General features: G+C 37.3%; 4 protein-coding genes and 1 long non-coding RNA gene across 7 annotated transcripts; 1 reads left to right on the top strand and 4 right to left on the bottom strand.

Annotated features, from left to right (window-relative positions):
- Positions 1-36,860: 36,860 nt before the first annotated feature.
- On the bottom strand, positions 36,861-46,030 carry eif4ea (eukaryotic translation initiation factor 4ea). 2 transcript variants are annotated; one of them, XM_041989423.1, is made up of 7 exons: positions 45,924-46,030; positions 44,948-45,051; positions 44,342-44,437; positions 41,786-41,849; positions 40,786-40,899; positions 40,378-40,517; positions 36,861-38,043 (listed from the first exon to the last, which is right to left on the bottom strand). In XM_041989423.1, exons 1-7 carry the CDS (start codon positions 46,005-46,007, stop codon positions 37,929-37,931), a joined length of 717 nt encoding a protein of 238 aa, XP_041845357.1. In that variant the 5' UTR covers positions 46,008-46,030; the 3' UTR covers positions 36,861-37,928. The 2 variants fall into 2 exon arrangements, with proteins under 2 accessions (XP_041845357.1, XP_041845358.1); XM_041989424.1 differs by lacking the exon at positions 45,924-46,030 and adding an exon at positions 45,503-45,523.
- On the bottom strand, positions 38,854-40,371 carry LOC121642652. The gene is made up of 2 exons (XR_006010940.1): positions 40,193-40,371; positions 38,854-39,742 (listed from the first exon to the last, which is right to left on the bottom strand). It is a non-coding gene; the product is annotated as an uncharacterized LOC121642652 (long non-coding RNA).
- Positions 46,031-46,510: 480 nt separating the features above from the next.
- adh5 (alcohol dehydrogenase 5) lies at positions 46,511-49,773 on the bottom strand. The gene is made up of 9 exons (XM_041989422.1): positions 49,682-49,773; positions 49,038-49,139; positions 48,618-48,759; positions 48,434-48,521; positions 48,090-48,309; positions 47,409-47,669; positions 47,163-47,298; positions 46,856-46,994; positions 46,511-46,713 (listed from the first exon to the last, which is right to left on the bottom strand). The coding sequence occupies exons 1-9, from the start codon at positions 49,697-49,699 to the stop codon at positions 46,689-46,691; spliced, it is 1,131 nt and encodes a 376-aa protein (XP_041845356.1). The 5' UTR covers positions 49,700-49,773; the 3' UTR covers positions 46,511-46,688.
- Positions 49,774-50,458: 685 nt separating this feature from the next.
- gar1 (GAR1 homolog, ribonucleoprotein) lies at positions 50,459-54,897 on the bottom strand. Its single transcript, XM_041989425.1, has 7 exons — positions 54,807-54,897; positions 54,339-54,503; positions 51,765-51,919; positions 51,581-51,640; positions 51,379-51,496; positions 51,037-51,201; positions 50,459-50,938 (listed from the first exon to the last, which is right to left on the bottom strand). The coding sequence occupies exons 2-7, from the start codon at positions 54,487-54,489 to the stop codon at positions 50,928-50,930; spliced, it is 660 nt and encodes a 219-aa protein (XP_041845359.1). The 5' UTR covers positions 54,490-54,503; positions 54,807-54,897; the 3' UTR covers positions 50,459-50,927.
- LOC121642648 (alcohol dehydrogenase class-3-like) lies at positions 54,822-60,632 on the top strand. 2 transcript variants are annotated; one of them, XM_041989420.1, is made up of 10 exons: positions 54,822-54,935; positions 55,079-55,114; positions 55,269-55,370; positions 55,547-55,697; positions 55,818-55,905; positions 56,002-56,221; positions 57,194-57,454; positions 57,707-57,839; positions 58,363-58,501; positions 60,395-60,632. In XM_041989420.1, the coding sequence occupies exons 1-10, from the start codon at positions 54,891-54,893 to the stop codon at positions 60,459-60,461; spliced, it is 1,242 nt and encodes a 413-aa protein (XP_041845354.1). In that variant the 5' UTR covers positions 54,822-54,890; the 3' UTR covers positions 60,462-60,632. The 2 variants fall into 2 exon arrangements, with proteins under 2 accessions (XP_041845354.1, XP_041845355.1); XM_041989421.1 differs by lacking the exon at positions 54,822-54,935 and adding an exon at positions 54,970-55,006.
- Positions 60,633-72,089: the final 11,457 nt, after the last annotated feature.

The raw sequence follows: 72,089 nt of genomic DNA, 5'->3' as shown, positions 1-72,089 counted from the left end.
AAAAAAACTAATACTAAACACAGATTTAACAGGAATGTTGAATTTTCAACATATAAACATGGTGGCAATCAGAGGTCATTAGCATTTTATGAAATCAGCATCTAAGCCCGCAGAAATTAAAGACACTGGGCATTTGGTTTAATTTGCTCTCAGTGGTCACTTGTGTGTAGAAACTACTAGTCACCTGAAAACTATTACAGTGCTACACTTGCATAATGCATCTTGTGAACATGAAACAAAAATTTGTCCACAACTGGCATTCTAAACAGAGTACACATGAATTGAATGATTATATGTATAAATGCCATTGGTGAATAAATGGAGTGTAACACTTCATGTCCACAATTATTATCTGATCTATTAAGCTAACATTTGGAAATCTTTAACAAAATCTGGTCAAGTATAGTCCTTAAAGATAATCAGAATGATTATTTCAATCAAAATGATTCCAGCATTCCAGACCCAGCCGGTTCCATGAGACAGGGGCCTGAAAAGCTCTGCTTCCTGTTCTGGACTTACTGCTCTTTGGTACTACTAGCAAACCAGCAATCTGAGAGTAAAGAGACCTACGGGGTTGTTTAGAAAAGTAAGTTGATTTTAATATGGTTCCAGACGATTAAGAGCTTTGTAAGTTATTACAAGCATTTTAATCTTTATTTTAATGTAGCGATCTCTAGAGTCATTAAACATTAATAATGTTTATATAAAATATAAATTATTACTATTAATATCTGGAAACCTCAGAGCACCACCAAGCTTCTTCTCTTAATGGAAGCTAAGAAAACCTTTACAGTCCTAGATTTATTAATTAAATTAAATAAATAATCTAACTTGTCAAATAAATGAGTCTCAAAGACGCTAATTACATAAGTTCTTGTTTGAAGGGACAAGAAGATGATTCAAAGGAAGAAATCACAATCTACTTAGATAAATGTAAATATGTTTTTTATCTAAGACTATAAAAGACATGACATCTAACTAAAAGGGTAAATAAATTTACAAAGGGTGTGATGTTAAACCCAGACTCTTATGGTAAAATGATAAACAAAAATGACACAGAAGTTCATTAACCTAATGTTAAAAAAGGGGATGCTGAAAGGATTTCTGAATCCTAGGAAGCAACACCATCGTCAAACTGTATCGTCTGTTTGAGATAAAAACTAAACTCCTGTAAATGAGAAATTAGTTCACTATCACGATTCTGTAAGACAATCAACCATACTTAGCAGTTTAGTAGAGAGGAGAATGGTAACACTAGTCCGATTTTGTCTGGGCCGAGTCGACCCACTTACGACTGTTTCTGGTGAACAACTCCAGTCCACAGAGGAAGCTTTGCTAGTGGTTCCGGCTAGTGTTGATTTTATCAGCCATTTTTAAATTTAGTCTCAGTTTTAGTCCAGTTTCAATTGCTCTTATTAGTTTTTACCACATTTAATCAACCTCACCTCGTTTTTATTTAGTGAAGTTTTTGTCAACTATAACTAATCCATTTTAGTCTTTATTTTAGTCCAAGAAACTTTAATAATTTTATTTGTCTCGTTTTAGTCAACAAAAGCTGTCAACATTTTAGTATAGTTTTAGTCAGGACCATCATTTTATTCTTTTACTTTTTTGTCAGCAGATAATATTAAACATTGTTAGTAGTATATTACATTGTTAGTTAGTAGTTAGTATTTGTAGAATGTTGTTAAATGTCGTTACTATTTTTAAACTTTATTTAACAATCAACTTAAAACTCATACTTAAAACATAACTATCCTATTCAATGCAGAAATGATTGCAGGCATTTTTATGTTTACATGCATTTATTTATATTAATATTGATGCCAATTCAAATCAAATGTCCTTGTGGTAACCTGAACCTGACAAACAGAACAGCATTTTATGTCACCCAATAAATACATTGGGATGCAAACTCCTAGAGCAGTGGTTCCTAACCTTTTTTAGCTTGGAACCCCATTTTGATATCACAAAACTCTGGCGACCCCAGACATTCAAAACATAGACAATTTTACTTACTTTTATACCAAATTTAGGCTATTTCATGTATAAAAATGTGGGTTAAAGCTGTTTTGAAATAAGTGTGTCATATTATTTTATTTTATCTAAATGATTTGCTTTAGTACGTTTTAGTTTTAGCTAACATTAATGTGTAGCTTCTGTCTGCTTTAATTAAACTTGCAATCCAACTGAAAACATACTTGCCCGACCAGTATAACGTAGCTATGTTAGCATAAATTCAACTTCATACACAATTCTATCAACAAGTGGCTATCGATACAAGCTACGAAGCTAGTAAGTTAGCCGGTTTAATGTTATTTTTGGAACATTACAGCCGGTGGTTTATTGTTACGTTATAAACAACCACCACCAAACTTTTTGTTAACTTACCACGATGTCTTTGTGGTGAACTGTGAAGTGAAGTATCTCTTTCTGTCGACTAAAATCATGCATAAGGTTTTTTTTGCAACACTTCAATGTAGCGAAAATGGGTCCACGTCTTCTCTTTCTTTTGAGCCCCATGCAAAGCATGGCCATCAATGTTTTACTTTTAACCTTTCGCCTGTCTGTCCCATGTGTTTGTGCACCTGCCCGCTGCAGGTTTTAAAGAGAGCGTGAAGAGCTGAGGAGGTGGAGGGGACAGGATTTGACAAAATCATATCATATAGTAATATAATTTTCGTCTCGTCTTTGTTCCTGAACTAAAATGTCCATAGATTTTAGCCCAGTTTTTATTTAGTGAACTACAGTTTCATTTCATCTTTATTAGTCCACGAAAATGCATTCTGATTTATTCCCAGTTATTCTTTATTAATGGGGGTTTTAGTCTCGTCTAGTCTAGTTTTCGTCCGGTGAAAAATGTGAAAAGTAGTAACATGAATAAAGAAAAATAAAGCTTGACCAAGACCAAAACCTTGAGGTACTCCATAACAAAATTAGATGTGTTTAGATGACATACCATGGACATGAACAAGCTGGAATCTTTTGGACAGATATGACTTAAACCAGTATGAAGTAGTACCCTTGATCCCAATAACATGCTCAAGCCTTTGTAAAAAGATTTTATGGTCGACGGTGTCCAATGCTGCATTCCCCCTTATTGTAAGCTTCAAGTACTGTACAGTTCTGTTCCAGTAGCATGTCAGTCACAGGTGACTGGCACCTCACTGACAAACATATACAAGGGTACACACACTCTCACTCTTAGGAAGAATTTAGAGCGACTAATTAACCTAACCAAACCTAACCTAACAGAAGTCTGCACGGGGAGAACAAGCACACTCCCAACAGAAAAGCCAGTGTTCGAACCTCCCCTCCAGCCGAGGCTCGAACCAGTGCTCCCAGTGCTTGCTGTGAGGTCGCGGTACTAACCACCATACCACCGTGCAGCTGGGAAATTTCAGCACAATATTGTTGCACAAATAAATAAATAAATAAATAAGAATAACAGCTTTGTTCTACAATAACGTCCTGCTGAATCCATTATAATTTCTGTATTAAAAATGTTTATTTCTAAATTGCTTACAAGCAAAAAATGTACACACTTAAAATATGCAAGAGATTAATTTAAAAATGACCATTTTAACCACTGACCTGTTCTTTGGCAGAGCCAGATTTGTGGCTATGGTAAGCAATAAAAAAAATAAGATTTAATAGTACTACTCTCTGTGACTACAATATGGTCCTCACACTTGTAATGCTTCTAATATCCAAAAATAAAGATTTCCAAGTTGTCATTGACAAAGTGAATATACTATTATACCCTGTGTTGAAGTGCCAGTGTTATTATCTGTGCAGCAGACCAGCTCAAAGGCTTAATTTCTTACACAGACTCAGGGTGGGGTCCCACCTGAGATCATGCTCATGTTCTATAATATATATCTATAATATATATCGCTGCATGGTTTGGCACAGTTCAGTCTAAATCTAAACTCAAAAATTGAAAAAGCAATGAAAGTAATTGGGTCAAATAACCATTATCCAGTAGCTGTTTTGCACTGGGATGCCTCAGTACAGTTAAGCCAGCAACAGATATAAGCTGACGTTAGATGGAGGACCATCCATCACTGATCAATTTATCTGATTTGACGTGTCATCGGCTGTTTGTTTTTCCAAATTTAACATTTGATAAGCACTTAAGTTGTAATGATCAGCTAATTACTTACTAAAATCTAAGTCTTACAAAAGAAAAAAAAAAGATCATTTGCGCCACCCTCTGGCTGGTCAGTGCCACTGCCTGGCCCCCTCCTTAAAACCTTTCTAGACCCGCCCCTGTATATAAATACTTTCTATTACTTATCATCCACCTGTTAAGTGAAAGGTTCTGCTCTGATTTTCAGAACCTGTTCATAATTTACCTTCACCACATTCATGACTCCCAAAAGGTAAACCTGCCCATCCAACATCTGCACACCTTTATCATTTGCAGCTGCAAAGCGCAAACTGGTTGCAGAAAACCACATTAGTGTCATTGACAACAACAGAGAGAATACATTTGGAGAAACAATAATGGTTACATGACAGCTATGGTTGATAGCAAGAGGTCTCCATTTAGCATCCTGTATTTTTTTCTCCCACCACTAAATGCCACACGCTGGAATTCTGGAATTCTGACACGGTGCCGGATTCCCATCACCTCTGTATATAGGAATGATATTCTGGAGTTAGTGCTGGTCACATATCACCAGAATCTAGAACCTATCTCCATCATAAGGTGATAAAATTGTGCCCAACAAAACCAGGATTATTACAGATCACCTCCAGAGTTTGGGAATGGAGAGGCTGGAATGGCACACCATAAGTCTTAATTTTAACCTAAATTAACACTGGGATCAGCTTGGGAATGCTGTATGTGCTAGAGCAGGGGTGCCCAGGTCCGGTCCTCGAGATCTACCATCCTGCAACTTTTAGATGCAACCCTTCTCCAACACACCTGAATCAAATGACTGGCTCGTTACCAGGCCTCTGCAAAGCGGAATGGCATGCAGATGACATCTGATTCAAGTGTGTTGGAGAAGGGTTGCATCTAAAAGTTGCAGGATGGTAGATCTCGAGGACCGAACTTGGGCACCCCTGTGCTAGAGTGACCAACACAACCATGGTCGTTGACCTTGAACAACTCCTGGTTGAGGAATGGGAGGCTATCCCACAGCAAATTGTGACCAGGCTGGTGACCAGCATGAAGAGGAGTCAAGCTGTTGACACTGAGTATAGATCGTCCTCACACTACTGAGATCCCTGACAATGTAAAATGACTAAAGTGTAAAAATAACCAATTTCTGTTGTTTTTTTACTTATTACTATGGAGAATGCAGTCATTCAATCCACCAAAGGACTCAATACGGAGGGAATACCAGTAGGAGAATATTGCTGAGGGTTGTGGCACATATTTTTAGGACACTACCCCTACGTTTACTGTTGCTCATTACACAAAAGAACAATCCTTGCAAGTTATATCTCATTGTAGATGTGAATAATCCAACTTCCCAGCAAGATCTAATATAACAACAATTTAGTTGTTACTAAATTGCCTAAAAATAAGATTTTTTTGCAGAGTAAGGATGTCTGTAGTAAGTGTAGCAGAAAAGAAACAAAAGTATAGTAAAATAGTGAGGGGAAAAACCAATTGTCCTAAGGTTTAATGAAAAAAAAGAAAAAGCTTAATTTATGTAATTATGCAAGAATAAAGAGCGCAAAGTTGAAGTCACACCTCTCTTTGTTTTGTTATATTATATTCTCACTTCTCAGTTATAAAAAGAAACAGCGAAAAGACTAAATGCTTTAAAAATAGGAAACATTTAGCTGTAAGGTGAGAAATATCAGTGGTAGCTTGTTTGATAGCACCAAGTCCCATGCTGCATATGAAGCTGTTTGCTAAAATACCAACACATTAACTATGATTTTTGTCAATTTACCCTTGCGAAAACGATTTGACTGGGTTAAGACTGCTGTGATTAACTTTTGTGCAGTGACAATGTCTTCAAATTGTAGCTCTAAATAATGCTAATGAGCTAGAAATTCAATAAAAAGCACACACTCAGGTATCCACAGTTTAGCCCAGAAACCCTACACAGAAACAGATATGTACAGCCATCAAGGCCCTGCGACTATAAAAATCTGCCTTGGTGACTTAATTATCTTATCACTTTTCCATCTCAAAAGGGATGTAATAAACTGACATATCTCCGCCCTTCCCCTTAACTGAAGCAAAATCACATGTCATGTAAACCACACTTCATCTCTAATGCCACTATTGCATGCTGGCCAAACCTTGGTGTTGTCTGCATTAAATGTTGGAGCTTTTACTGCTGCCTTCATGTAGCCAGGTTTAAAATAAAAATATATATATTTTACTTACTCCCTGTGTGTCAGCAAGAAATGATTTGCATATTTACTTTTTACATGTAGACAATTTTTGGTGCGCATTGAGAATTAGGCCTGCGTTTGGGTGGTGGCTCTTGCAAGAAGACATTTGCATCCTGAAATGATATTACTGGTCTGTCTGATGTAGCTGACTTAACTTGCTGCTTTTTCTGTCTCACAGACCCAAAAATTCCTGTCAGTGAACCCTGATTGAACTGGAAAAACCTCCTTTAATGTCAAAAAGGATTTCAAATATCCCAAAGCAACAGAAAATAGGTTTTATAATCCCAATCGCAAGGCAGAATTCAAATAGCCATTTTAAGGATTCTCATAATTCCAGAATAAACTAAGACTTTTTCACTGTTCGTGTATTCCCGAGGCCTGTTTGTTACACAGTTATTATCAAAACCTGAAAAGCATAAAATGCCTGGCAGGGACAATACTTTTAATAAACTTCTCATGCACAATTATTTACATGAATGGAAAGTTCTGACTTTTTCAAATGTAGTTAAGAAGACAGCACCTTTTAAATGCTCCCTTTTTCAACCTGAAAACACTTGGTAGCTGAACAAGAAGAAACATCTAATGCATAAATTTAATTTTAAATCACCTTGAAAAATGGAGTGTCAATAGTGATTGCCAACTGTGGGACATTAATCCAATAAAAATCATTGAAATGTCAGGGTTTTGTTGAAAATGATGGTTCAAGTCAATAACATGGAAAGCGCTTGCTCATTTTGAACGATAAGATACCCAAATTAATTCAACTTCAGTCAGTGGTCAAAATAGTGTCTTGCCCTGTGGGGGTTTGTTATGACTAAAAACATGCACTCTCAGGCCCACACGTCTCTCTAACAAAAATAACAAAGCTTCAGTTAAAATTTTTAATCAATTTGAGAGTAACTAGATTAGACAGATTGTTTGTGCGTCATGTGATACTGGATGATACAGTGGATAGAAAATGTATAACTTAAACATATGTGGTATAATATATGAAATATACATTGTAAGCTGGCTTTTGAAGCTGAATGTTCAAGGATCTGATCTGCTGAAGATGTTAGATTAATCTCTGCTTAAAGGCTTTTTTGTTGCTGACAACGTGTTGGGGTCTTCTTATGTTAGGGGAATGACTGATTTCTTAGAAGTGATGAGGCTAAAAACATAGTAACTAATTGGCTATTACAAAGTTTGCATTGAAGGCCACTGGCTATAGAGTTAGAAGGATAAACAGCTCCTAAAATTTACATAATCCCTAAAATGCCCAAAATAAGGACATGCCTTTATACATTTGTTTTGATTCATGTTTGTCTGCTTTATTCTTTTTAATCCTTATACAACTCGCAACTGAATTAATTATCTGCTTAAAGGCTTTGTCTTTTAGGGTTTCGTTTTTGTATTTTGGTGATAAAACAGTTCAGGAGAAATAGGAACAAAACATTAAAGGTAGATTACTGATTATCCAGGTGTTTCCTACTTTAATTACCACAATTCCTGCCACCTTTTGATTTAATTACAATATGCCAATCATTTTGCCTTAAAATGTTATTTTATTGTTACATGGTCATTACTGTAGCATTGAGTTTAGACTGTGAATTCATTTAATTAAATTTTTTTATTATGCTTATTTCCCAGAGTGAGTTCTTGTGATAAATCTCTGTTCAAAGCTGAGGAGAATTATTCTCACAATCTTACACATTGAGGCAGCATACAGTTCTTCCTTGGTAAGATGAGGACACTAGCCGCTGATGGGCATAGGATCTAATACAATCAGGCTGTGGTCATGATTCCCTCGGGGAACTGCTTTATTCACTTGCTTTTGTCTGTTTGGACTCCCTCATACATGTGCATGTCTGCGCCCTGGGGGGAATTGTTCACAGAGGCTTTCTTGACATTCCACTTGTAAAAAACCTTACGGCGAGAGAGCACAGAGGTGGACTGGTGAAACGAACAGCTATTTCATGAGATTGGTCAAGGGTGTTAAAACTAATGTCCTCAAGGTCAACAGCAGGTAATCTTGATGAAGAGGCCGATTCCACAGTTAAAAACTGTATTTTTATTGGAGCCCCTCTATTAAAACGCAGACCACAGCACACAGCCTAAGGCATCTGAAATGACCTCTCTGGATTCCTTGGAGGATAATCACTCACCCAGGAACAGAGGCATGGCCTTCTGTTTGCGTGCCTCTGCAGTGATGTTTGTGTCTGTGTGTCTGTGCTCCATTTTACTTTTGTGTGAGTTCCCTTTAAAAGATGTAAGCCATTATGTTTGGTGGTGAACATGACACATCACAAATGAAAAAGGGGCACTGAGAGCCAGACTGGTGAAACTTCCCTTTGATGACATTGAAATGTCATCCCACCTTAGTAGAAAAGACTGTTATTAAACCATTTTAATACATACTTGCCTGATGCAAAAGACTTTAGAAATAAAAAGCATCTCTGAGATGAGAACTATTCAAATCGAAGCTGGGAAGAAACCATGCCGGGCAGAACTTTTGAGTCTAATGGCTCCAGCTCACCTGGTGGGATTACACTGCAGGAATGGGAAAATATCCCCACCCCCTGACTTACATCTTTCACTGCATCAGATACCCTTTTCTGTGGGTGGGGAGATATAAAAGAGGCTCTGGACAGAGGAGGGAAAAAAAAGAGATGGGAGAATGATAGAGTAAGAGGGGCGGATATGGAGGAAGAGATAGAGTGGAGCTGGAAAATGACAATATAATATTATTTGATTTGTGGACCAGAACGGATTCTATGAGAAGAGATAGAGAACAGGATAGGGAGGGTAAAGAAGGCAGAGGTAGATAGAGGGGGTAGGCGGATGGTGAACAGTAGGGCCATGGAGTTCATTTAGCAGCAGGACCATGAGATGACTTGACAGCTGCTGGTGGAAGCATTAGGCTTCTCACTTTAGTCCAATTTTGCTCTTTTTTTTCTTTTTTTTTTAAATCCCAGAGTCCCTCAATGTCTGTCTCTAATAGAAGAGTCCATCAATCCTATCTATGTACTCAGTACAGATTTTAGTGTCTAAACTGAATATTAATGTCTAAAAAAACTAATGATTAACTGAACGCCTGCAGGCAATCGGGCATTATAGAAGTCTATTTTTTAAAAGTCTGTATCTCAATAAGTTTTCTAACCAAACTGAGTCATTTGTCATTTCATCAACACACCTTTCATTTCTGACACATGACACCAACTCTCAAGAATGATTGACAGAAAAAAATATATATATATAAATATATATCTCATAGAACAAACTTATACCTTTGGATTGAGTTGGTCTGGTTAAGTAGATTAATAAAAGAAATATAATTTATGGTGATATTTGTATTTTGATCTGAAGTTTGTATAACCCCCAGACATTCAAACAATCTCACCTAAGGCCCTCATCAAGTCACACAAACATGTAAATTGAGTTTGATTCTGTCTGTTCCTGTATGTCATTGACCAGACCTTTAGAAACATGATTAATTTTTACGTTTTTATTCTTTAGATGCTTTCACAATGGTTGCGCTAAAACATTTAAATCAAGTGCTTAATGTGAATTATCATGAAGATGGTCTCTCTCTTTCCAATCAGAAAGCCACTTGTGTTTTGTGTTACTGCAGGAAACCAAAAGGTCCTGGTATCTTAGAGATCATAAAAAAATACAACTCAAATGCATGTATGTGTCTTTACTACAGTACATGCTTCACACATGTTCGTGGTGTTCTATAAGCCCGGAGACATTAATTTATGTTGTGGAAGCAGAGAATTATCTGTCCACACTGACAATGTTGTTCTACTGTGGTGTAAAAGGGGTTGTGTCTGTCTGAAGGAGAGGCTATAATAGGCCCCTTTATGGATTATGAGGCAGGAGTGTGACCCTTATCTCAAAGTGAACATCAGTAGCTGCCCTTGTAGCAGTACATCAAAGCAGGGCTCCCAATTACAGTATACAGGTGATGGCTCTGGCAGCATCACATTTCCAGAAATATACTTAACAAGTTGTTTGTCTGTAATAGTCCTCACAAACATTGCTTTCCCTTAAAATAAGTAAGAAATGGTAACATTACGCGAGGTAATTTTATTTTTATACTCCACGCTTTGATGTAGGGGGAAAAGTGGGAAAAAAGACATTTAATTTTATTTCATTGTGGACAACATGAATTCATGATTTTTCACATTTTGTCTTATCAATTTCCATTCATTTCATGATATACATACAGTATACATCCATTTTTTGCAGTTGAGCTCTCCAGAACATTTTTATAAGGTATATTAAATGTGGCAGTTTAGGGTTGGTAAACAGATTAAAGAGTGATACATTTAAAAAATAAAATTTAAAACCCCTTAATGTTTAAGAGAAAAAGAAACAAAGACAGGTGATGTGATTATTTTTCAACAAATGTATGAGAAAAACTATGACCCTTGTTTTTTCTTATAAAAAAAACAAACAAAAGAAAAAAAAAAACAATTTTAACAATGACTAAAGCAGACTTTTTTCCTCTTAAGTTCTGAAGAAATTTCAGCTTTTTGAGGGTAAGTATATCAACCTAAGATGTCTCTTTGTGGTCTTCAATCTCTCAGACAGCACTGCCTAAAGGATCTTCATTCATCAAAAAATGGTAAAACCTCAATTGCAAAGCACGCCACCATGAAGCATCACGGTACAGAGTCACATTCAATACTGCTCCTTCTAACTTTAGGTAAAGAAACAAAGCCATATTTAGAATTAGTTCTGGGGACATGTTTACTTCTCTAGGAGGTGAGGCATCTAGAAAGGATCATCACATAGTGGAAAACATGCTTCTCATTCACACCAATCAGACACTGGAAAAAACAGACACCTGCTTGATACCACAGACAAAAAGAACGATACAGACTGGTATCACTACCACATCCAAAAGCTATACAAAATCATAAGGGTGTGAGTGCTCTTGTCAAAGCTTATTTACACTTTGTGATGGCAGCATGAATGTTCATTGAGACTCTAGAACAACATATCTTTCCTTTAAAGTATCTTACCTGAGGATATTCATGTATATTGCAGCCACAGAACACAGTATTCAGCACACATTCAAAATATTCATATTACCTGTTTGTAGAATAATCTACAAAAAGTTATGCACATTTCATGGATTTGCTATGTATTTCCAGCATCACAAGAGATTAGTGCATTTGTTCATCCAGTCTATGGTTTTGGCCAGAAATTTTTTTACAGCAGCAGCAAACTATAGATGGTATTTATTCACTTGACTAAAGTTATGAGAAAAAGATACAATTTCTTGCCAAACTGTGAAAGTTTTGCTCTCTAAAGTCTCATTTTTTGTGCGTGTGTTTGTGTATTTTCCTTGACTTTAGGAAGCCCAGACTTTCCTTTTGTCCAACCACTTCGTTCAGCTCATCAGCCACTTCTTCCAGTTTGTCTGGGGGGATCCTGAGACGTTCCTATACCAGCTGAGAAAGTAGTCCCTTCAGCACATCCAGGGTCTTGCCCGGGGCCTCTTACCAGTGGAACGTGCCTGCCATTTAGTAGGTATCGTTAGAATTAGCAACAATCACCAAACAGAAGACAAAAGGCCACAAGTACCAGGCAAGATAACTGGACGATCTGGCAGAGGATAGTAGAATGAGGCAGTGGTTAAATACTGCTGGGAGTGAGGGTGGCTAGATTGCAAGATCATGACTCTGGTGTGGTGATCAGCCCAGGTGTAGTAATGGCTGCCCTGGAGTAACCCTGTAGATCTTCTGGCCAGATACAGGTATGACACACAAAAATAGACAGAGGGAGAAAAACGCACACACTAGGACAATCCGGGAACCACACACACAAGGGAGACAGACAGGAACCCTAACAAAAACAGGATTGAAACCTGCCATGCACATAGCAGCATCCTTAGCAACCACAGTAGCAACAGCAGAGGCCTTGCCCCATCAGTTGCATTTCCAATGCACATGGCCTTGCTGAGGCACATTTTGTCGAGAACTTCTGACAGCATGTCGACAAAGGTCTGTCCAGTGGATGAACTGCACTTCAGCACAGCAACACGCCTCTCATGAACAACATCAGTAACATACCTATAATTATAGAGCATTAATCCTGTGAGGTGATGTCATGTGTTGTGTCCAGTGGAATTGTAAACATTCCTGCTTTCTTGAGAGGGAGATGTTTTCCTGAATCAGATGGTGAGTTGCATCAATCACTGAGTTGACTGTGGTTTTGGAGAGTAAAGTTACAAGGGAGCCTCTACCTCTTGTGCCACCAGACAAATGCAACTTTTTGCTGTTGTCAATGCAGCTGTCCAGGTGCTCTTTTAAACAGAAATCATACTTCCCTAGTAGAAGGATGAGTTCTAAGAAATTACCATGATCAACTGTGTGGTCTTCCAGAATATATGCTGCCTCATTTTCTGACCTCCTGTATGCAAGCCCCCTTTTACCAAGAACCTTGATGACATCGATGATGCGCTCCAAAACCTGCTGTCTCTTTCTGACTCTGACTCTGTGCGCCGACATCTGACTGCTACCAAACACACTGCTTATATCAGCACTGGCAGATTTCAAGAGGTAAGCTTCAGCACAGTTTCTGTGTGCATTGCTTCCCTCATGTTCCTCTGTGCGCTGGTGTATATGCCTCCAATCTGACATTCCACTGATGAACAGACTGCTATCAGTTCGCTTACCAAATGCCATGCAGATGAAGCAATACAGGATGTGACGCTCTGGACAGTATGTCAGCCACTTTCTACTGGTACTGTCTCTGCTACAGAACACTTTCTGCACCAGTGGATTTCTACTTTTTTGTTGAGGATGGTAATTTAAAAATGACTGGAGATTTTTCTGATCAGGTTGTGAAAAAAAATCCGTTATTTGATTGGCACACTCATGGCGATCAACAGCTGTTTCCCTCTCAGGTGATCCTGTCTTTGGGCTGACACACTCCTCACTCGCTGCAGCCTTTTCCCTCTCAGGTGGTGCAGTCTTTGGGCTGCCTGCTTTGGCCTGGCTCTCTACCTGAACTGACCAGCTGGACTTGCCCTGAACCTGTCTGGGCTGGAAATAGGGAAAGAATTTACTATTGGATGGGGAAATGACTCAAAAACACACAATAATGTGCAAGATAAAAGATTAGTTCATATTAAACAAACCGTTCACTTTGTCATGTTTTCATTATGACACTTTGTAGTGTTTTTAAATGAAAAAAAGTCAAATCTTTTTGACAATCCCTGAAAAGACAGCACTCACATTTGAAAACTATTGTAAAAGTAACATATTCACACAGAAATTAGATCTACCACCTCAGTAAACAATAAATGAATTGAAAGATTACAATAAATTCAAAAGGCAAACATAGCAAATTAAACTAATTATTTCCTATATGTGTGCATATATTTTGTGCTAAAATTCTAAGTATCTCATCTGTATTTACAAGACAGCTTGATTCTGCATCTCTATTCACAGCTCATTAGTCATGTCAATGTTTACTGTTGCTATGGCAACAAGAGACTGCTGACATTAGCAGCTGCTAGCTAGCTTAGCTTAGATCATCTGAACAAAAACAACCCATAATATCACAATTCAGACTGTTTAAACAAAATCAATCCACAACTGCCAACAGTCACAGCCCTTCAACGCTAGGCTAAGTATTCAGTTATTTAGGTCACATCACATTCAATGTAAAAATGTTTTCTACCTTGTTTTGGACATGTAGCAGCTGATCAACTGATGGTGTTTAGAGTTGAAGGAGCTCAGCAAGGCAGTGTAGCGCAAGACCCTGGAGGTATTTAAAAACAAATTAAATTATTTTCAACTGGATTCTAAAGTGAACAGGCAGTCAATGAAGTGAAGTTAAAACCGGAGAAATGTGTTCATGTTTAAATGAACCAGTTACAAGGTGCGCAGTAGCATTTTGTACCATATGAAGGCGAGCACTGGAAGACCCACTAACCCACAAATACAGTCCATTACAGCAGTCCAGCTGAATGGTTATAAAGGCATGGATAACAGTCTCAAACTGCTGCTTTGGAATAATTGGCTTCACTTTGGCTAGCTAACTGCCAAGCTTAAAGGTCCCACATTATGCAAAATTCACTTTCTAAAGGTTTTCTAACAGAAAATGAGGTCCAAAATGAGAAACTTCTGTCACCTTTTTCACTTGCTTGCTCCATTTTTTTTAGCAAATGTGTGCTCAAACGGGTGAGTCCCTGTGTGACCTCATGAAGGGGAATAACTACTCCCCCCAGTAGTGGTTACTGCTATTGACTCGGCCCTCGGCTAACTGAGCCCGCCCTCTAAAATCACAGAGTGGGCACAAGCGAAAGCCAGATCCTCTCTCAGAGAGGGGCGTGGACAGGCACCACTCATGAACATTTAAAGATTCAGACACAAAAACAACCCGTTCTCAGCAGAACTCACTAGAGCCACTTTTGGAATGGCTGAAATTGAGGACCAAGTCTGAATTTGGGGTTATACCATTTGAAATCAATGTTGTTGGACCTCTGACACCCATATGAAATTGTTAAAAAAAATGTATAATATAGGACCTTTAAAATCAGAGTCAATTTTAATACCCAGGTTTTTGATGACTGGCTTGTTGTACTGAGCGAAGTAACCCAGATCTGCAGGGGAGGACCCAATTGTACCACTAAAAACTATAACATCAGTTTAATATTCATTTAAATTTAAGAAGCTGCAAACCATTCATGCTTTTTTGTCATGGAGACATTCATGCAGTGGTCTTACAGAGTAAGGGTTGTTTTATTTTAGAGGTATACAAATCTGACTGTCATCTGCATAACAGTAAAACGAAATACTGTGTTTCCTGAATTTGGAACCTGGTGGAAGCAGGACCTTTCATAATGTCAAAAAAAAATGATGTAGTCTCTTTAAGGGCGAGAGAGCAAAAGAGACATGCACAGCCCATCAGCTAGCGTGACACACAGCACAGGTCTGAGTTAGAATGATTCATTTGGAGCAGAAAGAGTTAGCTGTGATGCTACAAGCTTCATTAGTAAACACTACAGCACTTGCTATGTAAAGAGAAGGACTTTAACCCCCAAGTCTGGCTGCAGCTTCACCTCATCTCCGCCTCCCAATTCGGTTTGGAGGCAGAAGCAAAAAAGTTTAAAAGCTGTTTCTGATGGTGTTTTCACCACTAGTGGAGACAACAGCCCACAACAGCACAGTTACTAAACCCTTGCAAAAATCTTGCACTTCAGGTACAAAAAGACCAAACAGAAAGACACCAAAAAAATAGATGGTTTGTTGCAGCTGAACAGACCCTTTAGAGAGGCTACAGCCTCTTCCAGCCAGCCAGGTTTTCTAGCCTGGTAAATAAAACTTTACACACATTTTACAATTTCCAAATGAGGATAGAGTATTTTGCATTTCATTATTGATGACATCATGATGATGTCACAACTCATAGACTAATAAATTTTAATTGCCCTTACTAGTTGACTTAAAAAAATCACTTAATATCTCCATCCCTAAAATAGTTTATCAATAAACATGGAAGGCTGTGACAAAATCAAGAAAGGACACGCCAAATAATGCAAAAAATATATTTTATTAAATTAATAGCTATTGTAGGTGTGTGTGCAGTGTGTAAAAGTGGATGATCAGTGGTGTAATGTGGTTGCAAGTGACTGTGATGAACAAACCAGTCTGCTGCAGAAGGAAAGAGAGAGGGAGAGAAACGAGAGACTGCAGCCTTTATAGCTGGATGCATCAAGAACAAATGCATCTGGTGAAAAGGAGTCACCCATTTGGCACACCTATAAACAAAAGACAAAATTACCACTCTGTCAAAACTCAGAGTGTAACTTTTACTGAAGCTACAACAATTTACCAGCCAGCAGGAAAGAGGTTATTTGAGTTATACATCGTGCTGCTTTTTGTCTCAGTTATCAGTTGTAAGAAAACAAGGGAAGTTAAACAAAACTTCACAGTTTATGTAGATAACATTGTTAGAAAAGTTTCCTAAAGTCTCATAAATGTGCTCTTGCAACATCTCTGATTCATTTAATGCATTCATCAATAAGTGCTGACAGAAAATTACTTCAAGTGCTACTAGATGTCAGAGATTTAAATCTGTTAGAATGTTATTATATCACACTGGGTTTTGAGGTATTATTCAGATTTGAGACCTCTGCACTTACATAACTTGAACACACTCGACAAGTCTCCGACATGGGCAGCAATATTTCTCTATAGTTAGCTGCATCCCTATGGCTTTTGACAGAAGCTTATTGTTTGCCACAGAAACTTGCACCTCAGTGTTTACAAAATATAACAAATGTGGCATTGAAAAAAGAAAGGATAAAGAATTAAAAAATTGTTTATTTGCTAATTGGGTTGAAAAAAAGTATGACGGAGGAGGTGAGAAAGGATACAACATCATTTTTTGTGTGAATTATGCATTAGATCAAAACAAATAAATAGAGCCTTTGTTGCCTAGAGTTGAGAAATGAAACAATTGAGCGTAAAAACATCTGCGTATATTTTATGGTGTAACTCATGACCAGCAGCTGTTGTATAACTCTAAAGCGGCTCCAACATTGTCAATCAGCTCTTTCTCTATGTGAGAAGAAGATTATCCACAAGGACAAATGCACAGTGTTCTACTTCATGAATATAATAATCATCTCTTGTTTATTCTATAAATTTTTCATACATCTACTGAGAAATACATCCCAACACACTAAAATGATTGAAAGTTGTTGTTGGGTGGATTGAGGCAGGACATTGTGGGCAGTTTGAAGGCAAACTTATTTTAGTGTGCATATTACATATTTTTGTTGGGAGAAAATAAAGTAATGCCTGACCTAATAGATTTTAAAACTTACTGCTCTAAATCATGATTTTTTGCAGATGGTTAATTATTGCAATTATAGTGATCATTCAGATTTAATTAGACATATTTATTTATTCATTACCTGGTTTAGGGGCAGAAACAAAAAAAAGCACTTCTGTATACTGATTTGTTTTGTCTTCCTTAAGATATAAAACTTATGAATTCATATAATTTATTATGCAACATATGCAGTCCCTTACAGTCTTTCAGCCTGAACAGTTATATCAGCCTTTCTTTGTCACGCTTGGTAGACAAGACCTTAAATAAAGCAGTGTGATAGTGAATATGGTCATTTTTTTTAACTGAAGAAGAGCTCCAAGGGATATAGAGACTCATAAAGACATTCAGAGCCAGAAAGAGACTAAATGAAGGCAGGGAATATAGACAAGACATTTAGTTGTTGAGTTGACTGAGGACAAATTGCAGGGTGCAGCTGCACTTGTGGGTACACACAGTTCTGTAACTTATCAGATGACCTACCTTAGAAGTTGCATGTGTTTTGAAGCTTCATTTAGTTGGAGATCTCAAATGCATTCATTGATATTATTACCCTTTTTAGAAGTTCTGTTTCAAAAATCATCTTTATTTACCTCATAGTTCATAATGATTTGGCAAATCCTGTCAGAATGTGTGTAGCCTATTTTTTTTTAGAAATGTTAGCTCTTGTGGGAAAATGCAAGTTTCTGTCACCTCCATATAAAAACAAGACTATTAAGGAATCCTGTTGTGAGCTAAAAACATTAGAGCATCAGAGCATTTGCCTGATACCAAAGACAAACAGTACTTAAAACTGCATTAAAAGCTAAAAGACTGTGCAGATGGTAAAAAATGTTGGCCCAAATACAGCCCAAATGTGCATTTTTGTGCAGTGCTGTCAGGCTGACTAAAATCAGTTTGTATGAGAAATGCAATTTGAAAAATATGCTTTAAAACAGGGACTTTAGATGTTTTGTTTTTGCAAAGCAATATTGGTTTAAAATAATGTTGCCATTAGCTGCTAAATTTTAGAGAGTTAATATGATAATATGATGCAAGTAATTTTAAGTATGTTTGGTTCGAAAGACCATGATTTCTGTTCCCACAATTATTCCCAATCATGCCACAAATCTTTCTCGATGTTTTTTGACGGTTTGCAAAAACTAATTGGTGCATTGCTGCCACTAAGTGTTCTAAAGTGTGGACTAGAATGTTTCCAAAAGCCCAAGTCTTCAAAACATTAGTTCATCTGCTACATTTTCCCAATTCCATGCCCCCCACCCCCGGTCATGTTGCAGCCTGGGTTTAGTTTCATGCTAACACTTTGCTCTCATCCAGAAGAGCCTCTTTGGTTCTAATGAAGACAGTGGGAGATTTCACCTTAGTAGCCTATAAAATCTGCAACTCTTGTTGAGTCATGACTCACCAGAGGTCTCGTTAGAGTAACTATTGTCCATAGTTTCACTTGAGGCTAGTCTAATGAGACCTCAGGTGAGTTATGACTCTGCACCATGACCTGAATGAATGACAACCTGCACAGACTTCAGGAGACAAATGCCTGTGCATCATATTTATTTATTTATTTATTTTTATCATTGCACTGTATCCACGTACAGAAGCAGCTGTGACATTATAATAATGTTCAATAAACTAATAATAAATAAATTTTACCCACAAGATTTAGTTAAATATGTCAAAACATAACAGTAATCCGTAGCTTGCATAGAAACATTTTAGCTAAAGTACAACTTACTGCTAATATATTGTCTGAAGAAAGGGTTAATTTCAAGGGAACAAAACACACACACAAACACACACCAGTGTGCGCGCGCACACACACACACACAATGTTTACATAATTATATACACATGAAATTATTATAATAAGTACAGTATGTTTTTTGTAGATATTTTTACAGATATGAAATAATTTGATTAGAAAACTGTGTATAAACAAAATAACTTACAGTTTGCAATTACATCATGTCATAACTGAATAAAATTGTCTATTAAGTCATAGTGATGTTCTACAAGGGTCCAACCAACCAACCTTAGCAACGCTGAGACCTGATGGGATTGTGGCCTTTTAATCGACAGCGCTCACTTAAAATGCTCCTTGTGGATTGTTTCTCAGTGTCACAGTAATGGAATGGGAGTCCTCTTTAACCCCACAAGCAATGGCTTTCTACATCAATACTGGGAAACCATGGTGTTTGCACATTTTTAGACATAATGCTTGATTGAGTAGTGAAGGGATTCCTGATGAATCTGTGCTATAAAATTTTGCCGACTTTGGACCTGGAACATAATTACAAGGACCAGCTGGTGTTCATTCAATCAAAAGGCCAACGTTATTGAAAGATGATGATGATAATAGACTGACACCAATGAGCATGCAACAATCCTCTGAAAACTAGTTACTCTGTGTTGTCTGTATGAATACAAATCTCCTTGGTTACACTGAGACCACAGAAGTCAGCAATGTTCTGTCAATGGTGGAGCTTTGTCATGGTGTTTGCATGACTTTTCTGGTTCTGGAACAAAATATAGACACAAGTTATATTTTGTGATGCAGAAAACAATGTTTTTAATATCTTTATCTACTTGCACTTAATTACCCGTGGTACACTAGGCTTTGTTTTAGGTTCTCTTTTAGTTTTGTTCTCCAATGATGTAATTTTTTTAGTTTGTGTAGGTGTGTGTGTGTTTTTGCTTGTTTTGTTGTTGTTGTTGGCAGTGAACCTATCTGACATGTTGCACCACAATGCGTACTACGTCGCTCTTTGGTTAACTGGATGGTTTGTTTGCATTCACACTACAAGCGAATCTTAATAATTTTTAATTAGTATTTAAGATGAATAAACTGCAAAAGCAAATTTCACTTCAATAAATATCATGAACAGACGGTTGCTATGTCAACACAGAAATGAAGCAACCGTTTTGGTGCTTTGCCTTTTGTGATGCAAAAGGAAATATATCTCAGAAAGTAACATTTCTACATCTCATACTAATTAATCTAAAAAGGTACATTTTCAATTAAGCCAGTCTATGTGCTTTTTCTGTTTTAGTGACCACAAGACAGAAGGAAGTGTTTGGGGAAGGGAAGCAAAGGGAACTTTGTTTTGCAGCCAAGACTCTTCACCTGAAATGTCTTTTAGTGGAGTTTGGAAGACATTAGTCCATCATAAAAAATAAAAAATAAATAAATAAATGAAAAAAAACTCCCAGGATTAAGCTTTGGGAGAGCCTGGACTGCACACACTGCCAAGAGCTTGGAATGATAGAGTGGTCTGTGAATTCAAGCTGCCTCTTGGACTGTTGTTACATGTTTATGGGTCTGTGTCAAAGCCAACCTTATAAAACTGGTCAAGGCCCTCCGTATTATATAATTTATATTTTCACCGCACACATAGATCTGTTTTAATAGTGCTATCATGTCCTGAGATGAAAACCCAGACAAGAAAAATCAAATTTGCTCTTCTTTCCTTTGTCAAGCAGCAAAAGCAGTAGCTTAGCACAAAGTTGTGTAAAATATGCAGTCAGTGTCGCAATATACTGCAAGTCTTCAACTCTACTTCATCACATATTTAAAAGAATATGGTACCTGCAACACTGCTGCAAGATATATCCCTTGTTCAGGACCTTTACCTGCTTGCTATATCAAAAGCTGTGCAGATGTTGAAAGAGTTATTGTCATGTAAAATAGATGAAGAAAATCAAACTTATTGAAAGTCACACTAAAATATAAGTGTCATAAAGATGCAAGAGAGGGCACTTTTTGCCTGCATCTGTTAAAGTAATTAAGCACATGCTTGTGGCTGTGCTTTAATCTCTTTTGGTTATTACTTTGGCTCTTCGTATGATGGTTCGACTTTAGTTCTACTGAAAGGTAAGTGATGCGATTTGCAGTTTAATTGGCATCATTGCAGAAACTATGAAAACACAGTCCAAGTTTAAATATTCATTTAAAATCAACTAAGTAAATCTTTGACCCGGGTCTGATACCCAGCTGAAAGCTATAAAGCATTGTCACTCTCCAAATGAAAGTGGGGAAATGATTAATCTTCTCTACATAATCCTGATCACCCACATCATTAGTTATAATAAAATGCTAATAATGTATCATATGGCTTAAAGAGAAACTCATTTGTCACACATTCATTTGAATACGAGAGCAATCTCTGCATACATTCTCCTAAATCTTGGCACAGACAGAGATTATTATATCCAACAATATGGTGATAATGCATCTCACTGTGCAGAATAAAGAGACCATTCATCTTAAACCCTTTCTAAAATCTTGATTCAGTGCTCCCTGGGTGAAATCTGTATTCATAGTAGTTTGGGCACAAGGGTGAAAGAGTGCCAGAGAAGAATACAAGGTGAAGATTTATTTATTTATATGTTAAGATTTAACTCAGATGGCAAGGTGTACAGTTGATAATTGTAAGTAAGAACTGTAGTAGCTTTACCTCTGAGCTTCTTAGCATTTGTGCTATCTCTAACAGGTTCTTTTTTACACTTTTTAGGAGTGTATCTGTTCCCAGAATTCATTAGGTGAACAAGTTGTGTTTTCTCATTAACCTTTGAATTGTGGTGAGTTAAAATATTTAATAAACATCATCCACATTTTCGGGTCTGATTATTTATATTGAGCTTGGGGAACATATAATTGTGCAACGAGTGTTTCAATTGCGAGTCCTGAGCGTTAAGAGAGCCTGAAGCGACTTTTCAAATATTTTAGGGACAGTTTGCAAACCAAGCATGCACACTCAGATATTATGCTACTTGCTTGCTTGCTGTATTAACTTAACTAACCCCAAGACCAGCTTCTGTCTCATTACCATATCTTTTGAAAAAGTCTGTCTGCAGGTATAGCCATTGGCTAAACTTACTTGTTCCAATGCAGAGTTCAGTGGGGGCTGGAGCCAGTCCCAACTGCTATCAGGCCAGAGGCGGGGTACAACCTGGACAGGTGGTATATACAGCTTGAGTCAAAAATGCAAGCAAAATATAGATGTATTTCCTCCATCAAGCATAAAACACTGAGTCACTCTACACAAGTGAACTTATTTAAGCTGCAATTTTATTCATTTTATGTTTTGTTGTTTTTTGTTGTTCTCCTTCTTAGTTCTTCACATTTTCTGTTGGGTAAGTGCCACTTACACTAATTGAATGTTTTTCTTTTCTGTAATCTAAACTTTGGATGAAAATATGGAAGAAGGTTAGAAACGCAACAACCTGCAGATGTGAAGATAATGATTGCCATAATGTCCTCTGAGACCTTCCAAGACTTTATAGAAGATAATGTGATGCTGTTATAAAATCCCTGCAGTCCGTGCGTGTGGTTTACCAGCTTTAGAGACAGAGGAGCAAATCCCAAGTGCAACACCTTCAGTGAGTGTCAGATTCCACTGTATCATCCAGCCACCGGCTTTCCATTTTAAACCACTCTTGGAAATTGAACAGCTACAGTATGATATGATATATATTGCTTCACCCACTGTTGTCAGCTTAGCTGTACGTGCAACCATGTTATCTATTACTTCCTATAAATTCCAATTATCTCCCTCGTCAGATAAGATCACTCACACACATATGCCCACATGTCAGCATTGCAATACACCTAAAGAGCAAGAGGCAACAAAAAATCGGTGTTAGCAATAAAATAATCCTGTCCTTGAATCCAATCTCTACTGCCTCAGCTGTAGACAAACTCCACTTCACTGTAATTAAAGCTGATTTGGCATGATTTACACGCTTTGGGCAAGATAAAATAAACATGATTAGGTCAGACAAATACTGAGGTTGATATTTCTGAAGGCTTAGAAATTAATAATACATTTCATATGATAAACACTTGTGCTGTGGGCTGTATGCATGGAATGCTAAACAGGTTGCTGTGCCAAACAAGGATCTGGAGCCCTCTGCTGTTGCTCCTCTGTTAATTATGGAAAAGGTGCATCTTAAGACTTTTGTCATTTCTTTAAAAAAGAAAAACATTTACAAAAGAGTTGCACACTACCATCTAAATGCAATTATAAAAATTTTTACTTTATTTACCCCAAATGAGAAATTTACATTTAACCCATCTCTAGTTGTGCCAGAGAGCAGTGGGCTGCCATGTTTCTGTGCCTGGGGAGCTTAAGGGCTTTGCTCAGGGGTCCCACAGTGGTTCACCTCTGTTGATACACCAGGAACTCGAACTTGGGTTCAAGAGACCCAAGCTAACCTCTGTAACCACCACACTACCACTCCCAATAGCAAAATTTTAAATAAGACTGGACCACTCATTTCATCTTTGCTTGCAAGCAATATTTCCAGCACGAACACATTTATGCAGCTTGTTCTTCCACTGGCGAACAGCTTTAAAATGAGTCATTAATAAGTGCAAAAGTAAAGTATTTCTTTTTATGAGATGATGCAAATTAGAAATAGTAATTTATGCAGGTACAAGCTCAGAAAGTCAGAGTGATGATGCAAAGTATGCTCTGCAATTTCTGCAATCTTCAGGATCTGGGACATGCTGTGTTTACAGTGATTTCCACCTGAGAGGGACTGGAACCTGAGTGAGAGAAAATAATGTCCTGCTCATTGTGAGCTGCTTATCCCAAGCACTCAGCGGTGTCATCCTCTAAAATTAGCTTGTGCTGCCTGAGCACTATCTGGTGAAGATAAAATAAGAAGGGAGGGGGGGGATCAGTTATGCTGCATTATTAATCTTGAGATGTGAAGGCAAAGAAAAAGAGAAAGGAAAAGGTAGAGAGAAGTGAACTCAGAGAGGAGGGACATACTATGAGAAAAAGACAAGAAAACATCCCTTTGAACTTCTTTTACAAGCTTAAGGTCCCAAGAAAAAAAAAAGAAAAACATTTAGGTAAATGAGGTTGCCACTCTCACCTGGCACAGCTGCAGAATTAGATGGATGGGGAGTCTGCCACTAGCTTGAGGTAAAGACAAGTCAAGGAGATAACTGTCCCCTCAAGACTGACAGAAAGTCACAGCAGTCAGGGGCACACACATATGCAAAACTCTCTCTCTCACACACACACACACACTAGAAAAGAAAGAAAAAAAACAACAACAAACAAAAAAAAAAGAAAACTGACTGTTTTTTTTTTTTTTTTTTATTCCTGCGTCAACAATTTAAATGGCTCAATGCATCGAGTCAAACTTGTTCCTGGGGCCTGCATTGTGACTGGTTTCATATCTACTCCTGGGGTCAGAATGAAATTACATTACAGTATGCTTCAGTTTATTTTGTGATATGCCAGAGCCATGGGGATTTGATATGTGATTGAAAAACACCTTGACTAATAGCTTAGGGTTTTTCGTCTCCTTGTAACAGAGCACCTATTATATAAGGCATTTATATCATTTGATATTTTACTCATTCAGTAAATAGCTACTTACCCAGAGCAGGATAAGTAGCTATATACAGGAAGTGGCTTCAAATGTAAAACCACGCACAGTCAATTAGTGATGCAGATGCATTTGTATTCCCACTGAAAAGCATTTGATGCGGGGCTAGGGCAAAAAAAAAAAAAAAAATGTGGGCTTAGTGCAAAAGATATGCAAAACAACGATTTATCTATATATTTTATGTGCTGCTCACAAATACTTCAGAGTATTGTGGTGATGAGGTGACATGATGCTCATGAGCCAGAGTGACATTTTTTCACAGTGAATCATGTATGGAAATGCCATCTCTCTCTCTCTCTCTCTCTCTCTGTATATATATATATATATATATATATATATGTGTGTGTGTGTGTGGGGGGGGGGTTGAGTCAGAAGAAGAGTTTTTTTTCTTTTTTTCCCCCCAAGATAAAGCTGTTATAAAAAATGAATTACTATTTGCAACAAACACAGTAACTCCTGAATCATTCATGGGTCATGTAATGGAAAAGTATGAAGGAACAAATGACAGAGAGAACCCTTTAGCTGGACAAACATCCATGGAACAACAGGATTCAGGGAATATATGCCTCTGAATCCCAGCAAAGCCTCTAGTTCACCTACAACATGCTGATTGTATGGACAGTCATTCCATATATCCAATTAAAATGATTTTCTTCAAGACAGAGCATGTGAAGAATATGCCTAAATGTCTTTAAACTAAACGCATACAATTAGAATATTTCATGTGTGTAAATCACAGGAATTTTTTCCACTAAAGATTGGAAAGAATATAAGTAATAAAAACCATTGTGTTGAAAATAAGTTGTTTGTATCCTCACTTTAATTAGATGGTGATTTTTCCATATATAGAAGTTCTGTCATTTGTTCTGATACTTCCCAGCATAAATTGCATATAACTATAGATTATAGTGAAAACAAATTAACTATCACACACACACTTCTCCATTACTTGATAGATCTGAGTCCATTCCAGGAAACTACATTGTAGTTTTTATGTCCTTTGAAAAGTTTTAAAGCTATTAAATATGACTTGAAATGAAAAAGATGAAGTAAAAGTCATTTGATAAATAACTTTTAGCCTTTTACTTTCTTCAAGGCGAGTCAGTGAAGTGGTTTAGAGTTTAAACCTCAGTCATAAAGAAATTGCTTTCTTGTTCACAAAGTGAAAGGGTATAATACAACTGACCAAAACTTTAAATGCAAGAGATTATTTCAGCATAAAGATCCCAGCTTGAAAGAGATGAACACCTCTCTGCCAGCATCGAGGCCACTGAAAAGCCTCAGATCTATATAAATCTCTGTTGCAATTATCATAGAAGAAATGTTACGGGGGATTGAAGGTCTTTCAGTAATAAAGATCTCAGAATAAGAATAGCTGAAATCACAAAGAGCAATGAATCTGAACCAATTTGTGTGATTTGACAGAAGAATATAAAGTAAACGATTAAATATAAGTGCATTAAAACAGGAACAATTTTACATACACAGACTTTGCTGTGAGTAAGACCAGAGCTAAAGCTTTTCTGATTATGTCTTTCATTGTTTTTTAAAATTCCCCTCCCTCATTAGTCACAGATAAGTCATACATCACTTAAACAGCAGGAGGATTTCTAAAAAATCCAAAAATACAGCAATAAGCACTTATTCACACAATGTCAACAGTGACTAGAAATAGAATATATAAATCTTTCATTTGGTAACTAATGAATTATCAAACACAAAATGCTTAAGAAAATTTTGGAAGAATAAATCATGAAGCAGAATCACTTTATTTGAAATCTGAATAAAAATCACTTGACTTAATAATTTAATAAATGATGTTAAACATCAGCCGATGATATCAAGTTACTTTAAAGTAGCTAGTTGACTGAACATGTTTATATTTTTATTGAAAAGCTTAAAAAAAAAAAAAAAAAAAAAAAGCATGCTGGATCCGGTCATTATGTTTGGCATTTCAAAGACTGCAAATCCCACACAAGTCGCGTCCCTTCTCGTGCTTGATTAGACCTCTAACTGTGTGGCCACGAAGGCTGTTGGGCTTGATTGACGTCTTCTCCATACTCCTAACGTTGATCATTCATGACATCATATAAGCACAGTTTCAGCAACCAAATGCCTTATTAATTAATTTCCAATGTGCTTGATTGTTAAGCTGCATAAGTAATTCTCCTACAAGGAATTACTGCAAGTGCAGCTGAGGTTAGTCCATTACAGCCTGATGCAACATACCGTATGTGTGCTTTTATCTTTCAGCCTTGATACTCAGGGGCCAGATACATAAATGATGCATGTAGACACAAAGAAAAAAAATGATGGCAACATGGAAAATTAAGCTTACACTCAAGTTCAATAAGAAGGATCTTTTTCTTCTTGTCTGCTTGACTTTCTGGTGTTTGTCCCTTTGTCACCTCTGTTTTACCATGCTGTCAAACCTGCCTCATTCTTCATTCTGTCATCATAACGCTGGGTCTAAAAGTTGAAAGCAAAAAGACCATTAGATCAATCAATCTGATCCCTCTTCTTTAAAACTGTCTTTTGCAGTTCCAGGCTAAAATTTGGACATTCCCCTTCCACCCTGTCCCCACCTTTTCCTGATACTAAAAGGGTCTTAAAGCAATTTCAGAAACCTTCTGTCTCTGCTCATCCTCACCAGCGTCCAGACTCTTCAGCTGTCCTGTCCTCTTATCTTCTTTATGTAAATTTAATCACAAAGATAAAACCCATGTTTCAAAGTCTACTTTTGTAAATCAAGAAATTATATTTTCTATAGATCTCTTTTTAACCTCCTTGTATTTATAAATTGAGAATGTGAGGTGAGAATTTGTGCCACTCAGGCATTATTCAAATCAACCTTTGGTTCATCTGATGCTTGAAGGCAGTTTAAAAAAAAATCTGTCAACATGATCCATCTCCACAGCCATGTTTCTCTTAATCATTTTCACACCATGCTATATACAAGTCCTTATTTGAGATGATGGGCTTTTTCTCTAATGTTTTTAATCTCCACCCAATCCCTTGCTCTGACTTTTCAGATTTGACTAGTTTTGTTGCTTTCAGTGGTTTTTATTCGGTTCATGACTGCAAAGCTCAAAGCTCAAAACTCAAAAAAAAAAAAAAAAAAAAAAAAAAAAATAGGTTTCATTTGCTCTATTTAACTGATGTCTCTTACTTTCCCAGTCTATAAATTGTACTTTTGCTTCTCTGCTGCTACTTTAATTGTCATGTTTAATTAGTTTGGGTGCAAGGGATATTTTATCAATTAAAGGCGTATTCACATCCTTTTCTGAATTTGAAAAAAATGGGAGTGTAAATCAGGTTTGTGCATGTGAATAATGTTTCATGATGATTTAAATTTATTAAAGATACTCATACACAAGTATGAGTTTATATTTCTGTCAAATTGAATGCCTACACACATTTCTTCATTTTCTGCATCCAGTTTCAATCATGAAACTAGAAGCAGTTTAATGAATCTGGCTTCTTATTGATACCAGAGTTCATTTTGAAAAGCAACAACCTGACTGCTTGTACCACCTACTGCATTTTTTAAAAATGTGCCAGTCAATTGTTGATTTCCATCTCACATTAATAGTTCATTTACTTCTCTAATTGGTAACATTAGTATCAGAGCTGTGGATATTTAAGTTAGCAACCTTCTGATTGGATCTGTTCCCATCTTGTCCCATCTTTTCACACAACTAATTTAGGTCTAATTGGATCTCGTCCGCCAAATATTTTTGTCTCACATTCATTGACGAAAACTATTTGTCATTTAAACTAACACTGATTTATTTTAAGATGCTGTTACTCTCTCACTTCTCTACATGCAAAAGAAGAATGTAATACTGCTATAATAAAGAGCTGCATTCTCTGAAACTCCAGCAGGCAGCTGGAGCACTTCTTCCAGTGTGTTGGAGGTTGGACTACGCTCTAAGTCCATTCAGTGACCTCATAGCCAGTACTAAAGTTAATGTTGTTTTATGTATAATTGGTTGGCACGTGACATCAGCTAGGTGTACTCCTGTTATAGTTTAGGGTGCAGAGTGATTTCTTCTTACTGACTGAGGTGATGACTTACAAACAATAGATTTTTTATCACAAATCTAATTATACCCTTATTTGCATTATTGGCTAAATGTGCAAATCCCTACTCCTATCACCCGCTTTATAAAAATGAGACAGACATGACGTTAGTCTATTAGCTAAATGTCAAGCTGTTATCTGTGTGAAATAATATATGAAGATCTACCAAAATTTCTAACATTTTTGTTTATATTTGCTCATTTACTATTTGTTCTGACATATAGAGATAGTCTAATATGAGTGTCCAGGCAAAGTTGTGTGTTGCCACAAAATGTCTAAATACATATAGATCAAAGCACCTGTGATTTAAGTTGAGCTGCATTTTGATGAACCTTAAGTACAGGAATACATGATAACACCTGCCTTTGTTGCCACACATTCCCTTTAACATTAGTTACACATGAATGTATAAAAACCCAGGTACACGCCTCATTTCAAACTAAGGCTTTAATCCCAAGTGTTTTGACATCTGCAGCTGCAGGAAAAATATATACGCAGTTATATCATGCTGTTTATATCTCATTTCAAATATAAGGTGGCTTTTTCCTTTTAGCAGCAGAGAAGAAAATCAATAAGCAGAATAATGATGCCATGTGTTGTACTGCTGCTGTGCCTTTACATTCCCTGTCATCAATTTATGACACAGCCTTTAGACCACAATGCTGGTTTTTATTCATCTTCTTGTCTTATTTAATCATAACAGCTGCTGGTGTGGAGGTGAGAGAGTGTGTGTGTGAGTATAGCATGTGGGCTGCAGGTATGTGTACAAGCAAGGGAAGGCAGGTAGAGGCAATAGCATGAAGGAAACACTATTAAATAAAAAAAATGAGGAGAAAAAGAGTGAGGAAGTGTGAAAGAGGAGCAACAGTTCACAGAACAAAGAGTATTTTGTGCAGACAGTTTCTGTCAGAACTGTTCAGAAGACAACACAACTACAAACAGAAAGTGAATGAAAATTTGGTTTTGGCTGGAGAGGTTGGCTTGTGGTTCTCTTGCCTTCATAATGAAGGAAAAAGAGGAAATGTTCTTACTGCAAGCTGGAAATAAAAGGATTTGTAAGGGTACATAAGTACAGAAGAGGAGTCGAGAGAGGGATCAATAATTAATTTACTTTCAACAGTCAAGGGCAATTAACACGCTTTTTTGCCCATTACCCGCCTAAAAGGGCCGATGCTGAGGCTCTAGCCCCTAATCTCACTGACCATTGTCGCAATCAAGGATTACACTACTAACAAATCGATGTACACACACAGACGCATGCACCCCTAAACACTGGAGAGTTGGATTAGAGCTGTTTTGTATAGTCACAACTGTTTAACATAGAGGATTTGCTGCATTAAATCTACGTCCAGCAAAACAGCACGACTGAGCAATTTGTTTCTTGTTTTACCAAAATGCTTTGCCTTGGTTGTCCATTACAAAAATCCAACTGCTTTCAATGTAATGGAAGATCAGTATCTGAATTGGCTTAAATCTTTAGAGGAGAACCCAAAGAGTCAGTGTGGTGTGTTCTCTGTGATACCCACTTTTTAAGGAAATGTTTCACTGAGAATTTTCTTTTAGTCTTTTGGAAAATGTAACACTGATAACAGTACTGGCTGGAGGCAGAGACCTTTCTGCATGTTGCTCTGCCTGAACTGAAGCTCTTTCACTCTGTTGTTAAAGAATCAGAGATTGTTAATGACAACTAATATCTCTGCAACCATCTCTTTATTCTTGATGATGTGTCTGTTGTATCGTAAACTCTAAAATATTAGTTCTCTGTGATCATCATCTTAAGCTATTGCACTCAGTGAATGATTTTCCAGATAGAGACTCAATCCATTTACTCTGCAGCCTTCATCAGCATTTCATGTGGAATATGTTGCCAGGGAAACACCATTTACGCAAGATGAGCTGACCTCAGAGTCAAGATCAAACTCTGCATAAAAAGCAGCAGCTCATCCTGCAACTGTATTAACTGATGTAAATGTGTTGCAAAAGAGAAAAGTGGGGCAGAAATCCCAACTTGTCCAGGGAAGTAGGCCTGAAGATGGATGATTTGCAAAGCTTTAGGGAATAAATTTAACATACGATGGGCCTTTGGAGCTGTGACATGAGTGATAACTGCTGAACTGACAGGAGGGAAAGCTCATTTAACTAAGTAACTGCCAGGGGATCTTTACCCTGCCCACACTGAACACTGAACATGTGTACAAAGACTGAGGAAAACAGGAGTTTTTACTTGCAGGTTACTTGCTATGATCCACACATACACATTGCTGTTTCACTAACTGGATCAGAGCACAAAAATGCCAGGAGCAGGTAGGAGTTCATCGTTTTGCTCAAGGTCAAATCAGCATGGGTGAAAGCGCTGCTTAGAATGTGGAAGAGGCTTTGTTTACTTTTCCTGTAGAAGACAGACTACAAGAACTATTCTCACCTATTTTACATCATTTTTTTATTCCCTTTCCTCAGAGTCACAAATCAAATTTTGTTCCTGTTTATTGCTGAGTTTTGTTCTGAAATGTGCTTTTATTGGCAGTTCTATCAAATTTAATTAAAGTTTAAGGTTAGTATGACATCAAGATGCAAAGCAAAAAAAAAAAAAAAGAAAAAAACATTTTGTAGATTAAATTGTGTGGCATGTAAATTAAACTCAAGTAGATTTCTGACATATAAAATCGTTTTAAATTTAAAAAGGCACTAGATGCAGAACTAATAAAGAAGCTGCATAAACTTTGTTTAGCCAGGATTCATTATGGTTTGGTCATGTGCTGCTTTTGAACTGCTGACATTTCAAAGGCTGACTCACTTTTTTTTCATTAATTTTTTTTTTTTTTTTTTGCAGACTTTACTATGTAATTTCTTTTGACATGGAGGCTGTAGCATGATGTTTGTCTGCAGCCTACTGATTGCAATGCTGTGCTCTTGGCCCACTTATAAATGTTTCCTTTTCTTTTTTTTTTTTTTTTTTTATCAAAACAGCCCCCTAGTAAAACAGTGATAACCAAAACTGTGATATTAATGACAAGTATGGCAGGTTGATGTTAAACCTTTTCAACAATTGTATAACTTTTTCAGAAACATTTGGACACTATCAAATGTTGATAAATGCACTGTCCTCAACTGCTTGAATTTTCCTTTGTCATGGTTTACATATCAAATATATGCAGTATGTGTAATAAGTGAAAATATTTTTTGACATTGTTTTGCTAAAATAAATAAAGCCTTTCCATTAAAGATGTCAACCGGAGGGCAGCATGTACTGCTACAAAGCCTTCATGCAATATACAGTATTACTCTGTTAATGGTTCCTTAACAAGTGTTGCATTCTGTATGTACTAATGCATCCCTGTATACGATCTCGGATGTGGGTTTTTTAACTGTGCTCTAATAACGAGACAGACATTCCCACCTCAGGAGGATGGCTGTGTACCTTATTTGCAAACTGGATTTGAAATTTTTGCTCCTGCAGTCCACATTACCTGATTGCATTCTGAATTAAACTGGTTCCAGAGCAAACAGCTGCATCTCTGGATCTTCTACAGAACATGATCTCACTTGCATCTGCAACACATTTGTTTTCTCCTTTGGCCTTTGTAAGACTTTCCTTTTTGTAATTCTCTGAAGCTTTTAACTATATTGGATGCCCTTCTAACTCAGCCCTTATGTTACCAACCTGATTCCTATTTGCAGTCACTTTTTGTTCATGCTAGTGGTGTAAGTGCAAAAGCTGCTGTCAGTGTGCAGATTACATCACCACGGTCGAGGGCAGTCATTGAGAACAAACACTGTACTCTCATACTACAATTCAGTGAACTGCTAAATAAATTAGCTTACTGTGTTATTCACTTCATTGAGCAATGTCATTTTGCAAGCTCAGATAGACATGATCTATCTATCTGGTGAAGGGCACAAGAGGCTCATTATTAATATATTAATGTTCATAACAAGGGCTGAGAAATCTGTAAAAGAACAAACACTTTCTCAAGAAAAAAAATAGAAATATATATAAACTTGAAACTAATCTATCTATCTATCTGTCTGTCTGTCTGTCTGTCTGTCTGTCTATCTATCTATCTATATATATATATATATATATATATATATATTAGCTAGATTATATAGATTAGATATTAGATAGATAGATATAGATATAGAGATGTGGTGCCAGCATGTACTGGGTCTTTCCTGGGGCCTCCTCTTAGTGGAATGTGCCCACAAAACCTCTCCAGGAAAAAGTCCATAAAGCATCCTAACCAGACATCTCTAATGGAGAACCCAGACACCATGCGGAGGAAACTCATTTCAACCACTTGCTCATTAACGATAGGAACATAGATCGACTGGTCAACCTCCTTTTGACTCAGCTCCTCATCCCGACAGGCAGATGCAGAGCCCATATTACTGTCACACTGATCAGCTTGTCAATTTTTCCCTTCATTCTTTTCTCCCACATAAACAAGACCTGAGATACTTGAACTTCTCCACTCTGGGCAGGATCTCTATTTTCACCCAAACAGGACACTGCACCCCTTTCCAGCTGAGGACCATGGTCTCAGCCATTTTATACTTGGCTGGGAGGTCCTCATTGATGAAGTAAACAGTCCCATATTATCTGCAAAAAGCAGAGACCTAGTCTTAAGTTTACCGAACTGGACCCCCTCAACACCCTGGCTGCACCCAGATATGCTGTCCATAACAGTTATAGATAGAATCAGTGACAAAAGGCAGTCCTGGTGGAGTCCAACTCTCACCCGAAACAGATCCGACTTACTGCTGGCAATGTGGGCCAAGCCAAGTGCCAATAAGAGCCCGGGTTGCTTTAAAGCCTTATAGCCATTTTCTTTTATTTAAAGAACATGAGTCTCTAACAAAATTTCTTTCAAAAGATAGCTTACAGTGTTTTTTAAGTAGACAGACATACAGAAAATGAAATTTTAATACAAATGAGACACTAAATATAAGTGTCAAGAATGTAAGTAAAGTGGATGTAATTTTCTTGGAATTTTAATTAAATGTATTTATGTTGCTGCTTGGTCAACTGGGCATAAATGTCAAAAGATTACAGTAGAGATGCAGAGTTTTATGCATGAACATCTGGCATCATAAATTGCAGAGTGCAACTTAGTGAATAACCCCAAACTTACCCTTCCTTTCCAGGAATGTTGGAAAATGACATAGGGTACTAAAGCCATGAAAAGCTCTACAGCCAGCCAGTGGTTTGTCCTTCATGTTTACTATAATATGAAAGTACAACATGGTGGAGGAATGAGAAAGGTGACCCATGTCATCTTTTTATATTAATTACTCAGTATTATGATTTTAAACTATTGCACACAAATGAAAAATTCTTTGCCAGTACATGGAACATAGTGCTATTTTTTAATCCCTTTATTGTATGTACCTTTATATTATGCTAAATTGTACATGTTCAGAATTTGAAGAGTATTTTCAAGTTTGCTTCTGCTTTCAGTTCAGAAGCACATAATTTTTATAAGAGTTCCATTTCCCACTGCCAGGAAAAGTGGAAATCTATTAAGCCTTTTGCTTTCACTTATCTGTAAACATAAGATCTGTCACCTGCAGTCTGAACTACAGATCTTGTCCGTGTGTGTGTTTGTGTACATACATATGTGCCTGCGTGTTATGAAGCCTCCAATATACTACTTGGCAAATGAGTGGATTCCTCCCTATGTTTTTGACAGGAAGGTGACAACATTATTATTGACTCGAGGACCCTGTCAGCAGCACCATGGATAAAAACATACCTACTGAGCCAAGCTTAGTGTCCTCAGATGCAGCAGCTGGAGTGGTACAGTGAGCGAATAGTTCAGTGACACATCTGTCATGAAACACAGAGGGAATCCACACCTCCTGCAGATGCAAGGTACTATCTGCAACCTTTCATGCTGCAGTCTCATCCAGAGTGGTGTCATGTCACTGAGTTTAGGCCCCCTGCACTTGCGCATATGAGGTGAGCTCGTGAGGAGAAGGTTGACAGTTGCCTACGGCAGTAAAGGGGTGGGGGTTCTGCAATTCAATGCAACTCCACCCCCCTTTGGTTGGGATGGTATATAAATTAAAAAAAGCTGCCCAGCTGCTATTTACAGATATCATTGTTCCCGAGTGTACACAACAGATACACAGTCAGCGGAAACCCAATTTCCTCTTCCAAAACATTCATGGAGGATTCAGAGGTTTGATGGTGGAGTCAAGTGTGCAGTCATACTGCCTCCTGGTGGACAGTTTGTGGAAGGGGGGGAAAAAAAAAAAAACACCAGTGAAGAGTGCTTACTGCTTCACCATTAATCATTGTCTATAGCAACAAACAACAAAGGTAAAACAGACGGATAGATTTTGACTTGTGCTTTAATAACCTGCACAGGTTTCTAACCTCCGAGTACTGAATGGCAAATGCAAAGCAGACCTTCTTGTCTAAATTACTGTCTTATTTTTGTACTGTTAATACATTTAACAGAAGCAAATCCCTGAAGCCATTCTCATCTTATGAAAAGGCTTCACAGAAGAGTAGCATATTTACGGTTTGCTCTTAAGATGTAAATGCTGCATTGTAGCTTTGTTTAGTGTACTCATGTAAGCACATTATAATTCACATACTGTAAGTAGCTAGCATGCACAGAGGGTGGGTCCTTTATACAGTATATCATCTCATTGCTTCAGAGCAAAAGCTTTGATCCCTTCAACAGCCAACAGGCTCAAAAGGAGAGATCCTATCCAAACATGCTTTGAGTAGCAGTGAATCCAAGCCCACTCACTAGCACCTTTAAACAGTAGCAACATCATACTCTACTCAATACTCATTTTAAGTCTTCAGAAAAATTATAAGGTTTTATTTGCGTCTGACAAATTGCCTTTTGCATAAATCAGTCAATGGTGGCAATAACATGAACTCTAATAGAGAACCCACACCAGAGATTTAATATGAATAAAAATAAAACTGATGGAGATTTACGTGTCATTCTTGACACTGATTATCTAATGAAAGCTAAGGAGACAGGGCACATCCATTGTACCTCTGTCAATTTGAGGTGTCAGCTCAGATTAACAATTCTATCAGGACATCAGGAACATCAGATCCACACACTTCAGGTGCCAACTGTAAACACTAGGGGAGTACAAGATGTAGACTACTAATCAAGCTGAGGGCATATGAAGGAAAACAGATCTGCAAAAATACTCCTCACTCTTACCATTAGGTCATCACTGTAACATCATTGTTAGGAAAACCTGCCAGCCTTAAAGGTAAGATAAAATTATATATAGTAAAGCTTTGTATATGTTGCATTAGTTGCCAGATATTCCTAAGAGGATTATATTTAATCACTTTTACTGCTCTGGGGTGAAAATAAACATATATATACATATATATATATATATATATATATATATATATATGCAACACACCCTTCCACACATTAAAAGGGGGGAAATAATCTCAGACCCGCAGACAGACTGAGATCTGACACAGAGGTCATTTGATTAAATGTGTTAAAACTTAGCATAGCAGTAGAAGACAACCATTAAGATAAATGCTCATGAATGACAGCTCATTAAACACACAATCTCATAAAAAAGAATTTAAGCATATAATTTTGTGCAAATAGTGGAATAGAACTGAATTTAGCAGCACTGATGAACATGGTACTGTCAGAGCCCAGTCAGTGGGTCTCAGTTTGGATGCTCTACAAATACCTAAAACTGACATCTCTTTTTTTTTTATAGTACAACTTGATAAATATGTCTGACCAAAATTATTGTATTGCTACGCATGAGAAACGTAGGTTACTTTTATTTGGGCCAGTGAGTCTTTATACAGGCTCAGTTTATACACTGAATTATTTTCAGCTTTTTAATAATCAGGTGGTTTGGATATTAAGCAGCTACAAAAACTATTTAAATTCTTGCTGAATTCTTTCCTTAGAGCCATAAAGTCAAACTGCAATTTGTGTTGCCAAATAAAATGAGAATGATACATAATGCAGTATAATACAAATCTCTTAAATCTGCCTTAACAGTTTAAAAACCTGTTCTAAAAACAAAAACTTTGCAGTGATCACATCTTAAAAGCAGCTTCCAGGACAGTCATAGAAGGAAAGGATTTGATGTGCACTATAAAATATAAACACAATATAATGCATTACATAGGGGGAAAAAAAAACACCAGCATCTTTTGAGTGAACACTTATCACTGTACAGTTTATTTACATCATTCTTTTATACATCTCAAAAGTGTGGGGCAGGATTTTATATTAAAAGGCACACTTGGGTATTCCATTTATTTTTCATTTATTTTTTTTATTCAATGCAACATCTGAAAAGGAAAAGGAAATTATATTGCCCACAAAAACCATTAAAAAGGAACATAACCCAAAACACCACAGTACGACTTCTGCACGTGAAATAAATGTGAACTTGAGACAAACACAAGACTTACTGTGGTCAAAACTATTTATACTTTTCTGAAACTCGGCCTCCTGTTTATGTCAGAACAGATGAAAAGCGTACCGACAGCTACTGTTTAATTGTGGACTGAATCTACTTCAGCTACTGCATATGAAAAGCTTTTCTTGGTCCATTTTTAACAAATAGCGTTCATAGCATTTGATGTCATCAAATGCTTTAGATATTCCCAGTTTAACACAATGAATCCAGCTTTTTCCCCATTTTCCCTAAGATAAATATCTCAATATTAATATTCATTGCTTACGTCTTGAAATTCAGCTGGACAGCTTAAACTCAGTGCCACATCTTAAAAATTGATTCAAGAAAAAAAAAAAAAAAGAATTCTTGCATCGATCGTGAATTTAAATGAATCAGCTTTGCTCAAACTTTTACATCAATGTGGCTGAGCTCTGTTCACTTTCAAATAATGTGGATAAACATTTAAACTTAAAAGCTACATGAAATCTTCAGTAGATATTTACACTGCTCCAAATTCACATAACTTGATAATCCTTAGTTTGAGAATTTTCTTTAATAAGTACTTAGATGTCCCAAAATATAAGTTAGGACAAAGGAAACTGGCATCTTAGGCCTTAACAAAATAAAGTTGTCAAAGTGCTACATATTAATTGCACAAATTCTCCCCACAAACAAAAGCTTTGGTAAAGCATCAAACAAAAACAACATGTACTCCATTTCAAATGTTTTCTTTTGGTGGATTAACTTATGTTACATTCATGGAAACATTACAGAAAATGTTGAATGACGACATTTAGCAGATGAATTTCAGGTTCTCAGGCAACAAACTTGTTCCTGGTGGTGGAGCCGCTCTTTGTGGCAGTGTCTGCATGTGACTGGTACCCGATGATCACTTTGGGAGGAACGCCTAATCTCTCTTTATACACTCTCCTAAAAGCACAAAAATGCACTCAATATAAGCCGATACACATTGAAATACATCTAAATCTTTATACTTGATGACTATAAATGACACATTAAAGTCATTTGGCTTCTAGTCTTCAACATAAATCATTCTCTCTGATGTCCGCTGCAGTACTGCATCCTGTTGAGACAAGAGCTGAAATACAATCCCCACGCATGGTAAAGATAGCGCGACTTGGCCCTCTGCTTGTATCATAAATTAAAGTATTTTTAAAAGACATGAGAAATTCAACAAGGATTTCATACAACATCCACTTTCAATTTTTTTAGTATTCCTTACTCAATTTAGACATGAATACGATAGTGACAAAGTGAGGTACAACACACGAGTCCTTACAGTCATTTTCTCACTTCAAACTGCCATAAATTTGAATTTAGTATGACAACTGCACTGTTCTGTGGAAAACATAACAGTGGAGGATAGCTACAGCTCAGTGTTACTTCATCAGCTCCACGCTGGTATCAGGACCATCTCTAAAAAATGATTGTTCTGTCTTAGATTGACATTTCTAACACAAGAGTCAAATCTCTATTTTCAACAAGTGATAACCTGATCTTCTCTCAGCAAGATTTGCTTCCTTTTCACCTGATGTACCCATCCTCTTCTAGTCAGTATTCAAAACGGGTAGTTTGGCTGTTCAAAAACACCTAGCATCCCTGCTTCTTGCCTCCCTATATTGACTTCTTGTAAAATGATAACTTCCTTTGAAAACTGCATGAAAACAACAAAACAAACATATATAAGAACATAAATGTATAAAGTTTTTTAAATTATGGTTAGTATTTGGCTTTTTAGTGCAATGGCAAAGCTTTTTAGAGCAACATTCAGCCCTGCAGCAATTGACCCCAGTGTTTGCAGGCATTTATCAGCTCCAGCTCCAAACAGCAGAAATGGGAACATGACACCTGGGAACACACACACCAGTTTTCAATGAGGTTGCTGCAGTTGGGGCTACAAGAACAAGCACAGTTCCCTTATACAGAAACACGTTTACTAATCATACCCTCTCACACAGGAGGCTCTGAAACTAAGCATTAACTCAAAACACAAAGACTGATCATTTACCATCTGTAAGACTGCTGGCTGCTCACTCTCAGCCCTGTTATGTGGGGCTAAGGCTTACAGTCCAATCAAAAATAATTAACTAGCTAACTGGCTCATAAAATAACCCTTATGAGAAACAGTGATCCAACACAGTCCAAAGAATGGAGTTTAATGCCACCTTCAGGTCACATAGTAGCTGGCTTTTCTTCAGGGAAGTGTTGCTGGTTAACTTGTCATTGTAGCCCTAAGAACACTGAAAATAGCATCACTGGCAAGAGGGAAACATTAACCATCTTGTTTTTGAGGAGAATCATTTCTTTAAATAATGTATATTGAAAGAAAAATGGAAACATGCCACTTATAGAGTAAGACTAGCATAACATATTCTCCTAACCCAGATTTTAATGTCTTTTCAAATCAGTCATCAGAGCAAGTCCTTCTATCCATCCTGTTCAATTCTGAATCCAAATGGTGACTGTTCATGAGGCTCCCAACCCTTAAGTTTCTAATCATCTGTCTCACACCATCGTATCTGCTGAATCTGTGCTTTAATTCTATAAGCTAACCTTTTCATTATTACTCCAATTGCTCCTATTTTTGTCCTTTTTAATGAACTCTGATCTGATAGAAAGCTCATGTTTGACTATTGGTGCATTTTGATTGTTAGGGTTAGAACGGCTTACTGTACAGGCTGAGGATTCACTTGAACCACAGCAACACAGCTATCAGTTTGAGAGAAAATCATTTTACTTCACCCAAGGAAACCGTCTTCAGTGTCACCACCATAAACAAGATGAGACACTGTAGAACCACTGTCTTTAAATCCTTATGGATTTACAGTTTTCTCACAACCTGTCACTCTGCCATGGAAATGTTTCACTCTGACAAGTGGAGCACATCATGTAAAAACTGCAATGGAGGGGGAAGTCAGTATTGCTATATACAAAGAAGCTGCAGTTCAGATGGATAATGGGTTTAACTTCATTTGGTAAGATGTGGAGGAAAGTTATATGCTTAAAAAAAATAAATGAATAAAAATAAAAAAGTCAGGTTCCTCTGACCTGAACTGACTGCTACTCTGTCAGTTCAGATTCCTACCATGTTGAAAGTCATATGTTAATATTACCAGGTCTGACCTAATGCGATTGCTGTAGCAAAAAAGTTACAGAAAAAGCACCAAGTACAGCAAACTAAGATTTAATGTAAAGCTGTTTTTCTAACAACCTTGTTACCAATATCTGATATATGCAGCTCACCCTATGTGTGTGATGGCCTCTTTGTTTTCAAAGTCTGTGGTCCATATGGCTATTTTATCCCCTTTGGCTCTGACGTTAATGACAGCTCCACAAACATCATCACTGTGGTCATCAAACGCTTCACCCACAAGACACAAGAGCTGCAGGGCAGGGGAGAGGGGGAGGAAAAAAAAGACATTTGTAAAGCCTTGTTATTTTTAAATGCAATATCTGATGTTTTTAACTCAAAGTAGGCACTGACTTGTAACAGCAGGAAAAGTTTAACAAGCAGGTGGGTTTTGTCGCATTACATGAAATAGAATTCAGCCATAATATTATTCACATACTTTTTGTGATGTAACAGTATATATTTTAGAGAAAAGGCTTAGATACTGATAATGATGCTGCTAAAATAACCACTGAGCATACCGTTTCCAACCAGAACCGATCCAGTTCTGATTTCCGCTGCTGCTTGGACAAAGTTATTAGCCAGCGGCCACCTTTTCGGTTCCTGTCATCCTCCCACATGGGTTCAATTCCATCCTGTGTTCAGACACAAGCCAACCTTCAAAATCACTGAATACAAACTTTTTAAAGCATTCTGTTCTTTAGTCATGGGAAGCTTCAAGTTAACAAGACAAGGGGTTTTTAAATTTTAGATGGGTTCAATTTTTTCAAGCTTCTGGACACCCATGATGTGCTCACACATGATGTGTTTATGAGATGTGAACAAGCCTTGGTGGGAAAAGAGACTTGGTGAGAACATGTGCACGGTCTTTGCTGACCTCTGATAACGCAGCAGAAAACTCTGCACAAGATATTGCAAAAGAAAAGCTTGACCACACCAATGATTTTACAAAAGATTGCACTATTTGTCAAGCGTGACAAATCGTGAAATGCAGCAAAACCTGAAAAATAAAAAGCTAAAACTTATGTAGCAGCGCCATTAATCTAAAGCAATTTCTCCCAGCAATGCTATTAAAGATGCCTTTGCGGTATCCTCCATTGTTGTTGACATTTTTAAAAAGATAGGCCCAGTTTCATTCTTGACCGAGTCTCATAACCAACTTTTTCATAAGCTCTTTGTAACCACTAAGGAAGAGAAAATGAAATGCAGTCAAGTATAGCCTGACTTGCTAATAATACCTGGAATAAACTGCCTTTATTTCCCCTGACCCAACACATCAGAGACAAGAGTCAGCAAATCTTGAATACAGCACCCATTAAGCCATGTCTCTTCAACTCTAATACTCTTGCTGTATTTGCCATTTTTAAAAAGCCACTTTTAACAAGTGAATCTAAACTGTAGTTAACATCACAAACTGACATTAAGACAACCCTCCACCTGAATTAAAGTTAATAGATTTTAAAAGGGGACGTTAGAAACACATTTTATTATAAATAGTGACATGCTGATAATAGCTCTTACCTTGAAAAGCGAATAGTCACAGCCAGACATCAAGTTACTTGACAGCTGAATGTGATTGTATAATCTGTAAAAGGAAGTGGAGAACTGTTGCAATACATCACTGATGACTGGCAGCTTAGTCTTGATCAAATGTTTTATTCTCTAAGTTGGAATGATGAGGACAAACCCAACAAACACAGAAATCAATTCAAACACACAATCTCCACTCTGGCCTGTAGAGCCCTTCAGCTCGTAACATTTGTTTGAAGAGAAGAACAATAACTTCCAATGTAATGAAAATAGAAGAGGACAAAAGTGTCAGAGTCACTTGAAAAAAAACTTGTCTTTAGCATTTGTCTTTGTAAAAGAAAAAAGAACAAAAAACTGCTGTATCAACGCAGAGAAAAATTATGCAAAGCCTGTACTACTAGAAATACATGCTAATGGAGCTTCCCTTGGCAGGGCTATATCATTAATTGCTTGTTTGAACAAGCCAGCAATTGTAGATTACAAGAAAGACACTGAAAACTACTTTGCTAAGTGGTACTTATCTATACCAGAGTACCAAGAACTGTAACAGATGGTGACAGCAGGTGCAGAGACTATTGCAGTGGGTGAAACAGCTATTGCTAGCCCAGGGCTGCTGGAGGTGATGGCTGCATCTGCACCCATATTCAGAGCAGTTGGATATTGGTTTTCTGGCTAAACATGCTGGTTTATGCCATTTGAAATCAGAGCATCTGTGCTGGCAGGAATAGAACCTCATAATGCATTACATATCCACCTCGTGCCTTCACTGCATGCAATCACAGAAACTTCTGTTCTTCACTGACCAACTGGACATGCAACCAAGACTTCTACAATCAACTATTGATTTTATTATTGTTAGTTTGTGATTATACAACTGAATTGACTTTGGGGGGTGGGGGGAGACCCCAAATAAATAAAAACTCAATTCCATCTCTGCCGAATTAAAGATGAATTAACTACTTTAACTAGACTAGGTAAAGTGCAGTGCAAACAGTGTAAAACTGTTCCCGGTCTTTTGCTAACTGCTAAAACGTTTCAGCTGAATCAAATAAATACAGATAGAACGTGTTGATTACCAAACATCCATCAGCTGTGAGTTCTAAGTGGCAGTTGAGGTTACCATGGTGACATTAAAAAAAAAAAAAAAAACACAGAGTCCATCTCAACCGGACTGAAAACTCACTCAGATTTTGTCTCAAACTTCTGCAATTGATAGGAAATCTAACTGTGGCTGACTCAGTTGGGCCCACTCCAAGTGCAGCGCAGCTTTCCTGCAGACATCAGTGTAACATTTGTATTGAACTATGGCCAAGTTAGAGAGCCCTACTCTGACTTTCCATTTGTCTAAAGGGGACTTGGTGGTATTCCTGTAATCTATAAAGGGTCATAGTATATATTTTTGTTCTCTTTTTTTTTTTTTTTAAAGAATCAAGTCTGTTAGCCTGGAGCTTTACAAAGAGACAAAAAACTAATTTTCATATGATTTGATGAAAACAAATAGCTAGAGTAAAATCTAAAGGTGGTGAGGCAGGTTAAAAGGGATATTTTCAATAAATCTTTTGTCCTCTTCCACTCTTAAATGTGACAGAGCTCAAAACATTCAGTGCATCCATTATTTTATAAACATATGTATGAGAAGAATTATTAAATTGCTGCACAGCTGAAAAAGATGTGGTATTTAAACCACATTTCTATACGTCCCATGGTGCAGGTCTAGAAGCATGCTCAAGTATTGTCTGATTACATAACATAATGGGATTTCACTTTACAGCAATTCCACCAATAAAACAGTTCAGCAGAGGAGGAAGCAACTGTGTTTCAAACAGCTCTAAGCATTAGCTTCACTCCATGAGTAGTCATGCTTTCCTGTAAATGATGTGGTAGTTTCAATTTAGTAGAAGAAATTTCCTCCTAACAAAGCTAAACACAGAACACAATCATTTACAAAAAAAGCTGTGCGTTTTGTTGAGGAACTAAGTCATCTTTTTATTTTGCAGATGCATTGGAGTGAAACAGACAAGGGGATGGGACCAATATTTTCAAGGAAAATCTAGACGTCTGAACACAATGGTTGATTCTAACGGAAGATTTGCCCTTCAGTCCTGAAAATATGTTTTCCATTTCTTCTTTTTTTAAATTTAATTTATTTGAAACCAAGCTTTCAAGCAAAAAAAAAAAAAAAAAAAAAAACACCCTAAAATACAAAAAACATAAGCGAACATTTAAAATCAACAATCAAAGGGTTCAAAAGTTTGAAAAGGGTATAGGATGAAGTGAATGACTTTTCTAGTCCCAACCCGTATGCCCACAATAAATGAAAATGTTGAAGCTTTCACAATATTTCATCTGGATGTTTAGCACATCACAAAATCCTTAACACACAATAATATCCAACCACAATAAATCATACTACACATTATATACGGCTTTTAATACTCATTAACTGTTTCATGTATTAAAATGCCACCAGAAAAGTAAGTTCATTTGATTAAAATTTACAAATTTTTCTTTTATATCAGTAGAAAACTACAACAGTAATTCACTTACGCCCAGAAGTCTTCCACAGTGTCAAATTTAGAAATGAGACGGAGGTTGGCTTGCCATGTTTTGCTTTTGTCATTCTTGAAAAACCAAAGAGCCCACCTAAAAAGACAAAGAGGGAGTTTTACAAACCATAGCTTGCATGCCCTGCATTCAGACGTCATGTTGCTCTTGTATTGCAGTGAGATGAGATCAGCCACTCGCATCTGAACTAGCTTTCAGTGCCTTAATTGATTAGATCCATATGCACACTAATGCACTGCCTACCCATCCAAAAACAGTGACACGCTATAATTTTGCTGGACTACCTTTAGCGTTGCCATGACACGAGTTAAACAAGCTTCTACAATACCACATTTATTTTCATTAGGAGTAGCTTGCTAGATGACGCCTGTTATGGAATTATGCCTGTGCCATCTGCACAGAGAAATCCATTATTTTCTCGAATATTGATGATACATTTCCCATTGATGTCTGTATTGTATATAATCCACTGTATATATTCTTCTACTCTCTATTTTAACTTGTTCTGTTACCATTTAATTTCTTTTATGGACAAACCTTGTTCAGTACATTCACAAAATCAGAAAGGAAAGGACAGAGGAACCTTACTTGTTTTGTAATGGATGTTTGATGTAAGCGTCGGGACTCAAAACCTTTTGAATGACTGTTTCACATTTTTCCTTTTCAGGACTTGCAGGGACGGAAGTTGACACCTATGTAAAAATTATTACAAAAGACACATTGTGTTGAAAATATATTGAAGTTGCTTGTCTGGTACATGTGATAACAGCTAACAGCACAGTTTTGGTGTCTATAAATCTCTTTGAACTTCTGCTTCACAGACACACCCATGATAGCATGAGAGTTTACAAGGAACATGTTCCAAGTCAAAATCTATCTGTAGTTAATGAAGGTAATTTGATTTGTTCTGACTTGCGTTGTTGAGAATATTAATATGCCAAGCTGCCTTGTGCATCCAAGTGAATTAAGGTCACGGACTCAGTTTATATAAGGTTTATACAGACAGCCACTCTCTCATTCACGGGAACAGAAAACACAACCATGGGGAATATCAACTCAAGATGAGTTGCCACATGGACTTCTACTTACAGAAAGTGCGTTTAAACTAATATTTGTCTAAACTGACCGATAACAAGTTCTCACCAGCATTTCCAGGACCAAACTTGCAGATGACAGCTGTTAACTTGAGCGTGCGCCTCCCCATTCATTTAAACGTCAACAGTGTAACTCACGAGTACCACCTAAGGTTTCTAACCGTTCCAGGAATGTATTTCCCAACGTAAACGATTCTCTAGCAACAATTACTGTAAAAACAAGTCTTATTAAACAGCAGTGAGTCTAAAAACAACACTTTTATCAACCATGCTAAGTTGTTATCTGGCTAATGCGCGACCTGTCAGACACAATTACAGAAGTTAACAGGATTTCTTGGCCTCGCAGTTACTAAAATAACGTGTCATTATCTTTTATCCTTTCCGTGCCAAACACCAGATAAGTGTGTTTTTCGGAAGGATGTGAACCCACACAGAGTAATTTAGCTACCAGTGTTTTATATTGGACTCACCACCATAGCGGTCGCCATCTTCTGGAAGTCATTCAGCTTTTTGGCGTGACTTGAAATAGCTGATTGGGCCATCTGTCTACACATCAATACGCATGCGCAAACGGATGACAAAAGGATCATATTGCTGGAAAGTGGGCGTAGGACATTCTTGTCATTTCCCACTTATTAATATTGTGCGTCACGGTTAGATTGTAAATACATAAATAAAGGCCCAGTATTTCAAAACAGAGTGCATGATTAAGTTAAAAAAATCTCATGGCTCTGTCAGGAAAACACAAAACACGTTTTGAGTTTTTAAAAGCCTATTTTTATTACTGCAGTCTAACAGAAAAGTTGAGGTCGCCATGTTTTCTGGATGTCATGGTGAACTAAAGACTTAGGGTCAGATGAAAACATTAACATTGCGATAAAGCAAACATTACTTTATATACCGGCTAATAATTGAAAATACTATTAGGAATAATATGAACTAAAGAAGCATCATGTAAATCATCAGTTGTGATTGTAGGTTTGAGCAGATTTTTCAAATGTTTAAAATGCTTTATCTAAATAAAATGTAAAAGCAAAACAACAAAAAACAGGACAGCAGAAATGAGTTTCTTTTAATAACAGGGTTTAGAAAGTTTCAAACAGATGTTCTGCTATTAAACTTTTTTTTTCTAAACATTGAATGTATACTATTAAAGATAAGTGCACAAAAATAAGTGTTGCAAGTATGGATGGAGCTGTTTGAAGGCCAGATGTGATGTGGTTGTTTCAGGTACATCAGAAAGTCAGTACTGTGCGGATACTGTAATGAGAAAAAGGAGATAAGTTGGGCTGGGCAAAAAAGCACAGCTAAACAGTAAGAAACATTAACAGGGGTAAACTAAAGAATTAATAAAATAACAGATCAAATATAATGGTTGTAAAAAAAGAACAGTAACTCCCACCTCTTTCCAGCATGCATGAGGTCAAATCCCTCATTGATCTTCTCAAAAGGCAGAGTGTGGGTTACAAACTCATCCACCTTCAGCTTCTTGCTCATGTAGTCCTCCACCAGTTTAGGAACACTCTCCACACTCTTCCAGCCTGAAGAATATAAAACCCATTTTGACAGTTGGAATTTTCATATAGGGATAATTATTGTTTCAAAGAGCTGTTTCATTAAAAGGTTTAATGAAAGACCTGGTTAAAAGATATGAACAGCATTATTACAAACTACAAATGATGCAAAACATACAGACCACAGTCCCTCACCTCCGAAGGCTGTGCCTCTCCACACCCGGCCTGTGACTAGCTGGAATGGTCTGGTGGAGATCTCCTGTCCTGCTCCAGCTACACCAATGATGACACTTTCACCCCAACCTTTGTGGCATGCCTCAAGAGCCGCTCTCTGAAATAATAAACTGTTTTGTTACCAGTTTCATGCATGGTTTTCAAACACTTTTTCTGTATCTGTATCTATATGCATGACTGATTTAAAATATGAACACAAGTCCTCACCATTATTTGTACATTTCCAATGCACTCAAATGAATAGTCCACACCCCCGTCAGTCATCTCCACCAGGACTTCCTGGATGGGCTTGCTGTGGTCTTTTGGATTCACAAATTCATTGGCACCAAACTCCTTGGCTTTCTCAAATTTATCAGGGTTGATGTCCACACCAATGATCCTGGTTGCTCCAGCAACCTTGCAACCCATAATAACAGCCAACCCAACAGCTCCAAGTCCAAATACGGCACATGTGGAACCAGGCTCAACCTGACAGAGAAGTCATACAATGCAAAAAGTTGATTAGCTGATAATTAATTCTGCTAATAGAATATCTATACAGGAATTTTTTGGGGCTAATGAAACCAGGTCACATTTAGAAATTAAATATTAGAAAATACAATAACTTGATGTTTAGTCATGCTGTACTGTAAAGAGAATTTTTATTCTAAGTCCTTTTAAACATACTAATTACCAAAGTCGACACTGATTCAAAAGTGTTTTTTTTTTCTAGTATATGTACGACAGCCATTACAGCCTAAGACTTACAAACAATAACATTTGCATTTCTATTTACTCTAAGACAATCATATTTTAACAAAACAGAAAAAAAATAAACAAATTTGACTCCATTATGTTTGTTTAATCGTTTGCTTCCTGTAAGAAGGTCGTTTTATCTTTAAGAATTACCTTTGCAGTGTTTAGAGCAGCACCATAGCCTGTAGAAATACCACAACCAAGGAGGCACACTTTATCCAGCGGAGCATGCTCGTTAACTTTAGCCAGTGAGATGTCAGCCACCACAGTGTACTCAGAGAAGGTGCTGGTCCCCATGAAGTGAAACACTTGCTTTCCCTTGCAGGTGAAGCGAGAAGTTTTGTCAGGGAGTAGCCCCTGACCCTGGGTTACTCTGCAGGATGGAAGCACAGGAAAGAGATATGAATTATTATTTCCTTATTTTTAAATCATGAATATGTGAATGGTCTTTACTGTTGCTGATGATTTGGTGGCCTTTTAAATGCCAGTCATGTTACCGGATTTTTTGGCAGAGGTTGGTCTTAGGATTTTTGCAGAATTTGCATTCTCCACACTGAGGCACATACAACGGGATGACAGTATCACCTGAACGAAAGAAAAAAAAAATCATCAATCAAAAACCACAAATTAATACATATACTTAGAAAATAGTTATTAAACTTAAGTGGACTTGCAGCTCACCTGGCTTAAATTTAGTGACACCTTCACCAACGCTCTCAACTGTTCCAGCACCCTCATGTCCCAAGATGACGGGGAAAAGTCCTTCAGGGTCGCTGCCACTCAGAGTGTAGGCATCTGTATGACACACTCCTGTTGCAAAGACCTGAAAGAAACAGTCATTCCAAGCTTTATACAGTATATATCTGGTTACCGACAACATACATACACAACAAGAGCCCCATTATTATTTGCACACCATTCAAAGGCAAAATAAAGGCAAAGTCTTAGACATTTAAGTTTAAATATCATAAAGACAGCGGTTAGGAAAGTACACTAAGACTGGATAAGGTCTCCAAATAACCTCATTACTGAAAGCTGTGATAAGGGCACACACATTTCTGTTTTCTTTTTGACAAAGATGAGTGAGCTTCAGTTGCTAACCTTAATCCGAACTTCATGGGCCTTAGGTGGACCAACCTCCACCTCTTCAATGGAGAGAGGCTTTCCAGGTTCCCAGGCAACAGCTGCCTTGCACTTGATCACCTGCAAGCACACGGAGTTGGTTTGAATTCATGTCAAGCAAAGCTTATACAACAAACTGCAGCAGGTCAAGCAGCCGGGTGCGCGGAGCGGGTTGCCTTTGGACCCTCTACAAGCGTGCACTTGTGCAAGAGTTCTAGTATATTCACTGTTACAGATAATTTAACTACAAACTGTGAAGCCGTGAAGCCTCATGATTCCCACGCTACATGGGCGGAACATAACCACTGCCAACCAACACTAATTTACTTTATTTTTTATTAATTCCTTACTTTAATAGTAGTTCAAGACGTATACAATTATCTTTTGGCACATGTGCTGCAGAAACCTGCGAAGACCAGCTGCAACTGACCCGGAAAGGTCCCTGTTAATTCCTGAGACAGTGATTCTTTGTTTAAATTCATTCAACACAAATTAATATCTGCACGTCATCAAACAATACGTAGGGCTTCTGCGTTATACAAAAAATTCAAGGCACTTAAAAACTCTTATACGAGTAAGGAAAGAATTTGCAATTTGGTCTTTAATAGTTTGTAGAAACTTACTTTGCCTGCTGTCTCCATGATCGTTGCTTCAGCACGGGAGGGGGGCGGTCTGGAGAGGCCGTAAAGAAGTTCCCGTCGGAGCCAATCAGAAACGAGAACGCTCAGGTTGCGCATGACGTAGGGTCAGGTTGGATGGGTGAAAGACAGGTTTAGGAAGACTGTTAAAGAACATCCCACAATGGTTTTATTTTTATGTTTTGTAAAGTGACAGGTGAGAACCTGAAGTTTATACCTGAAAAAGCATTGATTTTGAAAAAATACACTTTATATTCATAGGCTGGCTGAAAGTATTTAACCCCCTGTTCAAAAATAAAAAGGCCTAAAATGACTACAAAAATCCAGATAATATTTATATGTGTGTGTCTGTATTGTCCCGTGCAAATGTTCATACAGCTTGCATTTAATTAAATTATAATCCGTGATGTCCTCATACAAATATCTAAAAACAAACACTCCCCAAAAAGGCTGTTTTCAGGTACAAATATATATATAAAGCTTAAATCTAACCTTCCTCATCTAAAGTTCTCAAAATCTCAAACTGTTTCTTGCAAGGTGGAAACTATTGAAACTAACTGTAACGTCACAAAACCATCTCATAGGTTTGACGTAGAAGAAACTTTTGTAGATGAACATCTAAACACCTTTTGACTGTAATCACTTAATTTTCTGTTTGATGTATACTTGTTCTCACTTCTGTTCCAGATAAAAACATATAAAGGCATACTTAAGTACTCAATTTTGAAATGTCTAGTCTAAAAAAATAAAGACATCCACAGCTACAAAGGACCTTTTAATCAAGGCATTTTAAAAAATAACATTTAGCTGGAGATTTTACAGACTGAGCAATAAAATGTTTTCAGCCAACATTGAATAGTCTGATTTTCCACAAGTGAAGTAATCACTGCATGGAAGTTTGAGAATGTGTTTTTCTAAATCTTAATCAAAACATCTGTCAAAAAACTAACACAATCAACAACGAATGGCATGTCAGCTCATATGAATCCAACAAAACAGGCAGAAAAAGGTTCCTTCTGTTATACACAATGCAATATGAACCTTTTAAATAAGTCATTACAACCAATCATTCATCCAAAGCTGGTAGAAAAAATACAACTAAATTCCCACAAGCTCATCAAATAGAGGCAATGTTTGCATGAGTCCCTCTGTCCAGAATCTGATGAGTGTAGTCTTTTAGTCTGAGAAGGTGATGACAAGGACAAGATGATCACACCAAGCCAGATGTTGATCATCTTCCCCCTAAAAGCAGAGAAAAACACAATAGTCATTAGAGACAAACCACCTGTCTTCACTTAAAACACGAGAAGATCAAATCTGATCACAGACAACAAGCCAACCTCTGAATCCACGCCCACCGCCTCCTCCTCCTCCTCTTCCTCTGAAGCCTCCTCCACCACGTCCGCCTCCAAATCCTCCGCCCCGTCCGCCTCCAAATCCTCCACCCCGTCCGCCTCCAAATCCTCCACCCCGTCCGCCTCCGCCTCTGCCGCCTCGAAAACCGCCTGATATAAAACAAAGCAAAATGAAACAGGTAAGTCATTGCTTCCATTTGAAGTGTAAACAAAAGAAATCTAAGGTGTAATTCAAAAGTTCCCAAAAGGGGGAAAAAAGAGGCTCCATCAGTGTTCACATACACATTTAAACCGAAGTACCTAAACTCAGAACCCCTCCCCCCTTACCTCCACGACCACCACCACCTCTCCCTCCTCCTCTGCCTCCTCTGGGCGGCCCCTTTTCTCCTGGTGGCCTCGGCAGAAATCGTTGCAATGGGAGAAGCTTCATTGGGTCTATATAAAACTGAAAGAGAAGGTGCGTAGTACATATTTAGTAAAGCAAAAGTATCTATTCAGTGCCTGAAAATGTGTTTGTTTTTGCCTGTACCTTCTGTAACTTCTTGAATGAAGACGCCTTCATGTTTTCAGAGAGTTTTACTGAAAAATACTGCAGGAAGAAGTTAAAGTGCATCACAATTCTGTTTGGCAACAATGACGCTGAACCCACCACAGTTTTCAATCTCATGTTGTCTGCGTTTTAGCGACTAGGATGATTAGTACTTTAAGGATACAAAGTCCCGCAGCTGACCGAATATTTCGTCCACTTTCCCGATCTGCTCCTTGTTTTCCAAATACACTGGGGCATTGAAGTAGGGAACTTTGTTTTCTTCCGTTGTACACTTACACACAATTTCATCTTCACATGGATGCATGAATTCTCCTAGTGCTGCAGACAGGACAGACAATGAAACACATCAAGATTAGAAACCTGTTTTTGCTCAATCTAATAAACTTAAACACAAAACAATAAATTCATGCTGTTGGGGAAAACAATGACAGTGCTGAAAAATTAAAGTAGCTTCTAACAAATTAGGAAACAAAAACACCACAATCGTGTGCAATAGTGCTGTTTTTTCCTCTCCGAAACCTCAGAGAACCTCTGAAATTACCAAGTTTGCATATCATACCACACTTTAGTAAACATTAACACCGACCGGGTAATCTTGTAAAAGAAAAACTGTGACACTTTGTTGTTTTCCAGCCGGTGGAAACGTCATTAACCCCTTAAAAAATCCACAAATATAAAATATTACAGAATTTTAATGGCACTGTTTAACAAGCATGTTTATAAAGTACTTGGTTTTGTCACGTTTCTACTATAGTTTAAAAAAAAAAAAAAGTACTCTTCTGAGCTTGGTTGCTGAGTTGCCACCGTCTTCTGTGCAATGAATTCTGGGAGAAAATTGGGACAATGCTCGGCACACTACAATGACTTATGTAGCCAACGAATTCACACTTCGAAGTGTGCAGACCCTGAATTGGGACATACATTATGTACACCCAAAAATATTCAAATGTATGAATATGTGCACACACCTGTTCCTGCACGTCTTTCCTTGATACATCCCAACTGAATTGGAATCCACCCATTAAATCCATTTATAAATATGCAAATGAAAATAAATACATGGCATACGTTTACCTTAAGCCCAAATAACAATAGGAGAGCTATGTAACAGAATAACTAATGTGTTTGAAACAAGTGGAGGAATGCTCAAATAGTCTACACAAGCTTGTAGCATGTTGAAGAAAGGTGGGTGGGCCTTCCCAGCATGCTTTGCTTGTGTTAAGTATCCTAACAGAGTTTAAATGTGCTCAGATTTACTAAAATGTAACGGTTTTGCAGATACAGTGCAGTAATCTGTGTTAGTCAGTTTTAGTTGGCTTGGTTTGATTGCAGACAGTTTTTGTGTTAAGCAGAACCTTTACTCGGAGGGTAACTAGAGTTAGACCGTCTTTAATCTTCTGCTGTCATTCATAGCATGATTGCCCGTTAAAAACACACAACGATCTTATACTGTGGAACAGACCACCTGCACATATGTAATCCTTATGATGAACGATGCAGTTTTATTTCATTTGATGATCTATCTTCTGTTGATAATGCTACAGCAAGGAGCTGTGAAGTGGGAACCAGTGCTGTTTATGATTTATTAAAAACAAAGATACAGACTACTGTGGGTCGTAACCAATGGCAATGAAAAACTAATAAAAAGAAAAGCCAAAACTGCTGCAAGCCGCCAACAATCATCTCTCCGGAATTTTATTTGGGTGTAATATCTGTAGAAAAAATGTAGGTTGAATGTGGTTTAGTTTTGTTGATCGGGTGTTAATCATCAGAGCTAAGTCCATTTTGACTTCAGGAAGTTCACAGTAACACATTTCGGTGTATAAATGAGCATTTCAGTCTCTTATAGGCTGTCACTTTCAAAAGGACAAGAGTTACGCACATTCTCATGGCAAGTCAGAAATTTGCGTGGTGATGTGCACAGACCCATGCAAAGTTTAAAACAAAAAATAAATAAATCCCGACCTGTATGTGGACAGAAACTTTTATATGCATGTACATGAGATGAGGCCCCAGGCCTCACTCAGAACAGGCAATCCACAGATGCACTTCTAGCTTCTGTTTTCAGTTCAATTTTATAAAAATGCCCAGTGTTACAATATTTTAAATTAAATAGTGAACTTCAATTAAAAAAGCTTACTTTAAATGAAATGTAATCATGTAGTGCTTCTAATCTGGTCCACCATGTTAGAAGCTTTTTAAACCACGAGCCAGTCTGGAATTTTAAGATGTTGCAGTTGCGACTATTAATGCAAATCCAGCCAATCCTTGTGATTTCTGCACATCCTTACAGTTTTGTCAACTGCGTCCAGAGTAGTCCTTCACCTTACCTGATCTACATATGTCATCAGCTTTAGCTCAGGGTCTCTGGTCATTAAACTTATTAACACGCAATTGTGTGCGGAAGAAATGTGTTGCATTTGCCATCTAAAATTGCAGTGATGCACAATGCATGACACTTTCCTGGTGTTTGCGGAGGGGCTTAGTTAAACTGGTTGCATCTCATACAGACACTACAGCTCATCTAAGCAGCCCTAGATTAATTTAACCAAGTTATGCTATATACAGAGGTACCCACCTCCACTAGTAAAAACAGAACTTTACCAAGCAAAAGAAGAGGAAACTGTGATACAGCAACTCCAGCGCTCTGGTAGGAGACTCGTTCGTACCGCGTTTACCTCCTCGCGATGCATCAACCTTTTCAACCATTTTTTCGCTTTTGATTTAATGAACTTACCAACAACATGCTCTGGGGGACCGAAGTCTTGTTGTCTGAAGCCACCTCTTCCACCACCCCGTCCAAATCCTCCACCACCTCTGCCTCCTCCACCTCGCTGAAAACCTCCACCTCTTCCACCTCCTCGCCCACCTCCTCCTCTGAACGACATTCTACTCAAAATCTCTGCAATATAGTGTCAAGAAAACACAAGGCCATTGTGAAAGACGGGGATTTATAGCTCAGTATTCACTTATTGATATAAAGCTCTGTCATACAGCGAGAAGTTAGTTCCACTCCACGAGTTAGCAGGCTTTTAAAGTACAACATACATTCTTGCTAACGAGTGAGCTACATAAATGTTTTCAAAAGTCTAAATTCTGGCAACTTTTAATAGAAGAAGCCAAACAGATCTTTACACATCTCAAAATATCAACACAAAAACGTCCGTAAGTCATTAATAAAACACCAAAGCAAAAAGAATCTTACAAATTTCAATGAGCTAGCGGCACTATTTAACCAGTCGAAGCTTCTTGCAATGACAACACGTGTTGACCACGGGCTGCCGTAAAGATGTCCCACTGTGTCGGGAAGTGTCGTAAATTCTCATCTCCACTGGTAACATATTTAAAGACGTAACGGGTTATCCAGAAACAGCATAACTTAGCAGACTGCTGTGACGATTATCAGAAAGACAAAACGTTGACTTAGCGTGATTTTGTCGTTTATGCAGATGTAAATAGTGTTTTGTCCAATTGCAGGTTAATTCTCACTCAATGATGGCAACAATAGGTCGGGTAAGAAAATAATGTTAATGATAATATGAACTTATTTCTGAAATTATAATCTTCATTGTCGAGTTCTTTTTTTTTAAAACCAAATGCCTGCCTTTCAGACGCCTAAACTTTTTTTTTTTTTTTTTTTTTTTTGATTGTGTGTGTCTGTGTTTAGGTGATCAGGTGCAAAGCAGCTGTTGCTTGGGAGCCGAGGAAGCCTCTATCTATTGAAGAAGTGGAAGTTGCCCCTCCCAAGGCCCATGAAGTCCGCATCAAGGTTAACGGCACACCCAAAATTATAGCATTTAGTTGTATACAAATGATGTGACTGTGTTGAAACAACTGCGTGCAATTTTTACATATAACATATGGTACAACAACAGGAAATATAAAAAAACAATCACTTCCTTCTGATCACCATCCACTTCCTGAAACTGTACATGTTTTGCATAGGTTGTTGCTACAGGTGTGTGCCACACAGACTGGGAATACCTGTATGAAACTGGAAAAGGGATGACTTTCAGGCCGTTTCCGTTAGTTCTTGGCCATGAGGCAGCAGGGATAGTTGAGAGTGTTGGCCCAGAAGTCACCAAATTCTCTCCCGGTATTTTATACAAATCACAACAAAGTCACAAACAAGGCAACCTGTTGCTGGCTTTTTTAGTCAAATTCTTTTCCTTGTTTTATAAAACTGCCAGAATTGTGTTTTTTGTTTTGTTCTTAGGGGATAAAGTCATTCCTCTTTTTTTGCCATATTGTGGAGAGTGTGTGCGTTGTCGAAGCAACAAAACTAATCTCTGCAGAAAAAACTGGTGATTTCATTGTCACATGTTTACACACACACAGTCACACTTATTGTTGTTGCTTTTCATGGTCTTTAACTACACACTGTCTTATGCGGCTTGTAGGGCAAATACTCAAGTGGGCATATTGGCAGATGGTACAAGCAGGATTTCTTGCAAGGGGCAGCAGGTCTACCAGTTCCTTGGTGTCAGCTCTTTCTGTCAGTATACTGTGGTTCCTGATACTTCTCTTGCTAAAATAAGATCTGATGCACCTTTGGACAAAGTCTGTCTGTTTGGCTGTGGAGTCTCCACTGGTTATGGTGCTGCTGTTAAAACAGGCAAGGTAAGAGGATTCAAATCTGCTGGTTTTACTTACTATTTCTATATCATCATCACCAATTAATAATAACACTTATCATTATAATAAGAAATATTTGGTTTAGACAGTTTTATGTGGCTGGGTTGTAGTTATTAGAATATTCCTCTAGATGGCAGCAGATACAAGCTTTACATTAGGTGATAGGATCAAAATTAATTTAATTTCTAGGCATTTATTCATATTTACACTTAAATGTTATGTATTAGTAAAAAGTATAAATAAAGTATAAAAATTTTATGTCTTGTATGTATTTTTCTGTTTATGTATTTTTGTCATTTTTATGTACTTTCTATGTTTCCTCGTTCTGTTTATATATTTTATTTATCTCTTTTTTTGTGTTTGTCTTTTTCCATTTTGCATTTGCTGTTTTTCTTTGGTTTTTGCTTGAAGTCAGTCAGGTTTCAATATTAGCATTTCACTTCTGTTGCATGACAAGTTTACATAATCTGTGTTTTTTTTCCAGCTTAACCACTCACCAAAAGCTGTCTCTGAACACATTTTAAGAAGTGAAATAAGTAAAAACATCCTGCTTGCACTGAGGAAGTAGCATTCAAAGGCTCAAACTTCTTTTAGAGATTTCCTGTTTTTCTCTGGCATTTCATAAACTATGGTTATATTTTTTGTACTTTTATGTTGTAAATGTTAAAAACCAGCACAACCTTTTAAAACAGCTTTGCAAATTCAACATCAGTCTGTCAATTTAGTGTCAAAGTCATGTTTGCTTTAAATGGAAAGGAAAAAAAACTACATTAGAAGTGAAATGATGTGTAGTAATGAACCCATAATAAATGTGTATGCATATATGAATATCAGTTTTATTTATAGTTATCTCAGGACAGTTTATAGCAAGGTTGGATTAAAATATGCACTTAAAATGCTGTGTATGATTGGGCGATCCTTATAACTTTTGATTGACCAACGTGTTGAAAACTCCAGGTTGAAAAAGATTCCTCGTGTGCCGTTTTTGGGCTCGGAGCAGTAGGGCTGGCTGCCATCATGGGCTGCAAGGTTGCCATGGCAAAAAGGATCATCGGGGTTGATATCAATTCTGACAAGTTTGAGAAAGCCAGGGAGTTTGGAGCCACTGACTGTGTCAACCCAAGAGAACATAGCAAGTCTATCCAGCAGGTTCTGGTGGAGATGACGGAAGGAGGGGTCGATTACGCTCTGGAATGTGTTGGAAGTCCAGCTATCATGGTGGGTACCTCTAACTCTTTTAAAATGACATTTGAGTATTTTAGTGCACATTGAGGACTTTGTCACAGAATAAGTCCTAAATGCAGCACATAGTAGGTTCAGACATAAATTCTTCCAAAGCAAAAAGTCACACAGTAACATAATTTTGTGAGTGAATTATTTACTGGGTTTATGATTTTTTAATATATATATATATATATATATATATATATAAAGGAAATTCAAATGAAATATTTAATCATGTTGTTTTAGAGTGCTGCGTTTGAGTCCACAACAGAGGCTTCAGGTACCTGTGTCATTGCTGGGTGGACAGAGACAGAATCAATGGACGTCAAGGTGATAAAGATGCTGATGGGGCGCACCTTGAAGGGGACGTATTTTGGAGGTGCGCTTAAAAGAAGATACTAGCCACAGTGGTTTGCATGAAAAATGTCCTTCGGCAATGCATCAACATTTCATAGAGGTTGCTGTGAGTCAGAATCTGAATGATTGTGAAAAATGATATTTTTTCCTGTGCCAGGAGTGTGTTTGCCACTGTGTTGTATCACCTTTTGTTTGACTTGATTTTGCGCTGTACAGTTTTAATTGCAGCTTTCAGAAGCATTCCACAACTCAGCTGTGTCTTTTAGCATAATATCACCCATGGGCCAGAGCATCATCCCCATTCAGTGCCTGTTATCAGGATTCTGAACTCTCATTTTGAGGTTTAGAATATGAAATAGTCTAATTCTTTATGTAGAATGTTAAGAAACATTATTCTAAATTTGTTGATGTATTTGCCTTTGCTGCCCTTTGTGGCGAATCCCCTCTGAAAGACTCATCCTGTCTGAGATGCTCTTCTTATACCCAGTCATGAATCATACCTGTTGCTTATTGACCAACCTTAACCTTGTTATTCTTTTCTAAAGGCTGGAAGAGTGTGATAGATGTTCCTAATCTGGTGGATGACTACATGAACAGCAAGTTGAAGCTGGATGAGTTTATCACTCACAACCTCCTGCTCGATGAAATCAATGTGGCCTTTGACCTTCTGAAATCTGGTGAAGGGTATATTCATTCATTCATTCATTCATTCACTTTGAATTCCTTTTTATTTCTCATACATAAAATGTTATTTGGGACAAGATGTGGTTGCCTGCAAAGTTAAGCCTGGTACACACAAGGATTTTCTAAATCTGAAGAGATTTTTTTTATCTGTTCAAGACCCCACAAATGAAGATAAAAAATCAGGCATTTAACAGTTTTTATCGTACTGTGGGTGTGTGTTGCGATAATCTCAGCACAGAATAACGCACACATAACGATTCTGTCCCGCAGCTGATCTAGAATCCAGTCCTCCGAGCTGGAAATCTTGTGCGATCAAACATGATCTAACAAAAACGACAAAAGACGACGAAACATAGCAACAACCAGAAAAACGAAGAGGAAGAACCATGACAACAACTGGAAAACACAACACCCAGCATGGCAGAGGACATACATGATGAAGTAATGATGGTGGTCTTGCGACTACTGTAAACAGAAAAATCTAGAACAGAAAAAATAACAGACTGGAGACAGCGTGAACATGGACTTTATTTTCTTCCTTGCTCCCCAGTCAGCTCGCTTTCAGATTGGCTAGATTCCGTTCCACGTCACCATCCACAGAGTAACAATTCAGGAGTTGTCGGCTTTCCTCACACACGTATTTGGTTGTAAATATTAAATATGTTTGATATTTGCGATTATCAGCCACTTCCCTTTTCAGGGCCTATTGTCAAGACAAATTCACTCTTAACACACATCAGACCACAGGATTATCTTATAAGACAGGGGTCTGGACTTCCCACAATGGCTCTTAATATTTGGCTAAAAATGCTAAAGAACTAACTAATGCATTTAAATATAAATAGAGATATAATGTAAACAAATGCAGGTTTTTAGAAGGTTTTTATTTTTTTCATGGAATATTTGCATTGAATTTTCACAACATAATAACACTGAAATCACCAGTAATTATTCCTTTATATATTTTTCTTGTTATTAGGTTGAAAAATAGGGGCTTTTATTTCCCCACAAATCATTTTCCACAAATATCTACATATTTACTTGTTTGTAAATGTTTTTTTCCTTATTTTAAAACCTAAAAACAGAAATAAAAATGTGGTATTTCCAAAATGAGAACAAATTTCCTATTGTATATATTTATAAAAAATTATAAGTTGTCTTCTCTCAAAAGGTCTCGTAACATTTTCGGCTCTAAACGAGTTTTATTTAGTGGGCTGAGGGAAAAAACGGCTCTTTGGACTGGAAATGTTGCCGACCCCTGTTATAGAATAATCTGATAAGACTTAAGATAATCAAGTGTTTGCCATCCTTGATCAGGAAGGGAGAAAATCGGGACAAAAACAGCCCGTTAATCTTTATGTGAGCGCGCCGCTTTAGTTGTTACAATGACATTGTATGTTTGTAAGTAAAATCTTGACAAAGTTCTACTCGCTAATCCTTTATCTCTTTATTGTAACACTTTGATAATCTGCACCAAAAAGGCCTATTTGATTGTACATATCAGCAGATTCAATATTCGAAAAAGGTGAATATGTGGAATTAATAGTTAGGAAAATATCGAGGATTTTACCAACTGCACTTTTTTCACAAATATCAAAGTTGATGTATATGGCATGTATAATTCACTTTTATCCACTGTCTTATCGCCCTTACAGCTTGATCTAACACAGAAGCTCAAAAGGGAGACAAATGCAAATGTCAATCATTTCCCCTGCATTTTATTTCTTAACTGACTGTTGATTACTTGTCTCAAACATTTCCACAGAACCTAAAAATAACCGCAATGCTGAATGCTAGGTTAAAAAAAAATCTATTGCTTCTATTTAATATTAGGTGAGGAGGGGACTGTGACTTCAGTCATTCTGGTAACTGGTCTTTTGTTTTTCTTCTTAGCATCCGTACTGTGATCAGGCTGCAAGACTCTGAAGAGGACAAGGAACCAACGACGACTACTAAATAAGATATGCCACTGCTCTTTTTCATGCAGTTAGTGAGAAAAACCTGAAATATTTAATCTGCTTTGCTCTGTAGTAAATTACAACATTTGCCACTAGATGGCAGTCTTATCCTGCATAAACCAGTTTGTTATTGTCATAAGCATCATACCTTTATTAAAACAGTTTTCAATTTGCATCTTAGTTTAATTTGAGTTTTACTTTTTTTATTTAATGAAGTTTTGATGAAAACTTTCACTGCTCATCTTGGATGTAACTCATAAATATGCAGCATCTGCAGTAACATCAAGGCAAATTCTCTCTACATCTGTCATGCTTGGCAGCTACATTGACTGTGATTCCTATCTAGACCATTTTGTATTAAAGATGGGCTAAAACAGAGACCAAATGACAGAATCTGCCATCAGCCTTGGTGGAATATCTGCTTCATGTGGTCAGGCTTACCAGATTTCGTCCTTGGTAATATTATATATTGATTTAAAAAGGAGTCGCCCAGAAGGGCTAGAATAACAGTTGTGGGCTGTCAAGACAGAAGACAAAAGGTTGTTTGGGGAATGCCTCTTGGTGAAGAACCGAAATAGCTGTCGAAGGAATTTGTTTTATTGAAGCTCTGTTCAGATCAAATGAATACTCCTGGCAGTTACCCTGGTTTTCCATCTTTTTTTTAAATGGAAAATAAATTGGTATTCCTCCTCTTAGTTTGGTCTCCTCTGCCTGTGCCATCAATCTTCTACCTGAAACTCTGAAAGTAAAGAAGGCTTTTGAAAGCAAAATTGTGCAGATAATGGAGCAATAGAAGGAGATGTGAGATCAAAAGAAGGAAGAAGACAAGTCTTGACAGGTGGTCATGCGACTGAGCACCATAGTCTGTAAATGTTGGACGTGCTCACAGATTTATAAGGCTTTCTTGGGGACATATGTCTGAATGTCTGCCTCGTCTATGGGAAATCTATCCAAAGTGACAACCATAAGTCTCCTACCTTTTTTTCTCTCTTTCCTTTTTGATCCCTGTAGTCTCTGGAATTGTCACAGCATTCTGCAACTGATACAGGGAGGACAGGCTGCATGAATTACAGCCACAGTATTGCATGCATTTTTAAAAGTCTTAATTGCACATCTTGTCACTTTTCACATTCATCTGTGCAGCTTTTCTTCAGACATCTTTTAGAGATGATGGTAACGGGAGTCAGATAGTGACAGAAAGACTGATGTTTGGATATCATGCTTATTTCACATATTTTGTTTTGACTATCTTAACTTCACTGTGACGGAGACTTCGCTAAATAATTGACAAGGGAAAGGCTATATGAGGTAAATGCCATCACACACATATAAATAGGTTTAGAAAAAATGTCAAAGTGCTGCCTTGCCTCTCAAAATATTTAGAAAGGGATCAGAGGATTTCCTCTTATTTATTAAACCTTATTCCTCTGTAACCATCAGATAATAATATATTAGGTATGATTTGAACACAAAAAGCTGGTAGTGCTTTGATTTAACTGTTTTTATCTTAGCTGCATGTTACTGTATGTCACATGGTAGTGGAAATCATTGAAAATGCTTGACTTTAAATGTGTAGAACAGAAAAGTGTCTGATTGTTTTTCTTCCGTGTAGACACAGCCGAGGCAGTGGAGTAGCAACAGGCACTACCTGTGTGCAATCCCTGGAAATGTTTGCACCTTTTCCTTCAGAGACATAACAGAAGGCAAAATTTTTATCGTTTGTTTTTCAAAGAGCACTCACTCATTTCCCATTATTTTTTTAATCTATTCTGAGTCCTCAAAAGAGTTTAAAATGACCAAAAAGCAAAAATGGACATTTCTTTTCTTCTGTTTTGTGTCAACTGACATTGATTTGTGTATATTTAATTCAAAAAGGCTCAGAGAGCCTTCCTAAAAGACTAATATTATCATGTCTTTGACATTTTCAATAAAGAATATATTGAAATTGATGATTTTATCGGCAGCTTTCACAGGATGCCAAATAACCAAAGACAGGTTACGCTTTCTAAAAAAAATTAAACAGTTTCGCTTGTCACCTTTTTTTGTAGTTTGCAGGTACAAAATATAATTTGGTTTTTAATTCCACAATAGTATCGGATTTCGTGTTGCCAAGAAGTGAAGTTATCATTTTTAATGAGTATGTAGTTTAATAATAATTCAGTTTCTTTAATTTCTTTTCTTTTTATTGTTATTTATTAGTCAGTGGATGGCAGAGTTCGGAATTTCCACTCAAGTGGCTAATGTGCGAGTATACCAAACCACCCATGGAAATACTAGAACACAACTGAATAGTTGTTCAACCGCTATGCACGTTGTGGTTTTAGCAATGAATTCTCCTTCTTTTCTGTAAGCTCACATGCAATTTCAGACCCCAAAAGTCAGACTATTCTGTGAATTAGAAGCTGCTCTGGTAAAATAAATAACAGCTGTATTCCATTTAGCTGCATTTGTTTCAGAGTCCTGCTTTTGCTCATGGCGTGAATTTGTCAAGTAAAAATAAAAAGTCTTAAATTACTGGTGGATTTGGGGACACTGAATATTTTTTATTGAATAATATTCTTATTTTCGTTTGCAAACTTGTTCCTCTACATGTGTGAAATCAAATGAATGTGGCTAAAAACTTAATATGTCCATCTGTGTGTGAAACAAGTTAATAGAAATCACACCTAAAGAAACATAGACAGAGGTACAGATATATTTTATAGCCCCACAGCTTCGGAAGACGGCCCTCTTAAGTCACTAAAGACTACCAATGTGAGGCCTCTGTTTTATCAGCAAATCCTGCCCATTATACGCCTAATGCCAGTGACATCCCTGGTCTTTCCCTGACATGGTTAGCTTCAGCCGCTGTGTAAGTGGAATATACTCAGCTTTACTTGAGGACAGCACAACACAGCACTTACACTTAGTGTCCTGGAAGAAAAACTGGTTTTCGCCCATCAGTGCACTGTGCAGTGACACATCTGAAACAGCAGGGTGTGTTGTTTTCAAGTGAAGGCCTATTTTAGGTATTTCTAGAACTTCTAGATTGTTGCCAAGTTGCTTTATTATACCTAATAAAGCATGGGAACTAGCAAAAATAAAGATGTGTTGGTGCTTCTCATTCACCTTGAATATAAAATTCAGACACCTTTATGTAAGGTGAAACCTCTAACCCTGATAATGACTGTATCATGCTATTCTCATTGAGCCATTCAAGATCATGTGTTTTGTATTTTGTAACCTGTCAATTGTGGCAGCGTTTTATAGTTGAGTTGCAACAGAAACAGACACCAAAGAGGAGGGATTACGCAGACCACACATAGTTATTACCAAAGAGACACACAAACACACACTCACATAAAGAGATATATTCGTGACAGGTCTAAGCTTTTGTTGTCTTTTTGTCTGACAGTAGCAGTAAAGTAGTAATTGAAAGATTAGTTGTAAGGTGCTATCATGGCACTCCCTTGTTTGATCCCTCCCATATTGGTCAGACAGCACAATTACCAACAGGCATGGGAAAAAGTCATGCACTAAAAAGGTTTGTCTTATTTTAGTCCCTCTAAATCTGTCATAGGTGACAGTATGGTGGATTTTTTTTTCTAACTAAAGATAAATGTAAGTTTGTTCTCAAGTGTTATGAATGCAAAATTAGATTGTGTATGTACATAAATGTGTCAAACCCCTGGTTTTACTCAGTATACACATAAAACTTACTTTGCTTGTAGCACCCTACCTTTCTTTATTTAAACTTGCTTGACCCCAAGTGCTTTGACAGAATTTTTTAATGACAGACTTGGACTCTGTGCAATTTTTTGCATTGGCTTTTTCCTTGTGTGCTAGCATCAAGTCAACAGAGCATCTTTATGTAGTTTTGGGTTAGAGCTAGGGGGAGAGATTTATCTGATACCCTTGGTAGTTAATCCCTAATTCATGAGAACTTCACAAAACACAAGGAAAACACTGGGAGATTTAGATTTCCTCCTGATCGGCTCAGCTTACCTCTCCCATGTCTACCTCAGCCATTGGAATAATTCCTGAATGTTTATGGCATGTTTCATTTTTGTGATTGTAAGAATGTCACAAATTTACTATGTACTACCTCCTCTAGCAATGTTCATGAATCTTTGTCACTATGCTCTATAAAGGTCTGAGCTACAATGTGATTGATAACATATGTGTTATAATACAATTAATGATTACCTTATTACCAATCATGTTTACAGCAACTGCAGTTACGTTAATTATCTCTCAATATAATGGCAAATTAGATTTTTTTTCTTTCTAAAAAAAGGCTAAATTAAATGAAAATGGTCAGTGGCAGACAGGTATGTTTGGCACTGTCTTCAGCATATCTCTTTTGCTTGTTGTTTCTTGCATCATTTACGTGTTGCTTCAAATTGAATGAATTTCAAGGTTGTGGTAAGACGAGAAGTATTAAAATGAGTATGTAGTGAGTCATAACTACCTTGTTAGACAGCCGGAGTACAGTACATCACTCTGTTTTTCTCTCTCCTCACAATAACTCACTGTTTTCCAAAGACGGAGCTTCTGAATCAACGTTCTTTGGCTCCTTGCCCAGCCATGAAAAGACTGGGCCAGTCCCAAAAAATACACTCCAAACTGAAAACAGTTGACTGAACACTTTTCTTTGGCTTGTCGTTGTGGTGAACAGAAAAGAAACCTAAAATGATCCTTTAAATGTGCCTAGGCACATTACTCATTCTCAAGAATTATATATATACATAAGTTGAAGGAAGTAAAGTTTATCATGCTAATTTAAATTAAAATCTTTTTCAGATATATAGGCTGCAAAGCTGGAGTACTGGATAATGAAAAGTCATTCAGTAAATGGCATCTTTTTTCGGCCGGACATTTAGAAGATCCGATATTCTCCATCCGTCCGTCTTTACATCTTCTCTTTAGGGTTGTGGGGATGAGGGCATACATCACCAATTTGTTTCTATAAGATTTGTTTTTATCTATTTGTTTGTTTTTTTGTTTTCTATTTAAGTATGGGGTGTGGCATATTTATGAGTAGTCAATATTGTAGCTTCAGTAGCAGCAATTGTAATGGTCGCAGATGGAGATTGTTTTTGAAGCCATACTGTACTCCAGCAGCAGATGATACTGCAACAAACACCACAGCAGCAAGGGTCCAGTAAAAGTAGTCTAGTAAAATAGTTGGTCCACAGCAAGTATATTATCAATAAAAACCTGTTTTAGTTGAAAATGGAAGGAGTTTAAGGGGTTGATCCTTCATTGGGCAAATATCGTTGGATATACAAAATGCCTCTGCATGCTCATGATCCACACCGAGGTCTCCACATCAGCCATCAAAGATCAGGCTAGCTCACTGAGATCAGTCTTCAGTAAAAAAAAAGAAAAATGAAAACTGTCACTGTCCTGTTACTACTGATAAACTTTTGTTATTTTAGAAAAAGAAAGTATTCAAGTTTTAAAATCTTGTAATATTATCCAATATTATAATTACACTCTCACACCGAGTTTCTCAGGTTGTGAAAATAGGGGCAGATTAAATTATTATAAGATACTAAAATGAAAATTCACAGTACTATAGTATTTCACTGCTGCTACGTAATTTTCTAGGTTTGATCTATTAAAAAGATTTTGTATTCTTTAGCCATGTCAGAATTTTTCCACGATTTTCCAAACTTAGAGGGCGTAGACTGCTAAAGGTTAAATACTGACTCCTGTAAAAGCCTCACACACATCCACTCCAGTATAGAAAGCCATGCTCATTTATACCAGCAGACAATTTAGAATCACAGAATATAATTTACCAGGCATGTCTTTGAATAGTTAAAGTAAAGCAGAAAATCCAACTCTGATTACAGCAGATGTTTGTGGTGTCATTTGAAAATACTTGTTCTATGTGTCAGTAGACTATTCATATCCATCCGGAGTTGTCAAGGTTTTGTGAGGATGATGGGACAGTTGGGCATGTCATGCATTACATCTCCTGGATTCTCACTGTTCATGAACCACTGTTTCAAAGTTTGGGCCCAATTAATCTTATCATTATCATCCCAGCTTATGACTGCATCATTAAGGAAAAAAATCTGAAAAAATATCTGTTGTTGAATAAAACATGTTGTTCTGAATATTCTGAATTAGTAGTCTAGTCAGCTGCTTCTTTCTTCTTTTTAATAGGTACATAATATTGCTGATCATTTGGTTCAATTCCAGTGATTGCTTTTTTATGTTTGTTTGTTTGTTTGTTTATTTATTTTCTAAGTGTATCTATTTATTCATTTATTGTTGGGAGTGTTGTGATCTTCACTGTAGTACATGGTTACTACATGGTTTCAGCAACTATTTAATTTATGAAAAGCACAGTTCACACGATGATACACAAATAACCAATTTATTTAAAATTTAAAACATGCAATCAAATAAAATATGCTTTTCTTTTATCTATAAAGTCCCAGTTTCAGAGTACAGATCAGGCCAAAAACTGGTTAGTTTGCCAGGTGCTACAGTCTATAAACACTACTAATAGTCTGCGGTGATTCAGTAATAATGCTGTTTTTATTTTTAAGTCCTTAAAGCTATTGACATTCTCATATATTACCTGAGTTTTTAATTAAATTCAAGGCATATGTATAGAATGGCACAGCATAATGACTGTTTTATGGCCCTCCAGTAATTTTTTTAATTGTGATCCAACCGGCGTATAATTTTGTAAAATAACCTGTGAATTTCTCATTAACAGACAAACTGAATGCTTTTGGGAAGTTAGTGATTTTAAGAAGGTGCACATTGTAAGGTCAACTTCACCACCAGAAAGCACACAGATTTAAACTTTATACAGGTTAAGCATCAAATATGTAATCCTGAACCAAAGATAGTTGGACATGGATTTAATTCTCACAGCCTCACACTGAGAAAACCAACAGAGCCCTGTCCTCTCGTTTTGACTTAAAAGTCCCTCTGTCTCTGCTCATCTTAGCTGGAGTCTCTGTGTGCTCCATGTTTGCCTATAATTCCCAAATCCTAAGGAGCAAACATGAGCATGAGCAGATTAGCTTAATATCATTCTTGGCACTAAATACACAAAAATGAAATGTCATCCGTGTCCCAGGGTGTCATCAAAATAAGGAAGGCGAATTAGGGCTGTCAAAGGGCAACAATTCAATCCAAATAATTACATATTGATTATCTATCTATCTATCTATCTATCTATCTATCTATCTATCTATCTATCTATCTATCTATCTATCTATCTATCTATCTATCTATCTATCTATCTATCTATCTATCTATCTATCTATCTATCTATCTATCTATCTATCTATCTATCCATCCATCCATCCATCCATCCATCCATCCATCCATCCATCAGAATAGGCAAATGACTGGGAATGAGAGGTAAAGCTAATAAGCAGACCATCACTAATCTTTTAAACAAACCTCCTCTCTATGTCTTCATGGCCTCCTTTCTTGCATAAATAATGTATATTTTGCTAGCAATACATGTCCCCACCCCACCGCCCACCACCACCACCACCACCACACACACATACACACACACACACACACACACACTCGCTCACTCACTCACAACAACCCTCACAATGTCTCTTTTGACTTCTGAGTTGCCGGTAGAGTTCAATCTGGTCTTCAAACACATCTTATTTTCTGCCCTCCCCCCAGCCTTATTGGTTTACTTTAATTAGTGATATTGAAAGCGGGGGGCAAATGAAAGGGGGGAGAAAGTGCTGGTGGTGGCGTAAATACTGAAAACAAACAAGAGAGCTGAATGGTAGGATGACGGGTGGGGGGGAGCAGTCCCGCTGCCGCTGTGCAGACGGAAGAGGACACATGGTGTAAGCAAACACTCGTAATTGCATTAGATTCCCCTGGCACATGGGTAATCTAGCCTTCCCCTGTCCCAGAACACAACAGGACACATTTCCTTCTTTCACTCTCTTTGTCACATCTCCTTTACTAATTATTAATGCAAAACCCACAGTACAGTCATTGATCATTCAGCAGGCATGAGAGAGGGCTAATTATCTTTTAGGGCACTGAGGTATGGAGTGTTAGTGAGTGTATATCCTCACAGATTTACATGCTTGTGCATGAGAAACACAGCATATTTGAACACATGCATAATTGCCTGTGTGTGCATTCACATGTAGCTGTGCAAGCACGTGCACATCCCATTAAACAGTTGTCCTGTTTGATATTTCATTCCTCAGCCCACATGTCTTGAGAGTATGAGCAAACACATTTGGTTGAATGGGATGTTCAAAGCAAATGGGGGAAATCTGGCCTCAATTTGAATATCACTGACAGCCAGGTGTAATTGGGATGGGATGTTTTGATCCTTATTGAGATGTCCCACATTCACAGACTGTGTTGTGTCAGGTGTTCCATAAGGCCTGGTATTGTTCTTTAAAATGACCCAGTGTTGACTGTTTTTAGTCATTTACTTTGTTATATCTTCTGAAGCATCTACACCTCCACTAGGTTGAAGTATGATTTTACACAACACTGATCCATACATTCATTATAAATACTCCAAGCTAATGCTATCAAATCTTTTTAAAATATTTGTTAGCCACTGCAAATACGTGGAACTTTCTGAAGCGTTAGTACAACAAAAGAGACCAGATTGGCATGTTTACTTGAATTTACGCTTGTTAATCATAAATACTCTTGCTCTATTATTCAAGTGCTTATGTAGTCTCCATTTTGTCAGACATTTTGAAGATTTTTACTTGTTTTTGACAGGTTGAAATTGCTGCTCTTGACCAGGCTTGTAAAAGTAAGAGCAAAACAAGCTACAACGCCTAAGCTGTAAACATTACATGTAAATCAACAAATACTATGGCGAGAAAGAGTCAGAGTCACATTATCTCAGTGACTTAAAACAAATTACTTCCATCCCTGCAGAATTAACTCCATTATGTTTAATAGAGAAGCTATAACTGCTGAACCACTGGTGAATTAAACTGGTTACAGAGGCGCTGAGTTGGGTCACCACAAATGTTAATGAAAGGGACGGTGGAGGAAAAGTCTCAGATCTCTGATGGCATTTAGTGGATATGTGAGGCTTTGAGGCAAAGCCACAGTGCCAGAGGGTTTATATTTGTGTGGCCCCTGGGCTGGTGTAACAGAAAATAAACAATGCTTCCCAGTTATAAGGACTTTATTAAGGCCTCTAAGTCCCCAGTCTTGAGCGAGTTCATGCTTGACAAGTGGGTCCAGTAATAACTTCATTTAAGGGCTTTGATTACTCACACAGGTCAAGTAGCTGCATCAGTTCTAAAGAATTATTACATTTGATCAGAAGATAGTTTGTTGTGTTAATTTGTTGGGAATGTCAAAGAAAGCTCTTCTACAGAGAACAAAATTGCTCCTTAATTTAAAGCTGACTGGTTATGTTTGTGCTCTAAACTCTATAGTACACACAATTAGCTTCTATCGACTGCCTCTATAATCAAAACCACTTGGATTAAGAGTGACTACCCACACAAAATGCTCAATCTCTAATGCCTGACAAACAAACAGCCAAGAGAAGACAGGGAAGTAGTACCGGGAACACCCACCAAGTTGCTTTTAAGATAATATCCCCTAAGCCCTGGACACCCCAACATGGTCTGTCTTGTCTAACCTGGCTCCTCACCTGTTTGGAAACAGGCAAATTGCCCAGGGTAATCCCTCATCCCCAGGGTACTGGAGGCAGATTTACCCACCTCAGAGTTCTGTCCTGCCCTGACAAGTTGGTGCACTCCAGAGATTATTGGAACACCCACAGCTACCACATTACATTTCAGAGCATTTGGCTTGATTCAAATTATTTTGAAAGTTCTCAAGAGGGAATCATTTAAGACACCACAATATTTTAGTTTTGACAAACAGCAAAGTTTGCAAAGCAGTAAAACACAGAACACTAAAAAAGATGCAAAGAACACCCGGTTATCTTATTAATGTCATCACTGATAAATATGAATTAAGACTAAATATGCCGATAATGAAATCAACTTTATCTGTGGCTTGTTCAGAATGAAATAAAGACTTTTTGGAAATATGGGAATCTGTGTATGGCTTGAGTCCCAGCTGGTTAACACACAGAGAAGGCCTTCCTTCCCGGCTCATTAATTAAGTAAGTTTAATGGTTGGTTGCAGAGCCCAGTGGTAGAAGGATCAGCACTCAATCCACTAATTGGACTGTTTCAAGGGGAGCTTATACCAGAAAATGTTGCTTAATGATCGGTTGTAACATCGCTCTTAGACACGTGATTTGAAGACATAAAGGAAGAGATTTATTTGATGGGATTATTTTGTGTTGAAATGTGTGGTTTTAGGCAGCATCAGAGCAAAGTGTTGCATGATCTAAAACCAACTACAGGTATGATAAGAAACAACTGGCTCTGCCTGTGGAAAATCTCATTTTCCCACCTATGTGTCCCTGTAAATGCAGTTTAGATGTACTTCCACTAGAGGGAGCAACGCTTCATAAAATGTTAGCACATCAGCAATTTTAGAAGAGCAAGTACATCTACTAACTGAGCTAAATCATACAAAGAAGCATTCTGAGCCAAGTTAATGCGCAGGGATTGATGCACATTTCATGTGTAATTTTGAGATATGTTTTCATATTTATTGTGGTGTTAAATTACCAATCATAAAACACAGTTTATTTATTACAATTATTGACCAGAGTGAGCTCTCTCACTGACCAAAAATAAAGCTAAACAAACAAAACAACAGCATTTATAGGGTCCAACAGAACAAATTCTGTGGTACCAACAGTAAGAAAAGAGACATTTGTTCATTGATGAAGAACTCTTAGCCCCCTGTGCCATGGTCAACAGGTTGAACATGTCCAATTTAAAGGGAAGAGTGATCAGCCAGGTGTGGTAGATGGGTCAGTTCCATAACCAATGAGTCGCCAGAGTTTGGGTCAAGCTTTACAAAAACGACAAGTGTAGAGTCTAAACGATTCTCATGTCACCATACCCTAAAAGTCCATGTGGATACAGAACAATGAGCACATGAATTAACTTATATCATGTGTCAAGTGTCAGTTCAAATATGCAAGTATGCAGGAGTAGACAGAAAAATAACAATATAACATTTATATTGTAAGATATTAAAAGTAGCTTTGACATGATTTGTAATTTTCTTTTTATCCAAATTATCAAATTTGATTTAAGTTAAACAATTAAATTAATATTCTTTATATAATCATTTTGTTAGTGTTTGTATTTTTTATATGATCATTATTGTTGCATTAATTGATTGTTTAAATGAAACTCATATTATTCTAACATTATTAGTCTCACTATTATTATTTATAGTAGCCTGAGGGTTGCCGGTTTGATCCTCGGCCTGTCGAGCTCATGTTGAGGTGTCCCTGAGCAAGACACTGAACCCCAAATTGCTCCAGATGGGTTGTTGTTGATCACCTTGCATCGCAGCTTCTACCATCAGTGTGTGAATGGGTGAATGTGATGTATAGTGTAAAGTGCTTTGGGTATCATTCCAGGTACAGAAAAGCGGTATACGGACCATTTACCATTTATATATGAAAAATGTGCAGTGTAGGTTAGAGAATCACTCAGCGAGAATAAGCTGTCAAGGTGCTCGGTCTCTTATCTACCAACTGTACCGTA

The sequence above is a fragment of the Melanotaenia boesemani genome, chromosome 7 (genome assembly GCF_017639745.1).
Source record: "Melanotaenia boesemani isolate fMelBoe1 chromosome 7, fMelBoe1.pri, whole genome shotgun sequence".
Classification (NCBI taxonomy): Eukaryota; Metazoa; Chordata; class Actinopteri; order Atheriniformes; family Melanotaeniidae; genus Melanotaenia; species Melanotaenia boesemani.
Note: the sequence above shows the minus strand (reverse complement) of the source record. Positions and strands in the feature narration are given on the sequence as shown.

Bases quoted from the DNA above. Each gene is read 5' to 3' on its own strand.
- eif4ea (XM_041989423.1), bottom strand. From the start codon at position 46,007: ATGTGTAGACAGATGGCCCAATCAGCTATTTCAAGTCACGCCAAAAAG. The intron at 45,052-45,923 runs GTGAGTCCAATA...ATTTTTACATAG, and splicing joins AGATGGCGACCGCTATGGTG to GTGTCAACTTCCGTCCCTGC. The intron at 40,900-41,785 runs GTAAGAGCTATT...GTCTGAACACAG, and splicing joins GTGACTATTCGCTTTTCAAG to GATGGAATTGAACCCATGTG.
- adh5 (XM_041989422.1), bottom strand. The intron at 48,760-49,037 runs GTTAGCAACTGA...TGTTTCTTTCAG, and splicing joins CCCATGAAGTTCGGATTAAG to GTCTTTGCAACAGGAGTGTG. The intron at 46,995-47,162 runs GTGAGGGACTGT...TATATTCTTCAG, and splicing joins GAGAGGCACAGCCTTCGGAG to GCTGGAAGAGTGTGGAGAGT.
- gar1 (XM_041989425.1), bottom strand. From the start codon at position 54,489: ATGTCGTTCAGAGGAGGAGGTGGGCGAGGAGGTGGAAGAGGTGGAGGT. The intron at 51,641-51,764 runs GTATCCTTAAAG...TTCTTCCTGCAG, and splicing joins TCGGTCAGCTGCGGGACTTT to TATTTTTCAGTAAAACTCTC. The intron at 51,497-51,580 runs GTACAGGCAAAA...CTTCTCTTTCAG, and splicing joins CATTCAAGAAGTTACAGAAG to TTTTATATAGACCCAATGAA.
- LOC121642648 (XM_041989420.1), top strand. From the start codon at position 54,891: ATGTCCCACTGTGTCGGGAAGTGTCGTAAATTCTCATCTCCACTG. The intron at 55,698-55,817 runs GTATTTTATACA...TTTTGTTCTTAG, and splicing joins AGTCACCAAATTCTCTCCCG to GGGATAAAGTCATTCCTCTT. The intron at 57,455-57,706 runs GTGGGTACCTCT...ATGTTGTTTTAG, and splicing joins TTGGAAGTCCAGCTATCATG to AGTGCTGCGTTTGAGTCCAC.